This window comes from Miscanthus floridulus, chromosome 4 (genome assembly GCF_019320115.1).
Source record: "Miscanthus floridulus cultivar M001 chromosome 4, ASM1932011v1, whole genome shotgun sequence".
In the NCBI taxonomy this organism is placed as follows: Eukaryota; Viridiplantae; Streptophyta; class Magnoliopsida; order Poales; family Poaceae; genus Miscanthus; species Miscanthus floridulus.
Window position 1 is genome coordinate 1,675,787 of NC_089583.1, and position 61,647 is coordinate 1,737,433.

The 61,647-nt window shown below is 44.4% G+C and overlaps 5 protein-coding genes across 6 annotated transcripts; 2 read left to right on the forward strand and 3 right to left on the reverse strand.

Annotated features, from left to right (window-relative positions):
- Positions 1-475: 475 nt before the first annotated feature.
- Positions 476-1,380, reverse strand: LOC136549301 (NAD(P)H dehydrogenase (quinone) FQR1-like). Its single transcript, XM_066540545.1, has 2 exons — positions 1,326-1,380; positions 476-1,192 (listed from the first exon to the last, which is right to left on the reverse strand). The coding sequence occupies exons 1-2, from the start codon at positions 1,346-1,348 to the stop codon at positions 565-567; spliced, it is 651 nt and encodes a 216-aa protein (XP_066396642.1). The 5' UTR covers positions 1,349-1,380; the 3' UTR covers positions 476-564.
- A 5,884-nt stretch (positions 1,381-7,264) lies between these two features.
- LOC136549291 (uncharacterized) lies at positions 7,265-15,383 on the forward strand. Of its 2 annotated transcripts, none has more exons than XM_066540534.1 (5): positions 7,265-7,485; positions 11,947-12,377; positions 12,492-13,923; positions 14,086-14,232; positions 14,516-15,383. In XM_066540534.1, the coding sequence occupies exons 2-5, from the start codon at positions 12,327-12,329 to the stop codon at positions 15,088-15,090; spliced, it is 2,205 nt and encodes a 734-aa protein (XP_066396631.1). In that variant the 5' UTR covers positions 7,265-7,485; positions 11,947-12,326; the 3' UTR covers positions 15,091-15,383. The 2 variants fall into 2 exon arrangements, with proteins under 2 accessions (XP_066396631.1, XP_066396632.1); XM_066540535.1 differs by having other exon boundaries at positions 12,006-12,377.
- A 356-nt stretch (positions 15,384-15,739) lies between these two features.
- On the reverse strand, positions 15,740-19,610 carry LOC136549295 (sugar transport protein MST3). Its single transcript, XM_066540538.1, has 2 exons — positions 19,042-19,610; positions 15,740-17,074 (listed from the first exon to the last, which is right to left on the reverse strand). Exons 1-2 carry the CDS (start codon positions 19,492-19,494, stop codon positions 15,956-15,958), a joined length of 1,572 nt encoding a protein of 523 aa, XP_066396635.1. The 5' UTR covers positions 19,495-19,610; the 3' UTR covers positions 15,740-15,955.
- Positions 19,611-48,302: 28,692 nt separating this feature from the next.
- Positions 48,303-52,729, forward strand: LOC136549292 (uncharacterized). The gene is made up of 6 exons (XM_066540536.1): positions 48,303-48,926; positions 49,891-50,547; positions 51,074-51,535; positions 51,620-51,792; positions 52,195-52,378; positions 52,489-52,729. The coding sequence occupies exons 1-6, from the start codon at positions 48,444-48,446 to the stop codon at positions 52,576-52,578; spliced, it is 2,049 nt and encodes a 682-aa protein (XP_066396633.1). The 5' UTR covers positions 48,303-48,443; the 3' UTR covers positions 52,579-52,729.
- A 4,295-nt stretch (positions 52,730-57,024) lies between these two features.
- Positions 57,025-58,265, reverse strand: LOC136549298 (dirigent protein 1-like). The gene has a single exon (XM_066540542.1). It carries the CDS (start codon positions 57,978-57,980, stop codon positions 57,243-57,245), a length of 738 nt encoding a protein of 245 aa, XP_066396639.1. The 5' UTR covers positions 57,981-58,265; the 3' UTR covers positions 57,025-57,242.
- Positions 58,266-61,647: the final 3,382 nt, after the last annotated feature.

Genomic DNA, 61,647 nt, shown 5'->3' on the forward strand with positions numbered 1-61,647 from the left:
CTTGGCAACACCGGCGAAGTAGGCGCCCTGGTGTCTCGCCACGGCGAGCTCCGCCTTGGAGGGCGTCCTGCTGCCATCGGCACCGGTGAAGGTCCCAGCGCCGTAGGGGCTACCACCCCTGACCTCGTCGACGCCGAACATGCCGGCGCCGAAGGTGTACCCCAGAGGCACGAAGAGCATGCCATGGTGCACGAGCTGCGTGACGGCAGTGAGCGCGGTGGTCTCCTGCCCGCCGCCCTGTGTGCCTGTGGAGAGGAACACGCCCGCGGGCTTGCAGTGCCGGTGGGGGGACGAGTGGCGAGCTGATCATGAGCTCCACCATTCAGGCGCGAGCGCGAGCGCGAGCTAGCTGTGCAAGACCCCGTGCGTTGACCGTGCAGCCTACCAAGTCAAACTAACACCATTTGCTGAAAACATGACGGCTATTTTCGATCGGTTAACGTTTCTACGTTTTGGTGGTATTTCACGTCGCAAATACAATACAATAAACATGAATCAATACTAAAGTAGGGAATTATTTATTAAATCAAGACAGGCTGAGTAGGCATGACGAATGATGTATCATCAAGCTGACGCTGAGGATTCGGCGGCGAGGGCCGTGGCTCCGGCCTTGAGCTTCTTGGCGATGCCGGCAAAGTAGGTGCCCTGGTGTCTGGCTATGGCGAGCTCTGCCTCGGAGGGCGTCCTGCTGCCATCGGCGCCGGCGAAGGTGCCCGCGCCGTAGGGGCTGCCACCCCTGACCTCGTCGACGCCGAACATGCCGGCGCCGAAGGTGTAACCCAAAGGCACGAAGAGCATGCCATGGTGCACGAGCTGCGTGACGGCGGTGAGCGCGGTGGTCTCCTGCCCGCCGCCCTGTGTGCCCGTGGAGAGGAACACGCCCGCGGGCTTCCCCGCCAGCGCCTGGCCCTGCCACAGCCCGCCCGTGGCGTCCAAGAACGCCTTCATCTGCGCCGCCATCATGCCGAACCGCGTCGGAAAGCCCAGGAGCACGCCGTCGGCGTCCGCGAGGTCGCGTGGGGCGAGCACCGGGTGGTCTTGGCGCGCCGGCGCCGCGCCCATCTTCCCCAGCACTTCCTCTGGAAGCGTCTCGGACACGCGCCACACCGTGGCCTCCACGCCGGACACCTCGTCCGCGCCCTTCTTGATCTCCTCCGCCAGCGCCGCCACGTGGCCCCACGTCGAGTAGTACCTGCAGGTGCATGCATGCATGGGCATAACGTTTTCGAATAAAGCATACCGTGCATGGATGGAGGAGATGGAATGGAAGAAGTGCTCGATTGTATTATCACATAGGAAATCGATGCGAACTGCTGGGTGCTTACACGACGTAGATCTTGGTGGCCATTGCTTTGTTTTGCTTCACTTGTGATGTTTTGATGTTTTGCTTTGCACAGGAGCTTCGAGTTGAGCGCAAAGGAACTGTCTTGTCGTGCCACCTGCTCTGCTCTCATGTGATGGTGATTATTTATAGAGGATTAGACTATCTCCAACCATGACAACCCAAACTCAGCACCCATTGTTTGATTTGGGTCATGCACAGTAAAAAAAGATCTCAACCCAAAATTTACGTTCTCCAACAGAGGACCCAAATCATCCCCCGTCATCTACGGTACAGCACTCTTTCTTCCTCCCGTGTTCGTTTCTGTAGGAACGCACAGCAAGAAAACGAAGAGGAAAGCGGCGGCTAGCCACGGCCTACAGGGTCCATGCTTGCACCGCTCTTCACGCGCTCGCCGGCGGCCAGGGAGCTGCGCCGGGGCCAAGGGCGCCAGCGCGCTCGCGCCAGGGGACTGGGCAGCGGCGTCGGACAACCAGGAGGGCAGCCCGTGCGCGCGCCGCTTGCTGCGACGGCCAGCAGCAGCGACGGCGGGGCCGGAGGCGCCCGCGCGTTCGCGCCGTTGGGGCTGCAGCGGCAGCCTGCGGCTGGCCGAGCGCGCTCACCGGTGGCGGCGGCCCCTGCTGGGGGCGGACCGGATATTTGGGTTTGGGTGCCGTGATGGCTATCCCGTTGGAGACAGTCTTAGAGGAGGGCAGGGCAGGAGGCAGCCGCAGAGACGAAGGAGGCCGGGATGGTTTGACTTGGACCACGATGCTGATGGTCGATGCCTGCCTGCCGTGCCATCTCTGCTCTCTGACTTTATCAACCGTCTAGTCGGTTGATTTGTCATGCCACGTTAACTCCAACAAAAGCAAATAAGGTGCCAGACACTATCATGGTGTCATCCTGACGTCTTCTTTTTTTTTTCTTTTCCTTTTTTGTTTTGTTTTGTTGAGCCTGTGTCATCCTGACGTCTCCGGGAGTCCGGCTGCCTCGTTTCGTACAGAAGCAGTTGGAAGTGGTTCCTCTCACTTAAAAAAAAACTGGAAGTGGTTCCTCTCACTTAAGTTCAAGCCTAGACAGGTGTTGTGGCTCTGATTCTTTCATTTGAGCTACTTTTCGGCTATAGAACATTGTTTTTCTCTCACAACATTTTAGCATAACCATCAGCATAAACCAAATTTCAGCATAAGCCACCTGCCGTAGGTTCAAATCTCTCTGACTTGAGTCACACACTACTCATCCAATTCACACTGTTTTAGCCTGTAAATAAGTGATCTAAGCTACAGATTACTATAGCTGACAAAATTAAAGTGGTTTAGATATTATATTTAGTCATAATTATTAATAGAAAACAATTTGTCTAAGGCCACTCCGTGTTGCCCATTTACACATCTAAGAACCCCTAGTAGAACTACAAATACCCAACTCTAGTAACTAGTAAGCCCTCGTATGAGCAGGGGGCAGCTCCTCCGTATGCGCTCCATGGCCAGAGCCCAGAGCCCAGAGCCCTTCACGCAAAATTGCTCTGGCTTCCATGCTTTACTGACCAGAAGCATTCCTACGTGCAAAAGTGTTTGGTGCACTTCCGCTCACTCCGCAGAGCCAGTGGAGAACCCGGTGCGGGGCCGGGGAAGGAGAGGAACGATGCAAGTAAGTCCTAAATCTCCGTAGTTCTCTTAAGATAGAGCTCCGCCATATATAGAAGATTTACTCTAAAATATAGTTACGTCTTAGTCATAAAGTCTGCACCTTGTTTCACTCTGATCCAGTTAACTATTCATCCCATATGTTTTACATGAAATTTAACTCATTGGAACTAATACTAGTGCCAAGCTGCTTTCGGCTCATCGGCTACTAGATTACATTAGTGTCAAATCGACCAACTAACCTTCTACGCCGATTGGGACGGTGGTCACAGCGACATCTAACTATAGCTTGTCCTTACCACACAGTTGAATTTTATATATACTCAGTTGAGTAGAAAATTTTAATTGTTATATATATAAGATGAATTATTATATATAAGTTCAAGCCTATGTGAATGAAACCAAATATGTACATATTTTTACTATTTCTCTTTGCAATTGAAATAGAACTTTGAAATGGATTTAAGTTCAATTTCATATGAGCTTTATATGAAGCTTACTTTGTTGCATGCCATTGTTTTCACTCACTAGTGTTGTATTCCCGGTGTTGTGGACAAAATAGGGACTACAGGTAACCTCAGTTTTTAACACCTCTACAATGGTACAAGAGATAGAATCTCGGAAGATATAAGTATTGTTCAGAACTTCGTGTTTGGCACCTTATAATAATCAAAATTAATTATCTTTCCCCCTCTCTCTCTCAATTTATTTTATATAACATAATACGCATATACATAGCATACAATATCTGTCCGATAACTTTGTATGTTTTCAATATGTATTTATTGGAACCTCAATCAATGTATGGGAAGCGCATGAGCTCAAAAAATTGATTTTTTTGTGGTCAACCCTTGTCTCTTTATGACAAAACAGATAAATTTAATTAGTCTAGTGACATAATCAATTTCAAAGGTAGGTGAGGTAAAATGGGGAGTATGATCTATTTGTATGGGTCATCCAACCAAAACAACCTTGTCTTAAAACGGGCCTGTTTTGTTGACACAAGGGGAAAAAAAGGTGAGGCAAAGCTGGGTAATAACACGGTATTCCCCTAAAAAAATATTAATAACACGGTAATGCCTTGAAAAAGTCAAAAATAAATATGGATGCATAGAAAATGTAGATATGTACCATCAATCCATCGTGGAAACCTTGAAGTTTTGAACTATAATAACGCATACCTATTCTTCATGTTAAAAAGTGTGGATTGCTATTGTTTATCTCAAACCAATAACCCTCTAATATTTCCGGCTGATCCCCCCCCCCCCCTATTCTTTTTGTTTATCCTTTTTTTGCGACAATTCTTTTTGTTTATTCTAATAAAATGATGTCACTCATATTTTGCATAATCGTACATGATTGCACTGATATATCCATTTTACTGATTTTTTTATTTTTAGAGGTGTTCATAAAATTTTCCCATATATATTGGCTTATCTCGTAGCACTGGATAAGTACACTCGAGTTTCAATGCGAGACAATGGTTAGCTGAAATGTGCCAACATGTGGATTGATACTCATGGTCACTACACAATAAGGGCCTGTTTAGTTGAATAGGATGATTATTTAGCCAACTAACTTTAGCCCTAATCTCCATTCAAACAGCGAGTATAGTAGGCGCGGACTAATTTGTGAGTCAAACCTATAACCAATCGTTAGTTAACTCTGTATAATTTTAGCTAATTCAAGTTAATTTTTAGATTAACTAATATAATAACTAGCCCTAGCTGATCTAAATAGGTCATACGTCCAACGGAAATGAAATTCATACACACTTCATAAGCTTGGTGTGCTAATAAATATACATAAAACATATCATGGTAGCTGGACAAGCTAGCGGGAAAAAATTTATGCACGTGTGGACGTGTGTTGTAGACTCAGATGAGCCCCTGTGGCACCTCATTGTTGCCGTCGAGATGTGGCTTGATGGACGCTCGGCTGGTCCTTCACAGCGCTGCAGTATGTGGTCCAACTTCATCATGCATGCGAGCTGATCCGTGGGCCTCTTTGATCTAAGGGTTAACGGCTAGTTAGCTAAAAATTAACGGTAATGCTCCTGTTCGGTTGTCCGTCCGTCTGGACGGAATGGACCCCGCCTACGCCGCCCATGTTCGCATCGCACGCTCGCTCTGCGGTGTCTACACGCTACGCGCCCCTGCTCGTGGGATGGATCCCGCCCTCCCCCGCAATATCCCTGCTCTTGCGCGCGCCCCCGCTGCGCACCCCTGCCCACGGAATGGATCTCACCCTCCCCGCTCCACTCCCCTGTGTACTCGTACCTCCCGTTACGGCCACGCTCCATCCGCCTGTCACGCCCCGGTCGAGGTCCGTGCCGCCGACGAGTTCCACATCGGCGACCTCCGCGCCACTCCGTAGCATCGAGCTCCATGCCGGTGTCAAGCTCCGCGTCAACGAGCCTCCATTTTCGCCCGAGCAGCAAGTAGATGTTGCGCTTGAAAGCACATGTTACAAGCATATGTTTTCAGTTCAGAGGTATGTTGCAAGTTTTTCATATGGATGTTGCAAAGGTAGATTAAGATGTTGCATGCAATGGTTGCACACATATGTTGCAAGCTTTTCTTTCCAATTTTTCATTTGTTTTTCAGACATATGTTGCAAGTGTGTTTATCTGGATATTGCATATATTTCACACATATGTTTGCAAGTGTTTTATTTGGATGGTGTGTATGTGTTTTGCAATGGTTTCAAGTGTTTTTTTGCAAGTATTTCAGATGTATGTTTTAAGTATTTCATCTGCCTTCAGATGCATGTTCTAAGTGTTGCATTTGAATGTTTCAAAAGTAGATCGGGTGTTGTATCTTCCTTTGAGCCTTCTGCTGCCTCGCCTAGGTGTCTCCATCTCCTTATGACGTCGGCTGGGCATCCGCTGCCTCCTTCCTCTCTTTTCCGATGCTGTTGACGAGTTCCACATCGGCGACCTCCGCGCCACTCCGTAGCATCGAGCTCCATGCCGGTGTCAAGCTCCGCGTCAACGAGCCTCCATTTTCGCCCGAGCAGCAAGTAGATGTTGCGCTTGAAAGCACATGTTACAAGCATATGTTTTCAGTTCAGAGGTATGTTGCAAGTTTTTCATATGGATGTTGCAAAGGTAGATTGAGATGTTGCATGCAATGGTTGCACACATATGTTGCAAGCTTTTCTTTCCAATTTTTCATTTGTTTTTCAGACATATGTTGCAAGTGTGTTTATCTGGATATTGCATATGTTTCACACATATGTTTGCAAGTGTTTTATTTGGATGGTGTGTAAGTGTTTTGCAATGGTTTCAAGTGTTTTTTGCAAGTATTTCAGATGTATGTTTTAAGTATTTCATCTGCCTTCAGATGTATGTTCCAAGTGTTGCATTTGAATGTTTCAAAAGTAGATCGGGTGTTGTATCTTCCTTTGAGCCTTCTGCTGCCTCGCCTAGGTGTCTCCATCTCCTTATGACGTCGGCTGGGCATCCGCTGCCTCCTTCCTCTCTTTTCCGATGCTGTTGATGTTTGGGGTGACGTAGGTCCCACGTGGACATGCGAAAATTTACTACAGGTGTTCTCGATGCTTTTGACGTTTGGGGCGACGCAGGTCCCACATGGTTGTGCGAAACGACGCGGGAAAATTACCGTAGGCGTGGGCGTTTGGACGCTAGCAAACTCAAAAAATTGACTCAAATTAGTTCTAGTGCAACTAAACAAGAGGGCTAATAGATATGCTAGTTTTCTAGACAAGTTTCCAGCTATAGCCAGCTAAGTAACTGACCATAGTTTGAGCTAATTTTTAGCCGAAAATAAATGGATATATCAAGCATGCCCTGCATCTCGCTTGGACGGCAGTGGCGAGGTGACGCACGGGGGCTCATGTGCATCACACGTGCATAAAATCTTTTTTCTGTATATATGCGCATGTAAAAAAAACGATAACCCATGGATGGATCTTTGGAAATTTTGGAATCTAATCTAACTAATAATAACTAAACAGATCCAGGATTTATCTGCCAAACAACATGGAAAAACAAAGAAAGCCCTTGTTTAGTTCGCGAAATTTGAATTTTGGGGCTACTGTAGCACCTTCGTTTTTATTTGGCAAATAGTGTCCAAACATTGACTAATTAGGTTTAAAACGTTCGTCTCGTAATTTCCCACCAAACTGTGCAATTAGTTTTTCTTTTCGTCTACATTTAATGCTCCATGCACGAGCCGCAAATATTCGATGTGACAGGTACTGTAGCAACTTTTTGGATTTTGGGGTCGAACTAAATAAGGGAAAAGAAAGAAAAGGCGCAGAAGGCCTCTTTCCGTCCCGTCCCCGCCCCACGTTCGTCTTCCTCTTCCTCGCTGCCGCCGCCGCCGCCTCTGCCCTGCCCCCCAACTTGAGGAAGCTCCTCCTCCCCCTCCTCCAATCGCGCCACCCCGATCCATCTCATCATCCCCCGTCCACGGACGGAGCCGCCGTTCCCGTGCCTCTGGAGATCAATCCATCCAACCAGCCGGACTTGGATTGCTTTCGAATCTCCTGGTAAGATTCCCTCCCCCCTCGCCTCGCTAACCTAGATTATTACTCTAATGGTCATGGACGCCATGGATGGCAGATGCTTCCTTCCTTCCTTCCGTTCTACTACTCCCCTTCCTTCTCGCCCTCAGGTATCCAATCGAAGCGAAACCACTACATCTATCTTTCTACTAGCCGAATTCATGCATCGACTCGGATCTCCTTTCTTACTACGCGCTGCTGTCGATATTCATCCACGAGATTATGAGATTTAATTGCCGTATTTTATATAATACAATAGCTGTCTAATTTCGATTCCGCGATCTGCAAACGGCATCCTTCCACTCCAATTCGATTGAGCTCTTCTCTCCTGCTCCTGACGACAGGAAGGAAGGAATCATGTGCGATTGACGCAGTAATTGCGCTGTCCTTGTTCCAGTACAATTCGCGGCCCACCTCTTGCGTCTTTCCCTTGCGCTGTCGCCGACGCCGACGCCGCCCCGCCGCGCCTCCCCAATGGCTCCACGCACAGACTCGGCGTCACGGGGGAGAAAAGGAGAGCTCTCGTTGTCCTGTATGTCAGTATTATGTGTGCTGCTGCTGCTGATGCTCTGGTGGAAGTGTAGCCTCCGCCTGTGCTGGACCTACCTCTCGGTGGCAAACAATGATTAACATCCCCTTAGTACTACTGCACACACCTTTTCGGTCACAAACTGTGATTGTTGATAGGGGTTCCTTTTTCTAATCCTGGGATCTTACCATCTAAAAACACCACCCTTCCATCTGAAACAATTCAAGATGGCTAAGTGTAATATGCCTAGTATTGCCCTCAATGCAATATCTGCTCTGCGCTGAGGAATAATATGTCATCCTAAATGACGGTTGGAATTGGATAGGTTCATAGTTACTGAATTGCCTCAGCCGTATGATCCGATCCTAAATTTTGCATCATGTGGCCATTCAGTCTCTTTTTTGCTACCCTTCCTTACATTAAAACTGAATAATTTTGGACGTTTTTATTTCAGTTGGATTGTAAGAGCCCGGCAGGGAGGGGGGCTCTAGGTGGCGGCTAGGGTTAGGGAGGTGGGTTGTGGGTGGTGGCACAGGGAGAGGGCGGCGGCGTTAGGGCAGAGGGAGAGGAGGAGTTGGCGCAGGAGAGGGAGAAGGGGAAGGAGGGATAAGCCTTGAGGCTGTTCTTTCTTAATCACAATGATTACATAGTCCCTCTACTTATGGTCCTAGGTAGACTTGTATCCTAAGCAATCTAATGAGGGAAGTCCTTATAGATATGGACCCCTTCCTATCTTAACTAATCCTATTCCTATTGGAGACTCTCCTGATATGGATAGTGGACGTCGGGGACCTGCCCTTGCTTGTGCGCCTCCCCCTAGGCGTCGGCGCTGCTGCTGCTGCTGCTGGCGTCTGGGCCAGCTGGGCCAGCTGGGCCTGTAGGCCCCATTAGGCGTATGACATCACTCCCCCCTTCTGCGATCAGTGCGTCCTCGCGCTGAATCATTGTCCAATCTTTGACTGCCTCTGGTGGTGGTTTGGCATCCCCGGATAGCTGTGTGATTTGAACTGTGATGTGGCCCAAGGTGTCGTTGAATTCGTTGGTGGTGACATGGTAATCGGAGAACTGGAAGCAGTAGCTACACAAGCCGAAGTAGCCGGAGATGTAATAGCTGTCGGTTCCCGAGCCATCCAGTGGTTCATGGATGTTGCGGGCTGCGTAGATGGCGGCACCGGAAAGCGTTCCCGGGAAGTGTAGTGACTGTTATCTCCCGTGGAGGTTGTAGAAGCGAGTGCATCTGGCCAGCATCAACTTGTCCCCTTATGCGCCGGCACAATGCAATGGCGACGATGGTTGGTGGTGTCGTGGTAAAGTGTTGTAGCGTGCCGAAGAGGAGGTCGCCGGTGTCGGAGTTTGCCGGGGAGATCAGCGGGGGGCCGTTAGCGTGCTGCCAGCCGATGTAGACGTCCTTGATGGAGAGGAACTGTTGGCCGTTGTTGTCGAAAAAGACAACCGTGGCTGATGGAAGCATGCGTTGTGTCCAGGCCTCAAGGAGTAGAATACTCGAGGGGAAAGCTTGCGTTGTCGGTGAAGAAGTCGTGTGGAGGCCTATCGCTAGGAGATGCGGAGCTGTAGTTCCAATCGACTCGAGTATGTCCTGCAGTAGCGGGGAGGATGCTGGTATGTAGAGGCGGTTGTTGTAGTAGATGACGCCTTCGCAGATCGTCCAAGCTGGAGCCGCTGCCTGCAGTGTAATAGTGTCGTAGATGATCTGAAGCTCACGCTCATCCGTGGAGGCTCCCCGAAGCTGAACAAGAGTGTCGGAGATGTCGATGGAGCGTAGAGTCTCGTTGCGGTTACAGTTGGAAGTCAGGGAGGACGCCGATAGGTTGTCCGCCGTGGCTGCTGCTTGAGGTGGGTTGAGCTTCAACTGGCGGGCGTACATTGTTGCTGCTGAATTGTAGCCGAACTGTGGGATTAGTGCCCCTGCTGATGGTGTGCGGGTCGTCAGGTTCGCCGGAGGAGGATGTGGAGGTGACTCATTGTCCACTCGAATTGCTGTGGTGCGTGGCTCCTTTTCCCGAGCTGCGTCGGGATCGACGAGTGGAGTTGCTGCGATGTCGTCCAGGGCGCGGGCGAGGAGGACGGCTGCTTCCATCTCCTGCGGTTGATATTGAGCGACCGTGTCCCGAAGCTTGTGTTGTAGACCGTTGATGAAGAGGTTGACTTGATGGAGGTAGTTGGTGATGCCAGTGCGTACTGTGTACTCAGTGAAGGTGTCGATGTAGTCGTTCAGGTCGTCGTTGTGACGGGGAGGAGTGGGGTCATCCCGTGCTTCCTGTTTGGTTGGAGGGCTGAAGTCGCGGATGAGGCGCCGTGTGAAGGCTGTCCACTCTGATGTTGGCGCCTCCTTTATCATCTGTATATACCAACAGTGCGCTGCTTCAGTTAGATGAAACGCTGCATACCGAACTTGCCCATCTTCTGGTATGTGCTGCAGCCTGAAGAGGAGCTGCATCCTTGAGATCCATGGTAGTGGATCTGTAGAGCCGTCGAATGTTGGTGGCGTCAACCTAGCCACGATGGTTGGCTGTTGGCGTGTTGACGGGGCTGCTGCTGCCTGGATCGGACCCTGTGATGGTGGGGTCGGCGCCTGCTGCACTGATGGCCAGTCGGCGTGTAGAGGAGGGCATTGGGCTGATGGTGTCGATGGAGTCGTCGAAGGGCTCACGGTGCGCTGTCCTTGCGAAGAAGAGCCCGGCAGCGATGGCTCTGGTGTTGGGAGCAAGCTATCGGCCACCTTGCCGATGATCTGCGGGGTGTTGGAGGATTGAGGTTCCTCCAATGGAAACAACGGCGCCATTGGTGGCTGTGGTGATGGCGGTGGAGCCAAAAGCAGGCTGTTTGACACAGCCAGGATGATCTCCGGAGTGTTGGAGGGCTGATGTGCGTCCATCTTGCGTTGGAGATACGACTTGCCGGCGGCGATCATGACGCTCTTGGTTTCTGCGGCGAGGTCGTCGATGGCGGCTTCCCGATCCAATCTGGTCTGGACGCTGGTGATGGCGGCATCGCCATGGGTGCGTGCGCGCTGGATAGCGTGCAGATGATTGTCGAGGTTGACGGTGCATCTCTCCGAAGTTCTTGCGGAGATCGGCAGCGAGGTTCTCGATCAGCTGCTGCATGGTGGTGGTGGTGGAGTCCATGGATCGTTTGGTCTCCGGATACCAGTGTAAGAGCCCGGCAGGGAGGGGGGCTCTAGGTGGCGTCTAGGGTTAGGGAGGTGGGATGTGGGCGGCGGCACAGGGAGAGGGCTGCGACGTTAGGGCAGAGGGAGAGGAGGAGTTGGCACAGTAGAGGGAGAAGGGGAAGGAGGGATAAGCCTTGAGGCTGTTCTTTCTTAATTGCAATGATTACATAGCCCCTCTACTTATAGCCCTGGGTAGACTTGTATCCTAAGCAATCTAATGAGGGAAATCCTTATAGATATGGACCCCTTCCTACCTTAACTAATCCTATTCCTATTGGAGACTCTCCTGATATGGATAGTGGACGTCGGGGACCTGCCCTTGCTTGTGCGCCTCCCCCTAGGCGTCGGCGCTGCTGCTGCTGCTGCTGCTGGCGTCTGGGCCAGCTGGGCCAGATGGGCCTGTAGGCCCCATTAGGCATATGACATGGATGCTAATTGATGCATGTGTATTGGAATAAGTAGCGAATGGTTGCTGCTAGTGCTACCTGAATTTAATCGTAACTCACTGGCTGCACCGCTCCCAATGTAGCACAAAAGAATTTGTGCATGTTTGCATTGGAATAATGTTTTGCATAGTAGAACTAGCTTCATGAAAAATTGTGTAATGTGGCAATCTTAACTTCTTTTGGGCCTTAATCACAATTTTCATATCTGCTTTGTCTATCAAGTTTTTTTTTCCCCTTTCAAGTAATGCTTGCTCCCTCATGTATGCCTTTTTGTTTTGCAGGATTTTCCACCACACATGCATCCTTTTGGATTTGTCTAGTTCCTAAACCCTTCTTTCAGACTGGCAGGTATCAAGAGGCCATACACATCTCGCACCTCTAAGTGGGTGTGGTCCTGCAACAATTCTACAACCACCTTATCCTTGCCTTTGGGAGTAAGCCCGACCTACATCTGGAGGCTACGCCGAGCCTTGGAAGGCCTTTTTGTTGATTACGGCTAATTCCCAACGGCAGCTGAGATGTAACAAATTTGCTCAGCTCAGTTCTCTAGAAAAAGGTCCTTTGCTTCAGCAATGTGATTGGTTTCATAGGGTTTTTGGTGTGTTGGTGATCAAAGCAATCTGGTGTAAGCTTGCACAGTTGGCATCAGAGTTTATTTCTTATGGTTAGGTTCTTTTGCTTTTCATCCTCTACTGCACAGCACAGATCCAAGGTACAGACAAATACCTCTTGTATTTTTACTGCTTCCCATTGCATTCCCATGAAGAAGCAACTAGTTTAGATCCTACTTTACTACAACTCAAATCTTCTTTTGTTCTCTTGTTAGGAGGGGTTTTCCCCAGCAGATGAAACCATGCGTGCAGCGTCAAATAAGGATTCTCAGTTGAAGACCATGACTGCTTCAGCTAGTCCAAACCAGATGGCAGATGAAAATAACCGTTCAGCCGTGAGCGGGCATTGTGGCACTAGCCCATCATCTCATCAAGAATGCTGCAGATCAGAAGACTTGAATAGATATGTATGCTCTGATGAGGGCAAGGAGGTTGGGCACCTAAAGAAGAGCCAGTCTCTTGGAAACATGCTTCAAAAGGATCATGATCATAATTCTAGCGAAGGCTCTGAGTTTGATGTTACAAACCATGAACACAAAGGCGACCCCTCTAGTTTCAAGAGAGGTGAAGTTGTTGGAGAATCTACTAAGACGTGCAGCCCAAAAAATGAGGACGATTTTGATGCCTCATCTGACCTAATCAGCCATGACTTTTGTGAACCTTTGGGTGATCACACTGTTGATTCTGATAGCCATCATCGCATGTCTTATTCCCAAAGCAAATTCCCAAGATCACAATCTGCAATATTTCAGAATGATTCCACCAGTGATCCAGAAGGTTCTGTCGATTCTGAGATACTAGGGTCTCGTTGCAGATCTGTTGATGGTTTATGTTCACTGATTGATGAGAAGTTTGACAACCTGAGCGGTGGTGAAATGCATCGCAGTAAATCGAATTTTGATGTTTATTGTGCACCTTCTTCTCCAAATGTGTACCGGGCATCCAACATCGATGACCGTGGTTCAGTAGGTTGCTCTGATGCTGCTGCAGAGGGTCAACGGTCCACTGGAAGCACAGAAGAAAATTTTGTCAGGGATGGGATCCTAGTAGGTCATGAATACTGGGATGGCAAATACATTTGTGGTGATCACTCACTGGATCCAGTTGCCCCTTTCTGTGCAGATCCAGGGGATGTTTGTCACCATTCTGGGAATGACGGTGACCTCAGTGAAGCTACAGATCAAGAGAGAGAGAAGCTGTGGAACAGAGATAGCACACTCCACCAGTCCCTTGTAGTTGAAGTGCCTGAGTCGGTGAACATTTCTGATACAAATGACATTAGTGGGGAACCTGAACACAGTAAAACTGATATTGATGAGGACCCAAGTGAACTTACTCCAAGAACCTACAATATTAAAAGAATCGAGGATTGGATCAACCAAATTGATATCAATGATATCGCTTTGGATGAACAAGGAGAAAGTTCAAATTCTGCTTTGGCCAAATCTAGTGAGCCAATGGCTGGTGTTCCTGCTGTGCGGCCTGATGCTAAAAGCCTGCTTGGCATGGAGATAGCTTACACTTATATTTCAAAGTTGACTCCTGCTTCATCATCGGCACAGTTGGCAAACCATGGTTTGGTTGTGATTCCAAGACTGAGCGCATTCTCAGGTTTGCGCGTATTGAACTTATCAGGGAACTCAATTGGTAAGCCCCTTTTCTTTATTATTAGTTTTATTAGTTCAGAATTAAGTTATTAGCGGCATGCTGTTTGCTGTTTTCATATCCTTGTTTTCTTTTGCATCTGTACTGCTCATCTGTTTCAAGAAGATTACATCGCATTTCTAATGTTTGGGTCTTTCTGTGCAGTGCGAGTAACCGCAGGAGCTCTTCCAAAAGGCCTTCACATGTTAAGCCTGTCGAAGAATAACATATCAACAATCGAAGGCCTCAGAGAATTGACACGATTGCGCTTGTTGGATATCAGCTATAATAGGATATCTAGAATTGGTCATGGTATGTGTTTTAGCATCTTATAGTTTGCTCCTTTATTTATTGTGTTACTTTATTTATGTGCTTCTCCCTGGTTGTAGTCACTTGATAGAATCTTATGACGCTCATACCCCCTTTCCCCCATTTTCATCTTCTGACTTGGCGCGTTGTTATGCTTTAGATTCTTAACTATCTTGAGGGGTGTGAGAAACCATCCATGGATGTTTCCTGAAACTGAATTATATATGATTATTCAACTGAAAAGATTTCTTTGCCTGCATTGACTTTGTTTTGGATTATTTGTTAGGACTGGCCTCCTGTTCCTCATTGAAGGAGTTATATCTGGCTGGTAACAAGATCAGTGAGGTAGATGGTCTTCACCGGCTTCTGAAACTTAAGGTTCTGGACTTGCGCCACAACAAGATTTCTACATCAAAGGGCCTTGGGCAGCTAGCTGCGAATTACAACTCTCTAGAAGCCATTAACCTTGATGGCAACCCTGCACAGAAGAATGTAGGTGATGAGCACCTGAAGAAGTACCTGCTTGGTCTCCTGCCAAACCTCGTTGTGTACAACAAGCAGCCTATTAGGGCGACTGGTTCAAAAGATGTCTCAGACCGCCATACCCGCAAGATCTCTTCTTCGCACCGTTCTGACCGTGGTGGTAGATCGGACCGCAAATCTTCCAGATTGGTGGGTGCCTCATCTTCTCACATGCCACAGAGCTCACGACATGCACGCTCTGGATATGCCTCAAGCTCAGTGCTGAAGTACACAAGAGCTCGCAGCACGCCCATGACTTTGCTGGGATCAAGACCTGCTGAACATGTGAGTGCCATAGATGTGTCGAAGCATACTCAGACAGAGGGAAAGGCGCAGTAAGATCAGTCAAGCACAGCCATCGATATACCATGTCAATGTTGTGAAATAAGCGAGGCACCAGTTTTGCTGATCGAGTTTTTCTCACGTGAATAAAGCTCAAAACAATAAGCAGAGCAGTGCTTTCATATCAGCACATATTTTTCTAATATTTGAGTGGTATTGATGACAATTGGGAATTGTATGATTTTTTCCCTTGCAAATAAAGCCTGAATGAAACAATAAGATTATCATTTTTTTTAAGACGACTTCTGTAAGACTGCAATATTGGTTGGTGATAAATTTTGTGAGCATTATCTGAATTTTGTGAGTTGTTCTGAGTGTATGCTTTGATAGATATATGGTACAAGTACCCTTGGGTTGGACAATTGGTGGGTGGTGCATTGGAATGGACAATTGGTACAATTTTGGGTTGGACAATTGGTGGTGGTATATTGGGATGGACAATTGGTACATTTTTGTTGTTTATGTATGGCTAATTGGTAGTACTTTGCTTGCATCCGGAATGTGTCTACCTACTGGCTGCTGTTAGCATTGTACTGCGGCGATATATTGCTCTTGTATGGAATGGAACACCATCCAGGAAATGATTGATTCACCTTGTAGTTCATTCATCCTGTATGTTCATACTCTAATAACAAGAAGCAAATACTTGATACATCCTTTAAGAAATGGATCATGTTTTTTTTACAAGAATTAATGGGCGTAACAAACATTAAACAAACAAATACTTGTATTAGCAGAGTATGTGGCTACTACTTGATGGAGAATTAACTCAAGTACGTGATGGGATGGAATGGAAGTCTAAAGGGAGGGGAGGGATTCCACACGTACAATCGATCAATCCGGATAGAATAGATGATCACGTTCAGGCGTCGGCCCCCTTGGTGTCGCCGCCGTTTTTGGCCATCTGCAGGTGGTTGCCGCCGACGTGCACGTCCTCGTCGGCGATGAACCTTTTCCAGAACCAGTGTGACTTCCAGACGAGCACCATCTCCTCGATGGGCACGTTCTTGGTCTCCGGCAGGAAGAGCGCGATGAAGACGGTCATGATGACGACCCAGCCGGCGAAGAAGTAGAAGAGCCCGAACTTGAAGTGGCAGAGCATGGTGAGGAACGCCTGCGCGATGCAGAAGGTGAAGAACATGTTGACGGAGACGTTGATGCTCTGCCCCGCCGGCCGGATCTCCAGCGGGAAGATCTCCGACGGCACCAGCCACCCGAGCGGCCCCCACGACCAGGCGAACCCGGCCACGTAGGCGCAGATGAACACCACCACCACCGCCGCGTAACCCCTGGCGATGTCGCCCGTGCCGCTGGTCCCGAACTTGGCGGCGATGAGCGTGCCCACCACGAGCTGGCACACGATCATCTGCGCGCCGCCCTGGAGGAACAGCTTCCGGCGCCCGACGCGGTCGACGGTGACGATGGAAACCACGGTGGCGAAGACGTTGACGAGCCCCGTGATGACGGAGGACATGAGTGAGGCGTCGTTCTTGAACCCCAGCGTCTCGAACAGCACCGGCGCGTAGAACATGATGACGTTGATCCCTGTCAGCTGCTGGAAGAAGGGGATGAAGACGGCCATGGTGAGCTGCGCCCGGTACCGGCGCTTGACGATGTTCCGCCACGGGTGCTGCACCTGCCGGGCCTCCTCGCTCGCCGCCACCAGGTCCGCGTACTCCTCGCCGATGTCCTCCGTGCCGCGGATGCGCCGGAGCATGCGCCGCGCCTCCTCGGGGTGGCCCCGCTCCAGGAGGGAGTTGGGGGTGTCGGGGAGGAAGAGGGAGCCCAGGGTGATGATGGCCGCCGGCACCGCCGCCAGCGCCAGGCTGACGCGCCACCCGTACCCGGCCTTGATCTTGTTGGTGCCGTAGTTGATCAGCTCCGCCGCCAGGATGCCGATCGTGATCATCAGCTGGAACCCGATGTTGAGCGTGCCACGGAGACGCGCCGGCGCCATCTCCGACAGGTACACCGGCACAGACTGCATACATGAATGCATGCGTACGTTAGAAATCAATTTTCATTCATTCATTCATTGTTACTAGTACTTGCCAATATTGTTTTAGAAATCACAGTGCTGTCTGATGTGTTTTTTTTAATAAAAAAGCAAAAGGGCATGGACTGTGCCATTCAGTTATTGAGAAGAAATGATCAGCAAGCTAATAAGGTTAAATTGAAGGTACCCACCAGCAGGTGGTTGCAAATTGAAATACGCAGTACGTAGTACTAGTCGACTAGCTAGTGGTACGTGGATGTGTGTGTGTGTGTTTAATAATTATCTGTTGTTATCCGTCTCCAGGGCTCATTAACTAGTCCGGTCAGATCTTATCTCGTAATCCATAGTGTCACATGAAACCTTGTGTTTGAATGATCTTTGCAAGGAAAAAAGAAGTTTGCTTTTGAATGAAATTTAAGTGTTGCGCGTGAACCTTGGCGATGTCGACCGACCTTACATGCGTACTGTTACAGCTAGCTAGCCAGCTAACGACCACGGAGTACACACACACACACACACACACACACACAGTTAATGGATACAATTATATACTAGTCTATATAGAGTATATTGTATATGCAATTAAACAGCTCGTCGTTGCCGCCAATGACATGCATGAACATAATAATGTCGTCGAAAATACAATTAACACTTAGCTAGCTAGCTAGCGGCTCTGGTAACAGGGCAACACTTTTTTTTTTAAAGATGAAGAAGCAAAAATGCAAATTATACATTAAAGCCCTCTTTGGCACGGCTCATCCAAAACGGTTTCACCGATGAAGCCAAAGCCGGTGAAGCCAGAAAAACTGGTTTTTCCCGGCTTCTAGTTCATTTTAACCCCGGCTTACAAAACGGCTTCACGCTACAGTGCCTCGATTTACGCAAAATAGATGAAGCCAAAGCCGGCATAAGCCGTGCCAAAGAGGCCCTAAACCAGATGAGATGCTAGAAAGCTGCTCTCTGGTATATATGCTTGAGAGATACTCCTATAAGAAACAAAATTGTTGGCAACAGGTAGCTAGCTAGCGTAGTAAAGGGGTCAAGATCAGCAACTAGCTAGCTGAGAGCGAGGCCGAGGAGGAGGACAATGAACAAGCAAAGGCAGCAAGGGCCAAGAAACCGGCGGCAAGCTAGCATAGTGATGATGTGAACATGCATCTAGCTAGCTAGGTGGCAGATAAACATACAGAAAAGTTTCCGTTGGTTAACTGCTAGTATGTTATACACGTATGTATGTATGTGTATAGTTCCCTTTGGTTAACAGCTGGCACCTAATGAAGAGAATGTCATCTCGATCGTAATCTTTTCTTTTCAAAACTCAAGCAACCCTTGGACAGCTACGTATGTCCCTATCATGTACGTACGCAAGGTCATTGACGGAATCGCTACCTACGGCCTCGCTCTTTGCTGTCACGACAAGGTAGAATTCATGAAGAGATCATTTATGGTGTAACATTGCTATCATATATATATATATATATATATATAATTATCTTATATAAATATATATGCTTTGTCTCATTAGATTAGGTATAGTTCTTTTTGTTACCTGCCGTGCAAAAAAACAAGCAGCAGGACAGAGTAGCCGCATCTCGATCGTCTCTACCGAGAGGAGGCGTCTCGGTAATTAGTACCCAATCTCGAAAAAAGATAGCTAGTGTGCGTACATACGCAGGCATCCAGTATTACTGCATAATACTATGTACTCCCTCCGTCCAGAAAAGAAGTAGCTCAAATTTAACCAAGTTTATAGTAAATAGTATTAATATATTTATGTCTCCAAATAAATTTATTATGAAAATATATTCTATAACTAATCTAATAATACTAATTTTGCATCAGGAATGTTAGTATTTTTTATATAATTTTGGTCAAAATTTAAATTGATTGACTTCTCGGAAAACGAGAATTGCATTCTTTTGTGAACGGATCGAGGGTGGTATACACCATACCTGATTGGCGAATCCGACGCCGATGCCGAGGAGGATGCGTCCGATGATGAGCATGGCGACGTTCTGGGCGGCGCCGTTGAGCGCGGCGCCGACGAGGAAGGTGAGGCCTCCGACAAGCATGGACCACTTGCGGCCGAGTACGCGGGTGACGGTTGCGGCGAAGAAGGAGGCGATGAGCGCGGCGAGGTAGAGGGAGGAGGTGAAGGTCTGGAGCAGCTGGTTGTCGTACTTGCAGTACTGGTTGGTCTTGGCCTCCTGCTTCTTCCGGAACACCTCCGGGAAGAACTTCTTCAGGAACGGGTCCATGGAGGTGACGCCGCCCGAGATACCGATGTCGTACCCGAAGATGAGACCGCCGGTGGCGGCGACGATGCAGGTGAGCAGGACGAAGAGGGTCAGCTTGCCCGGGTAGTCCTTGCCCCCGCCCGTGTTCACGATGGCACCGCCGGCCATCGTGTCCTCTTCCTCTGGCAGCTAGACGGCCGGCCGGAGAGGCAGCTGGCTGAGAAACCAAGGAGCTGAGGCCTGAGGGAGAGACTATGTATTAGCTGGAGGCCGGAGGGGCTAGCCCAAGCAATGCAATCAGCTGGAGGAGGGCTGAGGACAGAGTGCTCAAGGAGACGGAGGGCTGTGCTCCTTATATAGGCACGGGCATGGACATGTATATATTATGTATATATATGGACACAACACAATAGAAGATACATATATGATGGGTATGATTGATGGCACATACCAGTCGGGCTTATCAGCCTAGAAATCAACCAGCGAACAGGCCGATAGTTTAGTGGTCCATTACTGGCTGCAGCTAGCACGCAGTCTCTGATCGAAATGGATGCATGGTTGGCAAGTCAACGCTAGCTAGGTTATCTTGGGATGCATACACACACATGTGCTACTACGGTGATTGCATATATATTGAAGATAAGATACATCGATGCATGGTCAGAGCAGTTAAGCAACAAGTTGATCGAAGGCGCAGTTGGAGTAACCGTTACGGATGCAGGACCTAGCTGTACGTGATCTGTATGCGGCTGCTGAGTTGGAGAAATTATCTAATCCGTCGTTTCAGTTCCCATATGTATCGTCAGATTATGAGGTGATGAGCTAGCTAGGGTTGACTTGCTGCTGCCGGCCTGCTGGCCTTCCTCACCAGCATATCAATGTATAATAATATATAAAAAATATCTGTCCTCCGCCCGTTGCGTTTGCATTATTTTGCTTAATAATATCTCAAGATATTATATATCGACTTCTCTGAATATTGCATTGGTTAGTTGGATGATATATATATATACCCTCTCACTACTGAAAAACTGTACTTTGCCGAGTGCCTGAGACTTTGCCGAGTGTTTTTTATCGGGGCACTCGGCAAAGCAATATTTTGCCGAGTGCCGCACTCGGCAAAATAAAGCACTCGGCAAAGGTGGCTTTGCCGAGTGCCAGGCACTCGGCAAAGCCTGGCTCTCGGCAAAGCTGGGCTTTGCCGAGTGCCGCGGCACTCGGCAATTTTTTTTTTTATTTTTTAAAAACATATTTTGCCGAGTGTAAGCCTTGGGCACTCGGCAAATTTTTTTTAAAATTTTTTAAAACTTATTTTGCCGAGTGTTAGTGCGAGGCACTTGGCAAATTTTTTTTTTTTTTTGAAAATCAACTTTGCCGAGTGCCCCGAGTGCCCCCCATGGCACTCGGCAAAATATATATATATATATTTTTTGATTTTGGGCCCAAATTTTTTTCTGGGGCCCTGTGACAGTATTTCAAACTCTATTTTAAAATTTGGGGCAATTTTGACTTTTTTTGATATATTTTATTAGTTTATTTTGTTTCGTCGAATTTTTCGGGATATTTTAAATTTGAACTGCAGGTACATGGAATAATGGACTTTGGTCATTTAAAAATTGATACTCATGATATTTAGGGTATGTTTAGGCCATATCCAGGAACTCACATGAAATATCGAGCATCTCGTTGACGTAACATATCGAGGTACTTGCCGAAAATGTGATTTTAAATTATATAAAATGCAAACGAAGTCCGAAAATCACGAAACTTGTCGATGCGTCGTGTTATCGCATGTGGAGGCTGTGGTAAAAAATTGAGAAGGTTTCGAGCAAGGTGTGACGTCGGATGCCAAAAACCCAGACATCTCCACATGTGATCAGAGCCTCCACATGTGGAGATGTCTGGGTTTTTGGCATCCGACGTCACAACTTGCTCGAAACCTTCTCAATTTTTTACCATAGCCTCCACATGCGATAACACGACGCCTCGACAAGTTTCGTGATTTTAGGACTTCGTTTGCATTTTATATAATTTAAAATCACATTTCCGGCAAGTACCTCGACATGTTACGTCAACGAGATGCTCGATATTTCATGTGAGTTCCTGGATACGGCCTAAACATACCCTAAATATCATGAGTATCAATTTTTGGATGACCAAAGTCCATTATTCCATGTACCTGCAGTTCAAATTTGAAATATCTTGAAAAATTCGACGAAATGAAATAAACTAATAAAATATATCAAAAAAGTCAAAATTGCCCCAAATTTTAAAATAGAGTTTGAAATACTGTCACAGGGCCCCAGAAAAAAATTTGGGCCCAAAATAAAAAAAAAATAAATATATTTTGCCGAGTGCCGGTCCAGGGGTACTCGGCAAAGTTGATTTTTTTTTTTTTAAAAATTGACGAGTAAAAGCCCACCGGCCCAACCCTAAAAAAACGCCCCAGCCACACCCGCTCGCCCCCGCGCCCACCACAGCCGCCGCCGCGCCCACCCCCGCCGCTGCCGCGCCCTCGCCGGCGAGCCCCGCCCTCGCGCCCGCGCCCGCGTACGCCCGCGCCCGCGCCCGCGCTCTCCGCCGGCCTCGCCCGCGGCCGCGCCCGCCGCGCTCACCCCCGTCGCCGGTCGCGGTGGTGGCGGCGCTCATGGAGCTCTGCGAGGCGCTGTCGTTCTGCGCGGAGGACGCCGGCGGGTACTTCCCCACGGAGGCAGCCGCCCGGGCGCTGGTGCGGCGGGCCGGCGGCGGCGGCGATGGCACGGGGGCTACCCCGGACGTGATTCTGCTGTCCGTGCGCGCCATCACGTACCTCTGCGACGCCATGCCGCGCGCCGGGGACGCCGTTGTCCGCCACGGCCTCCTCCCCGTGCTCTGCTCCCGGCTGCTAGCCATCGAGTACCTCGATGTAGCTGAGCAGGTAACATTATAGTGCTCAGGCTTGCCACCGATGGCATCATCTCATCTGCCATCAAAATCAGATTTGTGCTCTGCTTCCTTGGGTACTTCTGTTCTCTGGCCTTTTCCTTGTTGCGTGAAATGAGCCTGCAGATTGTTTAGCTTACTTAGATATACCTTATTTGTATTTATCGTTCACAGATTACTACAGGTTGTATAGTGAGGATTGATGAGGAGCCAGACCTTTTTTCTGTCTTTTAACTTTCAGTTTAGTTGTGCATCTTATTACCTTTTTTACTTTATTTTAGTTTATTTTCAGTCAACATTTGCAAGACTTGTTTAATCTAATGGACTGCTACTCATATTGTTGTTTTATCTTCTACCTATTGCCCACTTGAGAACGCTTCAGTACAAATATGAAATATGTTTCAGTAGGAACACTCGGTCCTGATCTCATACCTGTTCTCTATTTTGTTTTTTTTTTGTGCCTCCAGAATAAACAGCTGTAGACACTCACAACAGTCTTATTCCGTGATCCAGTTCACTTATCTTTCTTAGTTAAGTAAACATCTTCAAGTATTTGCTCTGCATGAGATAGAAAATATTTCCTCCTTTCCTGTTCACTTTATCAATTTACATAGGAAAATAAAATACTCCTTGCATGTAGCTGTATGCTACAAATTAATGTTTTTTGGTCAAATATAATTTTCTTGAGTAGTCTATCTAGTTTTGCCTTTTTACGATGCATGATCTTTTATCTACTCAACAGAGTACTCCGTGTGGTTTGACAACAGAGTACTCAGGAAACAATGTGGTTCGAAAATATAATTTTTACGGCTAAGAATACATATGGCCATAAGTATATGTGCATCCAAGAAAAGAAACAGTATTTGTTATTCAAACAATGAAATTTTGTGGTTAGAAATAAAGTTGGTCACAAGGGCTTGTGGATGCCCAATAAGCTATTTCCCAAGCCACCAAAAACAGCCTTGGCGCCTCCCTTTCGTTCGTTTCCACCGCCCCTCCTTTCTTCTTCCTTTTTATGTTAGTTTTTTCCCTCAACTTTTCGGTCATGGGACAGGGGGGAAGAGGGTGGTTCCTCCTTTTTCTCGCCTGGCAGAGGCAGTTCATTTCTCATGGTGGCTGTAGTCTAGCTCCTCTGTGGGTTCACCGTGTATTTGGCAGTGGCGGTGCTGGCTTCCATCCTGCTCCAATCATCCATTCAACTCCTCCTGTGACTTATCGGCCTTGGCATCAGCAGCGATGTTTCGTTGTCTCGTGATGCATTATGAGATCTCTCACTGAGGAATCCAAAGATTTTCCACAGGGCTATGCTGTATGGTGCAACCGCGCAATAGCAGGGTACCAGGACTGGCGACATTCCATTCTGGACTACGACACCCAAAGGAATCTACATTGTTGTTGGAGTAATATACATGTATATTGCTTTTCACTTGTATTTCACTAGCCGAGGTTGCTGGTTTTTTTTTTTGTACATATGGAATGAAATTGTAGCATGTGCATGGTCAGATACGATCTGAAATCTAGGCGTGCTGATTTTGATGGGTTTTCAGTTCAACTAGAACAGATTAGAATATATCAATTTCAGTATAGTATTGTTTCCCTGTTCCTAAACATGGCTCATTTAGAACTGAATTTATATACAATAGGATAGATGTATACACTATACAATCTGATCAAAATTATTCGGTTCTCTGACTGATAATATCTCTGCACCTGGATCAAATAACCATGTTGTGTATAGGAACAACTAAGAACTAATTATTCTTCAATACAGCTAGCTAAAACATTGTTGATAAGTTAGCAGCCACCGCACAGGTTCTAAGCTAGAGGACCATCATCTGCGCGGAAGTGTTTTAGGAGTTCTGACAATAACCTCACGTGGCCTTTGAGATAAGGTACTAGTATTGATGTATATATCCAGATCTATTTGCAGTCACAAGCATCATTTTTTGTGCATAAGAAACTAACTTGACACTGGACACCCATCAAATTCTACTCTGTGTCTGTGGTCATGGATGCTTTTGTTTGATCTTAGCTTTCTTTTCTCACAAATTTTGTTGACAACCAAATGCTTAGTCCTCCAACGAAGCATTACTTCAAATACCATTTTTCCAACAATAATTGTCCCCAGTTGTTCGAATGTTAGAGGACTCTGAAAACTAATAGGAGCAAAGGTATTTTGGGTATCCGGTGTATGTAGTCGCTGGCCTGATCATTGTTTTTTAGTGCAGTGACATTCCAATCTTAATTATCTCGCCTCTAGTTTCTATTGATACTGAATTTTTTGGGGCTTGCACACATGAGCAGTTTGCCTTTGTTGTTTCTATTTTACAAGTGTACTATTAATTCGATGTGCAAGTGTACACATGAGCAGATTGCTCCCAGTTTGTTCTGGATTCGGTCCCAACTCTCTGTAATCTTCTGCAATCTGAGGACAAAATGGTACTGTTGTTCCCCCATATAACTGAGATCATTTTGGCATGTAAAGAGTGCTCTGCTTTTGTTTCTAAGTGATGTCAATTTCCAGATAGTGGAGAAGGTTGCAGCTTGCTTGATAAGCATCGTGGACTCCTTTAGCACTTCAGTTGATCTTGTGGACCAGCTCTGTCACCAGGGTGTTATAGAGAAGGTCCTACCTTTGATCCACACTGGTGGACTCACGGCCCTTAGCCCATCGACATGCAGTGTATGTTTTCTCTACAACAATTTGTTGCGTGTGCTCGATATGTGTTGAGGCAGCTGACTATTGTGTCTCGTGGTTGCAGAATCTGATTGGGCTTCTTGCTAAGCTAGCCTGTACTTCACTTGTGGCAGTGAAGTCTCTATTTGAGCTGGGTGTTAGTAGCACAATAAAGGGGATTTTGATCACTTCAGACATCTCCCATGGCATGCCATACTTGCCTCTGGAAAAACAAAACAATCAGGTTGGCCTTTTCACATCTTTACTTCTAGCCAAGTAGTACAAGATGTGCATAGCGGATGTGTTCTGTTGCTCGCTGATAACAATAATTTTTTTATAGCTATCATGATGTATACTTTTCTTTTTATAAGCAAAGCAAAAGATTACGCGTGTGCTCTTCCCTTGACTCATGTGCATTCAATAGTTTTTCTTTTGCATGTGATATTGATTTACTAGTATATTTATATGAACTGATGAAGTTTGGTGAAATGAAGATAATGTCAGAGATTTTCCCTAGTGATTTACTAGTATATTTATATGAACTTTCTGCTTTGTTGGAACATCCTTGCTGGCAGTTTTGGGCCCTGAAAGTTTTTTTTTTATTTTTTTAAAAAAAGTACTTTGCCGAGTGCCCCTGCCCAGGCACTCGGCAAAGTATTTTTTTTTTTAAAAAAAATTCAGAAATTCTTTGCCGAGTGCCTAAACAGGGGCACTCGGCAAAGAAATTATTTAAAAAAAATAAAAAAAACTCTGCCGAGTGCCTGGGCAGGGGCACTCGGCAAAGTAATTTTTAAAAAAAAAAATAAAAAAAAACTTTGCCGAGTGCCTGGGCTGGGGCACTCGGCAAAGTAATTTAAAAAAAATTAAAAAAAAACTTTGCCGAGTGCCTGGGTTGGGGCACTCGGCAAAGTAATTTTTTAAAAAAATAAATTTTTTTTTGCCAAGTGCTGGGTCGGGCACTCGGCAAAATAACCGTTAACGGCCGAAAATATTTTGCCGAGTGCCGCCCCAAGCACTCGGCAAAATTGTTTTTTTATTTTGCCGAGTGCCCTGATAAAAAGCACTCGGCAAAGACCCTTTGCCGAGAAAAATTTTGCCGAGCGGACTTTGCCGAGTGCTACACTCGGCAAAGCCTTTGCCGAGTGCAAAGGGCTCTTTGCCGAGTGTAAAAACACTCGGCAAAGCCGCGGCCTCCAGTAGTGTCTCCTCCGATCCTATCAAACGGTATAATGCATGAACACCAATATAATAATAATAATAATGCATGGACGTATATATTTTGGGAGGACATATATGCATGGTCACCGCCTCACCGGTAGCCATGTGAGATGAGCGATTTACAGTATTTTCTCTGGGTTGTTCTAGCTCCCTCAATGGTGAATGTGAATGGTTCTAGCTACGTACTTCTACCTTGCGGGGTTCTAGTGTTGTCTGCATTGTCGCATTGGTTATCCTTTCTCTTGTCTGTTTTAGCACTTTACTTAGCTTTCAAGGATGTCCAACTTCTACTTGTTTCTGATTTTATTTGTTACAAAGTCCATTTTTTAAAACTTCAACTTTTACGGTAGGACGGTTTTAAAATTGAAGGTTCAAAATTTAATTTTCATGACAGTTAAGGGTTGGAATCTAGATGTCACATATTAATAGAATTGTGTTACATTACATCTAAAAAAATATAATTAATATATTTTCCTTTAAAAGTCCATTTATGTTTATCCTGAACATTTTTACTTTTGACAATGAACGTAAGGCATCAATCTCTTTACTAACACATGATATATATTTTTTGTAATACGAAGTTTATGTTATTAGATTCATATTAAAACCCACTATTGATTTTATTTTATGTCCCATAGATGAGATACTACTTCATGTTGTTATATGGACCGATGAATTGATGGATGGAAGCCCTCTGTGTCAGTCTACTATTAAAAAGCCAGCCCAAATTTTCAACCTTGGTTTGTTCAGACTAGCAAAAGCCTGTTGAATGTATCAAAACTTTAATAGGAGTACATGTGAAAGCGAGAAAATGTATACGCATGCTTATTGGACATATCCAATTAAGAACAATAGCTGATGAACAATCTGAGCGTGTCACATCGCTTGCCTAATCGGCGATCATATACTTGTAGGTACTTCATATATATATGGCGCCTCATATTGTGGACCTTTGTTCTTTCTTTGACAATAGGACATGACAGATCACATAAGACACTTCTGCTTAGTGTAATCTTTAATCTAATATAAATGATACTCCACCAATCCTAAAATACAAGCCATCTTAATTAAGAGCTCTAAAACATATTATGAGTTAAACTAAAGTAAATGATACATATAATCCTATCTTAATCGTGAGAAAAATGCACGACTACCAAATTTGGGTCGGTGATTACACACATTGGTAGGTTTGTATATGACTATATGAGTGCTGATTTTTAAAAGTGAGCTAGAGGTCAATTTAGAACAAATTTTAAATACTTATACCTTGTGAGATGGAGGGAATCTTTTTAGTTTTTGCTGGATAGTGACCGGTTAACCTGAATAGGAACTACGTTTATTTGGCAGAATATACACCTACTATCATATACTAGTAGCAGCTAGCTAGTACTACTTACGAGACCGAGACAAAAGAACAAATAACACCCCGGACCTATATATAGATAGGATCATCATCGATATAATGCCTGTCGTACAAATGCAAAGATAGAGAATCTGCAGTGCAGAAGCAGTTTCCTCGTGACTGGAAAGGCAAAGGCGATACCTTTTCAGTTTTGCTGCATGCATCAAGCATAAACTCTGATCGATCTGATCCCTAAAAGCTGGAGGCTATCTCGTGTGTCATGCCTGCACGTAGGACATACGTATTCACGCTTATCCTGCTCGAGTTCGTGCATGTTTCTCTGGTTTTGTTACTGTCACTTCCTTCGTTCCTGAAAAAAAAAAATCAACGTTTAAAGTTGTTCCAAGTCAAACAGATTAGACGATGATAGGACTTGGTACGACCAGCCGCGCCAATCAGCCATCCAACCACTTAATACGAAGCGCGTGTTTGGGACAGTTTAAAATCAGATTTTCACCCAAACTACAGTCCTGTTTGGGACTGCTTAAAATCAGATTCTTGATGAAAATAATCGAGAATCCCACCCAAACTACCTGATTCTTTCTCAATTATCTAAGAATCAAGAGCTCAAAAGAACCAAGACCGATTTTCTTCTGGTGCTCCTCCCTTCCGCGTGGCGCCCATTCGCTGCCCCTCCGTGTGGGAGCAGAACAGCGGCCAGGCGTGGGACCTTGTGGAGGAATAGTGGGCATGGAGATGTTGAAGTATGCTGAAATGAATGGTGACCTGAGTAAGAAGAAGGACACAAAAGTCTTTCTTTTTACAATTGCCATAATAATCAAGTGCCAAACACCTCTGACTCTTTATACTGGAAATTATTTAGACCGTAACTTATAAGAAAATTCAGATTAGATTATAATTAATTTGTATATAAGCTATTCCAAACGGACCTAAGAAGCAGGAGGTGAAAAAATTTTGGAACTAAACTGGAATAGGAGAATCTTGTACCGCTGAAACTAATAGAAGGCTTATTTCACCTTTACTAGAACAAGAAATTAACTAAAAAATACGTTTACCACAGAATTTATAATTTTTGATATTATTTACATTAAGAGGTAAAAAGAATCTAGAATTCTTTTGACTGGCTATTCCCTCCACTAGAACTAATAAAAGGCTTATTTCGCCTTCACTAGAACAAGGATTTTACTAAATAAAAATATTGTTAGCACATAATTTATAAATTTGCTATTGTTTAGATCATATAATTTTTTTATGATTACAATTTTATCATATACATATAATACTACTCCCTTCATCTCGGACAAGCTTAAATTAAAGTCAAACTTTTGAATACAGTCTATTCACTCCCTCCATCCTGTAATACAATGAATTTTTTTTAAAAACAAGATAACTTAAGAGAATACTCAAATAACGCTTGTACCAATTAATTAAACCCAATTAAAGAGTTTCTTCTCAAATCATGGTTTTCATTTTAACAAACTCTGCAATTCTAAGCATGGCACCCGTACATAATGCCTTACATTTCAGCACAAATTTTGGAAAGTCATAATAAACTGTATTATAGGATAGAGGGGGTAGTGAAGACAGTAAGACAATGCCTTTAGCTTACTCTTTACAAGTACTTTAATAAAAGTTGTGTTTTCCATATATCCTAATAGAAAATCATAGTAAGCCCATATTTTTAAGAACTTGTCGCTGTCCAAAACGATAAGATTTATGGAACCAAAGTGAGTGAGTGATAATACAATTTTTGGTCAATACTTTGTCGTAACAAAACAAAATACGCTTTCTAAAAGAATCGCAGATAATAATACTTTGTATAGTAGTAGAGGGAGCACAAGTTAACGTGGAGTGTAGTGGAGGTTTAGTCTGCCGCTAATAACGTATAGAAAGCTGGCTTTATTATTATTTTCTTCATCAAGCGTGGACTCTGAAACAGCCGATAGGTAGTAGTGGAGTACTATACAGTGGTTTCAGCTGCAATTATATTGTTTATTGGCTGTGCACATGCATATATTCATTCGATCCGAGTTGAGGTTACTTAGGATCGGATGATAATAAAAATATGGTGATTAATAATAATGTACACGAATCACGGAGCACAATTAGGACAAGCTAGCCAAAGTAAAGCATATGTGGCAACTTGAGGTTAGATGCACGTGCTGCCTGCTGTGAGGCACAGCCTGCAGGGAGAGAGAGGAAAATCAAAGCAGAGAGGATGGACATGCATGGATCAGTGTCATCAGGGGTCAAATATATGTATGCATGGTCATTAGCCGCCAGTAACCCTATCGACGATCCATTGTCACAGAAAACTTTCTGGTGGCGCAGAATCAAGTGCAAGTGAAGGCAACGGCTAGTTACTGTTTTTTTTTTTTGTGTATGGCTGTGCTGTGGATAGGATAACGCGCCAGCTCGTTGGAAGGAATCAAGTGCAAGTGAAGGCAACGGCTATCTGTGCCACCACCCAGTCATCAGTGCTTCCTTTTGTCGCACATATAAGTGTATCTAGGTTTGTTCTAAACTAAATCATTTTTAACTTAATTTGATAAGTAGTTACATATATAAAGGTACTATCTTAAATAAAGGGATTCACTAGGTGGGAGGGGGACTGCATGAAAACCAAGGGGGGTATCAATGATGCAAAATTGATTTTGTAAATATTAATTTTCTTCTCTATAAACTTAGTCAGACGACTTAGCATAGTTTGATTTGATACAAATTAAAGTCAGGTCACGTATATTTCACGATAGAGGGAATATATCTTGGAGACGCGGAGAGTTTAAATATGTTTGGCTTAAGATAAGCACATATATCAATGAAGTCACAGTTAGGAGAGGAGGAAGTTATAACTATCAACTAGTCGTCGTGGCCGCCAGCTAATGCAATTCGTGGGAACAAAGCTTTAGGCTTTAGCACTTCATTTTGTTGACCCGTGTGTGCGTGTGCCCGGCCGCCGCCATATGCATGCATGTATGAGCTCAATTGTAACCACGGCACCTTTATTCTAGCATGCATATAGTTAATAACCCTTGCATATCCCGTAAACTGAAATTTTTCGCTTAGGAGATCTTTTAGACAAAGACTCACCAGCTACAGTTGAAATAATGTCGTCGGGCTTGGAGATCGTATGCTTGAATTTGGGGGTGAAGTATGTTTTTCACCCTCAAACTCGCGTGATAGTCTATTTTAATAGAAATTTGATCTACTATCTAAAAAATTATAAATTATTTGTTTTAAATCGGGATATGAAACTAGTACTATTTTTTTCCTAAAAATGTTCTCTACCTATTTATGATCTCTCTCTCTCTCTCTCTCTCTCTCTCTAAATATATATAGGTATTTATAAATGGTTTATTTTTGTGGTTTTATTTCTTATAGTTGCACTCATTATTCATCTGAAACAAGTAAGATCCGAATAACTCTAAATATAGCACCAATAGATGGATGAAACTTTTAGGAGAAAATGGGAACTAGTTTCATATTTTTATGATTTAAAATAAATTAATCATGGATTTCTAGAGATCAAACTAGATTATTATTATTATTAAAAAACACTTGTGAAGCCATCCGGAGAACCAAATTTGTCATGTTTTGACACTTATTACATGGTGGGTTACCCGATTTTATAGTTTAAGGTTGAAAATCGGATCTATAAATTGGAGGTTGAAAAATGTACTTTACCCCATTCGGTACATTCAGTGCTCCATTTCAACAGTATAACTTTTTCAAAAAAGGAAAAAAAAAGTCAAAGACCGTTTGGAAGAAGGGCACACTAGGAATTAGCAGTACTACTTCCAAGTGGTCATGGATCAGGGTCACGTTCAAGTGGTCATTAGCAGTGATTATATAGTCGCCCGAGGATCCATCCATTTGACTAGAAAAGAAAACTGGACGCTGCTGGCACACACAATATAATCATCAAGTGCAAGTGAAGGCAACGGTTAGCTAGCTGTTAGCCTGTTATGCTGAAGAGTTATTTTCTCTCTCTTTTATAGAAATGAACTAGGAGCCAGTGAAGCCGTAAAAAAAAACTGGCTGACTCATCCAGAGCCAAAAGAAGTCCTGTCAAACAGACTCTAATATTATACTCCCTTCATTCAAAATTATAAAACATTTGGCTTCTATAAATACTTTTTTTTGGTCATGTATCTAGATATAGTTTATATCTAAATACATAAAAATACATATTTAGAAAAGCCGAAATGTCTTATAATTTAGAATTTGAGTAGTATATATAGGCCTGAAAATTGTGAATGATACTATTTGGATACGACGACTAATGTCGTAGAACCGACCAATTTATAAGAGCACAAGTACAATGGCAGCCCGCAAGCAGTCGCACTGTCATACTTGAGCCCATATAAACCCGGTAGTCTATCGAGTACCACGACGGGTCTCGATAAACGATTCACAACAACCAAGATCGTACATGATTCAACATACATATCACATATTACATAAAGTTCGCAGATACATTTCCATCATTAGAGTATGAAACAAAGTTATTACAAACCAAGTTTGATAGATAATAGCAGAAGAAATTAAGTTTGAAAGTAGCATTTGCTAACATAGTTTAGTACAGTGCCAACATACGATCACCGTCCACAAAAGCATGTAGAGGGATTAATAAAGAAGCCTGCCCAAGGCTTACTCCTCATCCACAGCGGAATAGAAGCAACTCTTGCAATAACCATGATAAACTGTGCCATCTGCAACAATGAGAAATAAAACCCTGAGTACGAGAAGGTACTCAGCTAGACTTATCCGTCATAAATCGGGATATGAAACTAGTACTATTTTTTTCCTAAAAATGTTCTCTACCTATTTATGATATCTCTCTCTCTCTCTAAATATATATATATGTATTTATAAATAGTTTATTTTTGTGGTTTTATTTTCTTATAGTTGCACTCATTATTCATCTGAAACAAGTAAGATCCGAATAACTCTAAATATAGCACCAATAGATGGATGAAACTTTTAGGAGAAAATTGGAACTAGTTTCATATTTTTATGATTTAAAATAAATTAATCATGGATTTCTAGAGATCAAACTAGATTTTTATTATTATTAAAAAACACTTGTGAAGCCATCCGGAGAACCAAATTTGTCATGTTTCACTAGTAGAGAAACGACCTTTCATCCCATGACCAAAAAGTATTTAGTTCCGGTTTAAAAATTGCAACCGTGGCTAAAGGGAGGACCAATGTTTTCCTAAACGCTAAACGGTAAACAGTCGGTCACCTACCGTTTAGCCATTATTCGGGCAAAACATCCCATTAAACGGGCTAAACAGCCAATTAAACGGGGTAAACGGGTGATTAAACGAAAACGACGCACCACTGTGTAGCCTTTACACGGTGTGTAAACGGGCTAAACGGCCGTTTAGGCGAACAGTGGGGAGGACTGGACCTTTAGTCACGGTTTGTAATACAAACTGGGAATAATTCTACCCTTTAGTCCCGGTTGTAATGGTTATCGAGGTGTGTCAGAGGCACGTCAGTGCGAGAATCTTTAGTCCTGATTTGAGACATGAACCCAGACTAAAAGTGTGACTTTTAGTCCCGATTTGAGACACGAACCTGGACTAAAGATACCTTTAGTCCCGGCTTATGTCTCAAACCTAAACTAAAGGTGTCTTCAAACTGAATTTAAAAGGAAAGCGTATCTTATCTAAGTTAGATGTGTGGTGGTAGGTGAGATGGTAACGCATGCAAGAGCTGAAGTGGGAGGTCGTAGGTTTGAATCTCCACAGCTGCAACTTTTTTTTACCCAATAAACACCTCTACTCCCGGTTGGAGGAACCGGGACTAAAAATCAAGACCTTTAGTCCCGATTGCATAGTCCCGGTTCCAAAACCGGGATTAAAGGGGTTGAGAACCGGGACTACAGCTAGGTTTTCTACTAGTGTTTTGACACTTATTACATGGTGGGTTACCCGATTTTATAGTTTAAGGTTGAAAATCGGACCCATAAATTGGAGGTTGAAAAATGTACTTTATCCAATCCGGTACATTCACTGCTCCATTTCAACAGTATAACTTTTTCAAAAAAGGAAAAAGAAGTCAAAGACCGTTTGGAAGTAGGGCACACTAGGAATTAGCAGTACTACTTCCAAGTGGTCATGGATCAGGGTCACGTTCAAGTGGTCATTAGCAGTGATTATATAGTCGCCCGAGGATCCATCCATTTGACTAGAAAAGAAAACTGGACGCTGCTGGCACACACAATATAATCATCAAGTGCAAGTGAAGGCAACGGTTAGCTAGCTATTAGCCTGTTATGCTGAAGAGTTATTTTCTCTCTCTTTTATAGAAATGAACTAGGAGCCAGTGAAGTCGTAAAAAAAACTGGCTGACTCATCCAGAGCCAAAAGAAGTCCTGTCAAACAGACTCTAATATTATACTCCCTTCGTTCAAAATTATAAAACATTTGGCTTCTATAAATATTTTTTTGTCATGTATCTAGATATAGTTTATATCTAAATACATAAAAATACGTATTTAGAAAAGCCAAAATGTCTTATAATTTAGAATGTGAGTAGTATATATAGGCCTGAAAATTGTGAATGATACTATCTGGATACCACGACTAATTGTTAGCCGTTGGGCATTCAAATGGACCGACTAAAAAGTGAGGCTAACAATTAGCCTCTATCGAACCGACAAACATGATCTAATTAACAAAGAACTAAAATTGCTCTCGTTATCCAAAAAGTTTCTATCACGTATTCAGAGAATTTAAAACAACTTATAATTTAGAATGGAGAGACTTAACACGAGAGCATGTGTGTATGGATGGGAGGCCCCTATATGAAGAGGTGGGGACTGCACGACACTGCCATCTCGTGCTTCGTGCCACTTCGGGTCATGCTCTCTAGGCACGCGAGACACGTCGGGTTGTGCCGGTATGGTATGGTAAGTTTTTGCTTCGGTCCAAGAACGACCCATGGCATGCCGGTATGCCTTCATGTCGTGCCGGCAACACGACCCTCAAAATATCTTTGTTAGTTTTATTTATCTGCTTGTGATATACAAAAAATTATGTTTTGTATGTCCTATTTCCATGAAAGTTTCAATAGTTTCATAATCCATTCAAGAATTAGATTTTTTTAGAACATTCAAGAATTAGACGAGATCTAGTATTATAAAATACTAGAAAATTATATTATATCATTGTAGATGTGCTTACGTGATTTTCATGCTATGCTGGTCCAAACATGGTTCAAAATATGGGTCGGTCTGTACAACTTGTTGTGCTTAGATGCTAGGCACGGCTCGATCCTCTTGTTCGTGTCGTACCGTGCTTTGGGCCGTGTCATAGCCCACCCTCAAATGATACGGTCAAGTCTCAGCTCTAGCTATATATACATCACGCAATTGCATCATCTGAGTATGATAGTATATATAGGTCTGAAAACTGTGAATAGTACTATCTGGTATATAAATGGTGATGGACGCGTGAATATATATATATATATATATATATATATATATGGAGAGGTTATTCAGTAGCCGGCTACAAAATAAGTTATTCTGTAGCCACCTCCATTTACTATAATTTTATATACTAATTTACCATAATGTCAATACATATTTACGATAGTTGGGTTACTATAACACATGGGGATATTTACCATAACGTTATATTAAACCACTTAGTAAGGAGTTACTATAATCTCATAAATTAACATAGTAATTATCATAACTCAAAGTGGCTAGAGAATAAGTTATTCTGTAGCCAGCTACAGGATAGTAGTTCTATATATATATATATATATATATATATATATATATATATATATATATATATATATATATATATATATATATATATAGAGAGAGAGAGAGAGAGAGAGAGAGAGAGAGACACACACACACTAGTGAAAATGCACGACACGCACGTGTCGGTATAAAAGTGTTTGTAAGGGTGAAATGTCATGCTATGTAATTGACACATAAATCTTAGTATTTTCAGAGCAAAAAATGGAGCAGAAATAACAGTACATTTTACCATAGATCTGGCACCAGTTCTAAAGCACAGAATACAGGTGTTGTTTACAGAGGAAATATCTTTTTGTTGTAACTTATTGTGGTAGTTTTGTTAAAAAAAAGTCACCACAACATCAATCATTAATATTTACACATTATTTGTGCTCCTCGGCCATGCAATAAATATCATATATGCAGTCAGTGTTGTGGTAACAACTTATATTAATACAATAGAGCTCTACATCCCATGAAAGCTAAAGTTAATCTTAGTGTTTATTTATGCAGCCTAAGAAAATAGTGTACTGGAAACTTATAGTTGCCTTGAATTTATAAAATATTAATGAATATTATCAAGTCTATATTGCATCTTCCAGATTTGCAACATAAATATATAGCTGGGCAAACTATCTCTTCATTTTTTCACTAATTTAATACATAGATATCCATGTTATGACAGAAAAAAGAGGCAATGCATGCATGCATAAAAAAATTGATAGAAAACACGGCACAACTTGGAGAGAGTCTGTGTGATATTCGTGGGCATTGAGAGCTTAGAATACTCATTAAGCTGCGATAATAAGGGGAATAGCCCATCATGGCTAAGCACCGGATCACCACACTTTCGGGAGTCACCTACCTAAAGTCTATACTCTATACAACCTGCAAAACTAACAAAAACGAAAAGAAGATCCCAAGCATCCTGTACAAGTCTCATATAGAAGACAATAACTCGTGTATCGATCTGCAACTCAAACATGGATATCATTTTTCAGTTATGTCATGCATATAGCTATCAGCTTAAAGAGTGAAGAAAGCATAGATGGTTATGTAGAACACATGTAAAGTGACCAAATAGACAACTCACCTCTGTCGAAGTTTTGTCAATTTCCCCAGCTCGTCAAGTAGTGTGCTGTTTAAATTATTGAGACCAATGCCCTGAAAGAATTAATTAAATAAACTAAGTTAGATCCAAAGAAATGTTCAAATTAAATAGAAGTGATGTTAAGTACTTCTTGACAATGGAAAATTCAAAATGCTGGTACATGCTTGATTGGGACAATGCACATTCTTTTTCTCCAGATTTCACTTCCACAATATTATATTCTTTTTTAGAAAACCATATTATAAGATTATACTCAATATGTGGCTAGTATATTCAAAACTTCAAGCCTTTGGCATAGAGCCTTCGTGACATTCATGCAATTGAAAAGCAAGTATAACTGGGGTAACATATGCATGACAGTAACTGAACATTAATATTAGTTAGAGAATATTGACTTTTAACATATGCATGACAGTAACTGAACATTGAAAAGCAAGTATAACTGGGGTAACATATGTAAAATGACTGGAGGATCTTATAGTGATAAGAGATTGGTAAGATTTTCAAGTTCCTTTGGACAGGTCAGATAGTGCATTGATGCCCACAGTCCTTGTGATTTTCAAGGAAAAGAATGTAAGATTGCTTGAACGCAGCAACTGCAGCACAATTTTGAGTTTAGAATATTACATTGATTCCAGAGCAACGGGTTAACACACTTTAAAAAACAGCTGTCAAATGAAAGTCACCTTGATGACTGAATTGTATTTTGATGACTGAATTGTTTTTTGTTCTATGCATTCAAATATTTCTAGGCACAATTCGACAAACTCTTGAACATGTCGTCCATCTAATCTAACAATCATAATTTGTGCAAAACTAAATTGATGATCAATAGTGGAGCTATATCAAGAAACTCATATGTAAGCCCAAACAACCATATAAAACATAGCTACCCCAATGGTAAATTCTTCAAGAGGGAGCGCCGATATCTATTCTTGTAAGTTGTAAGTGACCCACCCACCCAAAACTACACACAGTCAGGAGAAACATACTTTAATAAAAGGAGGAAACACTAGTAGAGAAACGACCTTTGATCCACTTCGAAATTTGGCTTTAGTCCCGGTATTTTTCGCGCCCGGAACTAGAGAAACATTTAGTACCGGTTGGTAGCTCCAACCGGGACTAAAGGTCCTGCCCAACGGCTACTGTGGCAGATTTTTGTTGCAGGGGACCTTTAATCCCGGTTGGAGCTACCAACCGGAACTAAAGGTTAACTTTTACTCCCGGCTGGTCCCTCCAACCAGGAATAAAAATCTACTCCCGGCTGGAGGCTCCGTCCGAGACTAAAAAGGGACCTTTAGTCCTGGTTGCTGTCTCCAACCGGGACTAAAGGTCACCAACCGTCTGACCTGGGCATACGTATACGGGAGCGAGTCGATCGAGACACTGGTACGTAGGAGTAGCTAGCTGTTCACCGTTTTAATCTAGCTATTCACCGGGCACTAGCTAGATGTTCACCGGGCTTAAATCAGCAAAACCTAGGAGTAGCTAGCTGTTCACCGTTTTTAGCTAGCTGTTCACCGGGCTTAAATCAAACGGGCTTAAATCAGCTAGCTGTTCACCGTCAGTACGTGTAAGCCAACAAAACAGTCTGTCTCTGCTAGCTAGCTGCTACACTAGTACGTAGGAGTAAGCCACCGTCAGACACATGCATGCGTATCAATTAGTCCCGGCTGGTATTACGAGCCGGGACTAAAGGTATACCTTTAGTCTCGGCTGGTATTACCAGCCGGGACTAAATGTCTTTTAGTCCCGGGCCACCAGCCGGGACTAAATGTCTTTTAGTCCCGGGCGTTTATAGGAGCCTCGATGGGCCGGCCCAGTACGCAATATGCTAGAATTGCTGGTCAGTCCCACATATTAGCACCACCTCGCTTGCTCAGAAGAGTGAAAGCTAACTTAAAAGCTCAGCTCTCGAACCATGCAGCACGAACTTGAACAGGATCTGCTCTATAGGATTGTACCGCTGATCCTTAACTAAAGGTCCTTCGTACTATAGTTTATACAAAATGTTAGAACATTATAAACGCACGTATATTCTAGCAGCGTAGAACGCGTATTCAAAAACCAAAACGAATCATCAATTAAAAATAGGAAAAAAAGAAAATAGAAATAGAAACAAAAAAAAGAAAACCTTCAGTTCGGTAGTAGCGTGAAAATAGAAAAAAAAAGAAAATAGAAATAGAAACAAAAAAAATCTGGTAGCAGCGTGAAAATAGAAAAAAAGGAAAATAGAAATAGAAAAAAAAAGGAAAAAAACCTTTAGTCCCGGTTGGTATTATCAACCGGGACTAAAGGACCGGTCTACGTGGTCAGGCCGGGAGGCCTCTTTAGCCCCGGTTGGTATTACCAACCGGGACTAAAGGTGGACCTTTAGTCCTGGGCGCGAAACCGGGACTAAAGGAGAGGCTCTTTAGTCCCGGATTCGTGCTCCCGGTTCCAAAACCGGGACTAAAAGGGGTTATGAACCGGGAGTAGAGCTAGTTTCTCTACTAGTGAAATAATGCTTTAAGCTTATTACAATACCGCACAAAGTAAACCAAATTGAGACATGTCAGTTTCATTACATTTTTCGAGTCACCATCAGTTGAGCCACATTCTGTTTTAGTGGGTCAACACTCAATATAGAATACAAAAAAGGGAATTCATAGGTGCCAACATTTTAAAATCTAGAATAGCATGATTTTTTTCAAAGTTATCGTGTAGCGTTAAACATATCACAATCTTTAGGATTCAAAAAATTGCAAACACTTACATTTAAAGATCTGAGCTTCCATTGCATCTGTTGGTACAAGCACTGAAAAAAGAAATAATTTCACCCTTAGACACCGTGTAAAAGTAACATAAAGAAGCTAGTAAACAGGTTTGATTTTCAAAGACTAATGTAAGATTTAGCATACTACAGCGACCAAACTAAGGGTTAGGGGGAAATAAGAAGAAAGAAAAGAGTAACAGACAAACTAACAAAAAACACCGAAACAATTTCAATAGAGTTCCGAGGTACCTCCATCCTGCGAGTGACAACATCGGGGCCGGGGCGGGGCATCGTCATTGCTGCCGAAACTATCAATAATTAATTATTGTTTCAGGTGCAAATTACATATATGAAACTCCATGCATTTTTTCAGTGAAAATTACAGCCGCCATCACATTTGGAGAACTGAATCACCAATGATGATAAGCATAACAGGTTGAAGAAAAAACTGGTAGTTGAAAACTAATATGCTGTACTGAATGCGCATACATTCTAGGTATCAGAGACATGTAGTGCTTGTTGTATATCGCTATGGCATATTTTCTCTAATGCATGGATACTCTGCAATAGCAGTAAGTTAATACAGGATTGTATGCCCACAATTTAATATGCGCATTTAAGCAGAGAGAGTGATATTATATGCAGTTGTTTACTGTTTCAAACACAGGGAGTCATTAGGTGCAAATAGAAGAAATAATTTGATAAAAAGGTGATATAGCAGCACACCGATGGAGTATGGATTCCACGGATGCTACAAAAATCACATCCTCCACCAAGGGTCTGAATCTACCAAATTACAACAACTATCAGTTCAATTAACAATGAAAGAAAATTGGAATTGTGAGATTTACCGTACTGTATCAGGGCACCACACTGTTTTGCATCAATCTGTGCATCACGCTCACCTCCAAAGATCGATAGCACCTCCTATACCTGCATCCTGCATCTTCCACTTGAGATTGATAGCACATCTAACCAAAGATTTTTTTTTATTGCAAAACCTATGATCGGGAATCGATTAATCAGCCACAAGATTAAATTAATATAAATAAAGTGTAGTTTCAGTCACCGATTGGCCAAGCGGCTGTGAAACCGGCATGCAGCCGGGAATTGTTCTCCAATGCAAAGAGTGAGAGAGACAGCAGGCACCAGGACGCTGCTTGCCGAGGGAGAACCCTCGACCCTCGCTGCCTCGCTCTTTCTGCCTCCACCCTCCTGATGTCTCTGCCTTCGCCCAGACAAGCCGCGGGCGGGTATGTTCGTCGTTCGTCGCGCCCCTACGCTGCGCCTCCGAGCGGTCCGCGGGTATGCTTCGGCGCGCGTAAGAAAAAAAACGGATCGGAGGGGAGATCGGCAACAGGAAAGCGTGTTTCGTCACATAAGTATTGTCCTTCCCGTCTTTGGGTGTGACTGTCAGGTCTATATAAAACGGTGGTTACAAAATCAAAACACATCCAACGGAGGAGATCTAAGGTGGGTTGGAAGTTTTTGGTAACAGGTATTTTTCAATTTCTTTGCTCCTTTATAGTATAGATATAGATATAGAGGGATATAATAAATTTCAGACAGAAAGAAAAAAAGCAACGACGCATGCACGCGCTGAATATTCGTTAACATAGTGGTATGGATAATAATAAAAGTCTGCCGTCAGAGCTACTAGGCACGCGCGGGTGCGGCGGTGAAGTTTCTCCGGCCACTGTCCTGTCCTGTCTCGTCCCAGCATCCATCCATGGACTACTATGGTGCTGGTTTTTCTTTTTCTTTTTCTTTTTACATTCACACCGACAACAATACATATTCCCTCCGTACCTGGAAAGGAAGTCTGTCCTGGGCCCTTGACAGCGTTTTCTCAAAGCATGTCGCTGAGGCCGTAAGATGGACTACTTAGACGCGTTTGCCCCTGGAGAACGTTTCGGTTGCCTGCTCACCCGCTTCGTTTCATGCGCCGCCCGCTAATCGCTCGCCTCCCATAATCGCGCGCACGCTCGCCTCCCTTTCTCTCCCGTAGCACGCTCGCCTCCCTTTGTCTCCCGTAGCACACGCTCGCCGTTCGCTTCTAGTTAGGGTTTAGATGTTCACGCGCCTCTCTTCCTCGCCGCCCGGCTGGAGTCCGACTCCATGAAGGTCGTTCGCGCCATGGAGGAGGCGCTGGAATCAGAGGTCGCGCCGGACTCGGAGATGATAATGGACTCTGAGATGGCGTTGGATTCGAAGATGGCGCTGGACTCCGTCGAGATGGCGCCAGACTCCGTCGAGGTGGTGCCGGACTCCGTCGAGTCTCCGTGCGCTCGCTGCGGCACGTTCCACGCCAACGACGACGACGGAGAAGCCTGCTTCCAAGCTCGCCGCCGCGCTCGCAGGTGTGCCCGTTTGGGTCTTCTACATGAAGACTACGATGTGACAGCATGGATATTGCATGACATGGAAAAGTTTGATTGTGAGATGTACATTCCTGATGTGGAGAAGCTTGAAATGAATGGTGAAACCATAATTCTGCCTGAGCACATTGAGAAGATGAAGCAAGGCGCCATGGAAGATGCAAAGAAAGATCAGTAAGGTTACATGTCTCATTTATTTAACCTAAGATATATGCATCTCCTAATTTGCTTCTTCTAATTTGCTGCATAAACTAACTTGCATCTTCTAATTTGCAGGGAGACTAGCAATGGCTTCAGCTAGCAAGGAAGCTTCACATGAGATTTGCAATGGCAGCCAATTTTCTCTCTCTAGTTTTTCTTTTTGCATGTGAGGAATCTTGATTTTGTTGCATCCTTTAACCTTCATGGCTACCTTCAAAACACTCCGAAGTGTTACAAAAATTTTGTTTGCTTTGCACGGCGAATACTCCATGAATGCCTACAAAACATGTGTTGAAGAAATAAATCAATGAGTACATTAGTTGTTCAAGAAACAATGTAACAAGTGAACAATTGACCCATTTACTTATTGCACGGCTGAAACTATATCTTTAATTGTTTTTGCATCCTTCTTGTATTGAATAGCTTGAATAGCTCTAAAAAACCCCAAGTCTAGAATGTTAAAATCCGGAGAATTGGGTGGTTGACAAATTAGCCGAATGTCAAACCCATCTTGCTTAGCAGCCTCACAAAAAAAGGATCATCCACTTTTAAATGAGAAGGTGCATTATCTTGTTGTATGAAAATTGGCTTGTTCACATATTGTCGGTGCAGAAAGTGATCAACACGTAAATATTTATAGTTTTATCGTACGTTGTGATCGGATGTGGCCTAGCACTCAATGACACAGGGTTTATACTGGTTCAGGCAACGTGCCCTACGTCCAGTTTGAGTCGGTCGGTGACTTTATTCCTGAACCCAGGTGTTCGAAGTTTGCAGTGGGGTTACAAACGAGAATGAGAAAGATGAGGAGTACAAGAAGTCCGATCGGACTCTGGTCTGAGGGGCCGAGAGTGACGGGAGCTCCGCTATGTGCTAAGTGTTCGAGCGTGTGCTTGTGGTTTGAACCTTGTGGTTCTGTTGTTGTGTCCTAATGAACTGATCGATCCTCTTTTTCTTTTGGGAGAAAGCGCATCCCCTTTTATAGATAAAGGGGATGGCCTTATAAGTGAGAGAGAGTGTACGTATGCTAAGTCTTGTTGCCCACGTTATTGGGTACATGATGATTGTAGGCGCCCATAACACTGTTAATGTCAGATGCATGTGGGAGGTCGCGTTGTCTTCTTCAGGTATGGCAGACGTCGGTGTCTGCCACACTGTTGATACCCAGAGGCATGTAAGGGGTTTTACCATGTTCTCCTAGTATGGTAAATGCCGACGGCCACAACACTGTTGATGCCCCAAGACACGTGGGGAGCCTGCCTGACCATATGCATGCATTCTGTTTGACAGTAACATGGCCGGCGGACGCGCGGTTATACGTCCGGTTCGCTGGCTTTATAAATCGTATTTTTTAATCACTAAATAGTATTTTTTTACAATAAATTAGTTAACCGTACTTTTAATCGTGACTTATCCGTTCCTTAAAACACCGGGGCAATATTGGTCCCGTCGTACGTCACTTTCAGTCAGCTGCCCAATCGCAATAATGCAAGCACGCTGCACCGCGTCGATCGGCTGTCCAGTATCAAAACTGTCAACAGGAATACAGGTACAGTTTTACACTGAAATCCGTGAAACAAGGGAACAATTGCTGTTAACCAGTCGCTTGCTTTGCTTTGTCCCAAATAAAAGATCAGGCGACGTTGTTTCCTGGCCTATAGATAGATTGCAATCCAGCAGCCGTACAGGGCTGTTTGTTACCTGGTTCATTAGGCCTGCTGTGAGATGTTTGGTTGCCTAGTTTGGACACATAGCCAGACTTGGCTAAGTCAAGGAGAACTCCTTAGCCAGGCATCCTGGAAACGGATCGTCAAGTTGTTTCCCACTAGCCACCTTGGCTAGCGCATCCCGTCCTCCACTCACCTCCCTCCTCGGTTTCGTGCTGCGCCGTCGTCCCTGTCCCTGCCCCTGCGCCGGCAACTCCCTTCCTCCGCTCTCCTCCCTCCTCGCTCTCATGTTGCGCTGCTGTCCCTGCTCACGTCTCCCCACGCCTACGTCGAATTCGGTTGGGCCCACGCCTCCGCTAGATCCCGCCGGCCCCGCCTCCGTCGGTTCCCACGGACCCTGCCTCCGCCGCACTTGTGTGCGAGTTTCTCCCGTAGGCCCTATAGCCGGTTGACGAGGGTGCACACCTGGAGCCGGTCGATGTGCACCACCTGGTCGGCGAGAACGCGCACCTCACCCTCTGGCTCGACGCGCACCCTAGAGGCGGCGACGGAAACAGCCCCGACCAACGATGAGGGCGAAGGCGGGGTGTGCAGCGGAGACGCTCCAGGGGGCGGCGCGCAGGTACTTCTCGAGGAGGCCCTCATCGCGCGAGGGTGCAGGGACGGCGGCCGGCATGGCCCCCGATGGCCGGCTGAGGAGGGGTGGGTTGGAATCGTGAAGCTTGATGATGTGAGGCCCGCGCCGGACGGCCATCGGAGGCGACTGGCGTGGCCGCGGTGGGCATTGTGTGCATTCGTTGCTCGCCAAACATGGTGATGCTGCTGGTGGATGGTGGTAAGTCCACCTTCATTCTTATGCAAGGTGATTCTGTCATCATAGCCAAGACCAACCAAACAACCTAAGGTTGCATTGGTGTAGCCTGTCTTAGACCGCTCTGGCTTAAAATATAAGACGGCTTTAGAAAAATAACCAAACAGATCCCTATAGCCCTTGTCTTCATCGATCCTTCGGTCGGGATGGGATGAAAGCAAATCAAGCGCCCTCCGCTTCCCATCGTCTGCTGTCACCCTAGCTCATCAGCGTACACAATGCGGAGTACTAGCTACTTATAACGGCTCGGATTGTCATATAATATGTATGTATTATTCTTCACGTGCTATTCTACACCTAAGGTGTAGAATACTATTCTACACCTAAGGTGTAGAATACTATTCTACACCTAAGGTGTAGAATACTATTCTACACCAAATTGTTATACTGCATAAAATTCAGTATTATTCAATAGTCGCGTTTCAGTATTTTAGGATACTGGGTGTAGTACTGACTGATACTGGACATGGTTCAGTACTACTCAGTATTTTTTTCAGGTCAGTTTTAGCTTACGGTGTAGAATAGTATTCTACACCTAGGGTGTAAAATAGCGCTGCTGCCGTGTGTGTGTATTTTTGTTTCTCCGCATCCAAGAACTAGCTAGCTCTCGAGTCGAGATCGAGACGAGAAGTAGCAGCAAGAAGAAGAAGCGATCGTCGTCATGGCAGCAGCGTTACTACAGCTGCTGCGTCCGCTAAAGCAGATCTGTTGTGTATGCCCGTGCAGGGACACCTCGTCCCGTTCTATCTCCAGCGCCGCCTCCTCGGCTTGAAGCGGCCCTGGACCTTCACCAACAAGCACAAGCCAAAACTGGACACTACCTTTGCTCAGGATCTGGATAGATACTACTCGATGATCTCCTAGTGCTGGGATGCGTGCACGGCCAGATGGTGAGGTCGGAATCCGATCATATTCCTGGGTGAGTAGTTCTTTTCATTACTAATTTGTTTTGTTGGTTCGTTTATTTATATGGATTTGGATTTGGATTTTGATCAACTACTTGATTCAGTCACTCCGCCATAATCTAACGTCTTCGTTTTCCACGCATGTTTGTAGGTTGATGGACGACCGGAACTTCCGTCTTGCAACTTTGGGCATTGACGTGTTCTTCATCGGAATCCCAAGCTCGCTTATTCTGTACCACATCATCACGTAGTAGTTCGCTGGAAAACCACCACTTTTTCAGCCAGTTCGCCCCATGGAGCTAGCGTTTTGTTTTCATAGTGCGTTCCTTCTCAGTTTATTTTGTTTACAGCATTACTTATATGATACTTGGGTCCTCTTATATAAATTACACTACGTAAAAAATGTTTTTTTAGCAACGGGATGAATTTTTTTTAGGGACGGCTGGTGATAGAGCCGCCCCTACAAATAGTTGTCGGCCAGTGTTATCAGCCGCCCCTACAAATAGCCCGATTTATAGGGGCGGCTGGATATTCAGTCGCCCCCAGCCGCCTCTACAAATCGATTTGTAGGGGCGGCTCAACAATGAAGTGCCTCTACAAATAGACGCCGAATATTAAAAAGTAAGCACTAAAATTCAAATTTTGTAAACGATCTTGGATGAAGAAACAATCAAAATGAAAGTTATAGATCTCGAAAAGTTATGAAACTTTGTAGTTGACAACTTTTTCAGTTGAGATCATTTACTACTTGAAAATACTGTTTGAAATTATTATTCCCGTTTTGTCCTCTAATTCGGAGCCAATTCTTAAAACTGGTCTAGTTTTCGCATACGAACTCCGATTTCGACGTTCCATATATCAAAATCGATCAGAAAAAAATTTGGATCCGTCCATCCCCCGCATTGTCGGGGTCGGAGAATTTTAAATTGGTCAAAAACTGGTCACAATATCATCTTTTCGTGGTCACAAGCTTTTTATCGATTTTGAGCATGTCTTCTGAAATTTCCACGGGCCACGTCTTTCACTTGTTTGAGCTCATATTTTCTGTGGTTACTTCTTTTGTGCTCCTAAGTGAAGGAAAAATATCAAAAAATAAAAAAAGTCAAAATTTTCCAAAAAAACAATGACAGCCCAAAAAATATAAAAAAAGAGGGGCAAAAGAGGAATAATATCTAAAGGAGCACATAGAGAAGGCCAAACGTTATTTTGGAACACTAATTGATTTCAGATGAAAAAATCATGAACATAGAAGTTGCAGAACTTATCAAGATCTACAAGTTTTATTTTGATCATTTCTTCATCCGATAAAGTGGTAATAACATTGTTCACAAAATTCACATATCTCTGCTATAGTTTCATAAACAATAAGAGGGATATATAATATTTGTGAACAATATTACTACCACTATGTCGGATGAATAAATGATCAAAATAGAAGTTGTAGATCTCGAAAAGTTATGAAACTCTATAGTTGACAACTTTTTAATTTGAAATCATCTTGTCAAGAAACATTACGTTTGAATTTCTAAAATTTGAAATTTAAATTTTGTAAACGACCTCGGATGAAGAAACAACCAAAATAAAAGTTGTAGATCTCGATAAGTTATAAAACTTTGTAGTTGACAACTTTTTGATTTGAAATCATCTTGTCAAGAAAAACTACGTTTGAATTTCAAAAATTTTGAAATTTGAATTTTTTAAACGACCTCGGATGGACAAATAGTAAAAATGAAAGTTGTAGATCTTGAAAAGTTATGAAACTTTGTACTTGATAACTTTCTCATTTGAAACCATCTTGTCATGGAAAACTACGTTCAAATTTTTATTATTTGAAATTCAAATTTTATAAGTGACCTCGGATGGAGAAACTACCAAAATGAAAGTTGTAGATCTCGAAAAGTTATAAAACTTTATAGTTGACAACTTTTTTATTTGAATTAGTTTAGGGCCTCAAACAATCAATTTATGCTCAGTTTTGTATAATACATGGGGAATCAAAATGGACTGTGGACGCAAGTGAATGTGAGGTGTAGTGGTAGAGGAGATGGCGCGCGAGAGAGAGGTCGCCGGTTCAAATCCTGGCCGACGCAAAGTGTGCAAAAATCGTGAAAAAAATGCTGCAACCATAGAGTGAGGGTGTGTGTAGCTGCCGGTGGGGACCTCATCGGTTAAAAAAATTGCTATTTTTTTGCCCCTTTTGTCGTGGTTTCTGAAAATTGATTTGTAGGGACGGCTCAATATCTAGCCGCCCCTACAAATCGATTTGTAAGGGCGGCCTGGGAACCGCCCCTACAAATCAGTGATTTTTAGCCATCCTTTCATAGGGGCGGCTGGCAAAACCGCTCCTACAGAGGGTTACCGGTCGCCCCTAAAACCCTTTTTCTACGTAGTGTTATTATCCCTTCGTTTCTCCATGTTAAGTTGATTGCGTTGTTACGTGAAGTAAAAGTTTCATACTCGTTTCTATTTTTGCACACTTTTAACTATTTTAAAACTATTTAACAAGCATAAAACTAAATAAACTATAACTCGGTTATACATGATCTAATAGTATAAAATTTTTACTACAGTTCAATTATATAATAATTAGCCCACCATACAAATTTCACCACAATTGGACCATAGAAACTGCAGCTTTGAATTAATTATAGAAAAGCATAGATCTAAAGTTACAGCTAAAACTTTATACTAAAGTATACCATATTATATATTCATCGTGTAGATCTACTCATGTGGAGTCCAATAAAATTAGATTTTTCATTTTATGATATTTCTATGATTTACTATAATTTTTTGAAAATTCAGCCAAAATAAATAAAAGAGAAGAAGATAAAACCGTCTTTAAAACCACCTGTAACCGGGGCAGGGAGGTAAAATGAACGATTTTAAAAGTTGAGGAGGTTGTTTATCCGTTTTTAGAATTCAGGGAAGAAAAAAAAAAGAAAATGGACTTTTTTCTCTCTTTGAGGCGAGCCAATTCAGTTGGGTTCCCAAGCGGCCCAATCGATATCACGACCAGGCCTAATGTCTACTGTGCTATAGATTCCAGGTCCAGGAATGAGTAACTTTGGGCCTCTGCGGCCCGCTTACGCACGTGGTTGCCCTGCCCCCCTGTTCTCTCCAACATCTCGCATCGCCCCCAACCGGAACCCTGTCTCTCTGTAGCAGTCAGCACCACCACCACCGCGGCGGCGCGAGCGTCACTGTCGTATCCTGCTCCTTTCCCCTGCGCCGCCGCGAAACAGCCCCCCCTCCGTTCGCCGCCTCCACCGCGTGGCGCCATGGCGGACACGGTGCAGTACCGCCTGGAGCGGATGACCGACGAGCTGGACGACCTGGAGCGCCGGGGCCTCTTCACGCGCACCGAGCTCTCCGACGTCGTCCGCAAGCGCCGCGACTTCGAGTACCGCCTCCGCCGCCACTCCCCGCTCCGCCAGGACTTCCTCGACTACATCGCCTACGAGCTCCGCCTCGACTCCCTCCGCAACCTCCGCAAGCGCGCCATCATACGCGCCGCCGCTGACGAGGACGACGACGAGGAGGAGCCCCGGCACGAGGTTCGCAGCAGCGACGACGAGGTTGGCGGGAGGAAGAGGAAGAAGGGTAAATCCAAGAAGTGGAAGAAGTCCGTCTCCGACGTCGCCGGCGTCCTCCGCGTCCTCGACATCTACCGGATGGCCACCGTCAGGTTCAAGGGCGACCTCGACCTCTGGTTCCGCTACCTCGAGTTCTGCCGCGACAAGCGACACGGCAGGATGAAGCAGGTATGCCACCTCCAACAGTCCAGCACCAAATCGGTATCTTCAGCATCATTCCCTTGCGAATTGGATGCCTTAATTAATATCTGTATAGTTGGTTGTTAGGTTCAAAGTTCACCTCTGTAACTTGCTGCTGCTCTGCTCGATTTCAACTCGTTTTGGACTATACACTGGCATTGTGCTCTGCTCACAAGAAATCGGGAAAAGATGAGACCTTTCTATGCCCATAATGTGCTATTACAGCTACACATTGACATGGTGTTTGGTTTGTGCTCGGGTAACGTAACTGAAAATGGAATCAATTCACTGGGGTTTGATTGGTGGGATCATTGATTCCAGACTTTGTTTGGAGCGGACGTGGTAACGGTATTGCAGAGAGACATCAGCGATGTTATGAGAAAAAGGTCGAGGAGTGGTGGTATCGGCAATGAATAGAGTGCTATTTGACGGTATCTCATAACAGGAAGGACCGAAACAAGCAGCTGTATCGTCATACAGTCCCGGGAGTAATTAGATTACGTTACATTCCACCAAACCAAACGCTATCTTAGTATGATGACTTGGAGCCACACGCTGTAATCTGGAAAAGTTGCAACCTTTCTATGCTACCCATTTAAGTTCAAGCTTCCATCTCTGTTACTTGCTGTTCCTCTGTTTGATTTCAATATTTGTTACCCTTTACTCTGACATTGATGCTCACAAAAAATCTGGGGAACTTGACACTTTTCTATGCCCATAATGTGCTATTTCAGGATTTCAGCTACACATTTAGTACTGCTTGGGGCTACACACTGTAATTTGGCCAACAAGTTAGCCAATTATAAATTGCATTGCACATTCTTTCAAGTATTTCTAATCGAGTAGGAAAGTTCAATTTTGAGCTATGATCAGATGGAAGACCTTTATTTGCATACACTGGCAAACTCTAATGTTGTTCTGCTCTGTCCTTGTACTTGTCTTCCTACTACAGGTTCTGGCACAAGCTATTCGCTTCCATCCCAAGGTTCCTGGGCTTTGGATCTACGCGGCAGCATGGGAATTCGATCAGAACCTGAACGTTGCTGCGGCACGTGCATTGATGCAGAGCGGTCTCAGGTCTTGTCCTCAATCAGAGGATATGTGGATCGAGTATCTTCGCATGGAGCTTACCTACCTTAACAAGCTCAAGGCTCGGAAGGTTGCTCTTGGAGAGGATGTCAAGACGCTTCAAAAGAGCGATAACGATGCAGGCCAGTGGAAAGAGGAAAACAAGGAACTGTTCATGCCACTGAACGAACAGGGCGAAGATCCCAAGGAGTCGGGCTTGGCTGGAGATGCTCTGGAGGAGAAGGAAGACCTATTTTGGCGTCAAGGATTGTTAATCATTCAGACCATATATCATGGTGCGGTGGAAGCTCTTCCGTCGAGCTTAACCTTGCGGAAGAAGTTCTTGGAGATATTAAACAGTGTTGACTTGGCACATTCTGATGAGTTGAAACTGGAGGTCCTGGATGACCTTAAGAGAGATTTCTCTCATAGCGAGGACTACTGGGATTGGTTTGCTAGGCTTCAGCTAAGCAACTCGAGCAATTCCAGTAATTCAAATAGAAAGGATGCATTGTCGAATAAGTTGAACAGATCAATTCAGGTAAAGGAATTATATCACCGCTTCCATATAAATATAAACCTCCATCATGCAAGCGAAAGAAAATAAAAAGATGAGAATGTAGTTGAATGCACTGTGGCTGTCTTGCACTAATAATTTTTTTCTGTGTCAATTCACTACAGGCAATTCATATATAGATGCAAGGTTTTAATTGTGGTATTGTGTACTCACATGCTTAGTGCATTCTAGTTTGTGTAGGTTTATGCAGTAGATTGTTACCTAATTTGTTTACGAGGTAATTTCTTATAATCTTATTGCATGCTGGTTATGAAAGCTTTCTTTAATGCCATTTGCAATAATAGTATTAGAGCTTGACTAATCTGTACAGCATATTGTGTACCCTTTAAAGCTGTCCTTTTGTAATAGCCGTGTAGTATGTCTGTGTGTTGCAGTTTAGAGCACAATGGTAGTTTTCCCATTTCTCAGCCAGGATCTGGCAGCTACACTGCACACTAGGTCTGATACACCTTTCTGAACATTCTAATCTATATTGTGGTGTGGATTGTAGGTGTACGATGAAGCTGTCAGAAGGCTGCCAAATACCAAAATGTACTCGTTGTATGCAAAGTTTTGGATGGATGTGCTATATCCTGACAGAGAAGATTCCATCACATTATTCCAGGATTCTGAATTTGATGCTTCAGAGTTCACTTCATCCATACTTAAAGTTTATGAAAATGCAGAATCATGTGGGTGTCTTACTGAGGATCTTGCTTGCCAATACATATCACTTTACTTGAAACTGGAAAGACTGGAGGAAGCTAAGACTCTTGCAGAAAAGCTTTGTGATGGTCCTCTTTCAAATGCTGCAAAATTGTGGAGCCTGAGAGCTTCTATGGAGATAAATTCGATTGCAACTGCTCCTGGCAGTTCTCCCTTGAGCAAGGAGAACCTGAGCTCTCTATTTGATCTATTTAGCACTGTGCTTTCTAAGTTGTCTGTAACTGAGGCTGAGGGATTGTGGCATATGGTAAGTTCTTTAGATTAACATCGGCAAACTTTGGTTTTACCTTTACTACTATGACTGTTTGAAATTTTTCGTGATGCATTTCAGGCCATGAAATTGTTTTTCCATGATAAGGTCTTCTTCGAGAAGTTGGTGAAGATTGCAATGCTATCATTAAGTTTGGCAGGTGGCAGCGATTCAGGTGCATCTGTTTCTTCTGCTATCGTTGGGAGGTATTTGCAAAGAGATGGTATGAAGCATGCTAGGAAGATGTACAAGAGGTATGAAAACTAACTGTACACTTGCCATGTTGCATACAGTATTTAATTGTGTGCTCTCGCATGATAATGTTCTTCAATTATCATTTCGAGCCAGCCTATGTAGATAATATTGACACGGTGAACTAGCATTTTAGATTTCAGAGCAGATGCCATTCATCTGGCTGCTTCTTTTGTGTGTCATTGAAATAACAATTGTTCTATGCATAGTTTGTTATTTAAATATTTGTATATGTAGTAATTGGCTTGATAGGCCATTATCTGTATCGTTCCATCTTTCTCCACAGTCCTTTCCATTGCTTGTGATTCAAGTTAAAAAAAGAAAAATGTAACTGCATTCCATATTGCCTCCATAGTGTTGGGACCTGATGACACCTTGGCCTTTGCTTGTTGGATCCAACACAGATTGCTTGCTTTACCTCGGCCAAGCCTCAAGTTCATGCAGTACTGCATAGAGCTGGAGGCGAACCTTGCATCGCTCGGAGACAATGGCGCCCTCACAAATGCTCGACGGCTATATGATTCAGTGCTCGACCTGTATCCCCAGGAAAGTGAAGTATGGAGAAACTACTACAACCTGGAGCTGAAGGTGAGACCGCACATTACTACTATATATATGTTGCCACATTTCATAAAAGTCTAAAATGCTTGCCATCTTATCTCGAGTCACCGACATGCCGCTCTTGATTGTATTACCAGATGGGAACATCAGAGTCTGCCAACGCCGTGTACTCGCGTGCTCGCAAGGTGCTCGGTGACTCCACTGCCCTGACCGCTCCCTGGAGCTAGCTAAGCTAGCAGCATGCAATGTATTCCAACATGTAATGCATTTTTTGTTTGGATCTGATTTTGAATCCTCTCTGTGAGCATGTTTAGTTTGGGTCAGCAAGTAATTAAGCTGACGCATCAGAATTTTGGCCCTAAATCAGTGGGGTGGTAATTTGTGACTTGCAATATGCTGGTGTGCTGCAGCTGCTCGTCCACCTCGTCGTCGTTCTCCCTGTCCCTTTTCTCCTTGTTGAGCAGTAATAGCTGGACTGTTGGTGTTGGTGATGCTTTACTTTCCGTAGCTGAGTGGCTATGGAGTAAGGATGGCAACGGAGATGTACCCGTCAGGTATCGTCGGAACGTTCTCTTCCCCGCTATGGAGAATTTATCCCGTTTTTGTCCCCGTTAACTGTTTCGGATATAGATTCTTGCCTATCCCCGTACCCGTTGGGCATCGGTCGGGTAACAGATACCCGACGGGTACTGCATACTCGATAAACAAGGACATTTGGAGTCGCAGCTTAGCAATCGGAGACGTTTCTTCTTCACCCGGGTATAAGTGTCGGAGTCTCGGAGATGCTGAGGAGAAGGAGCGAGGTTGCGAGGAGGACAAGCAAAGGTGGCAGAGAGATCGAACTGAGGAAGCAAGGGGCACGAGCGCTCGTGAGGCAGGCGTGCTTGTACTGTTGGCGGAGATGGTGAGGAAAAATTGAACTAGAGTTCATAAAACACATAAACTATATATATGATTGTTCAGATTTGGGCCAAAATAGAGCTTCTTTGGGCCTAATACTCGCATGACAGCTCAAATAGTCGGGTTCCCCAACGGGTAACGGGGACGGATAAACAGGGAACGTTCCCGTACCCGCTATACTCATCGGGGATGGATTCTTGCCCATTTAGATATCCGCGGGTAAAGATATGATCTCATCTCTGTCCCTTAATGGATCAAATACCCGTCGGGTATCGGGTATCAGGGTCTTTAGTAACAATGTGAATTGCAACGTGAACAAATTCCTTTGAGAGGTGATATGCATTATTGCTCGCTTTGCATGGACCAGAGACGCAGATAAACAGTGTCCATGGACCCGTCTTTGTCGTGGCAATAACTAATGGGAGCTGAATGCTGATGGATGGGATATATGTACAGCTCCAGCTAACCCTAGACAAAAATAACCGAGAACCAAACCGAAATAACCAAAACCGAAACCGAATTAACCGAAACCGGAAATTTTGGTTCCTAGTTCGGTTCCCAATTCTCACGAATCGAAATAATATCGGGTAATTCGGTTCCAGACCTCGGTTAACCAAACAGAACCGAAGAACCGAATCCGTACATATTAGCCCAATAGCAAAAGAACCGAACTGTATGGCTTATGTAATGTATGGCTCGGTTTTTATTTTTCTCCTTTTCTTCTCTTCTGTTTCGCTGATGTAATGTATGGCTCGGTTAGTTCGGTTCTAACCGAACCGAACGGTTTTGGTTAACCGATTGCCCAGGGTGAGCTCCAGCCATCAGTCAATCAAACAACACTACACATTAGCCAAAAAGATGGGAACACCGACTAAGCTGCCGCCGCTGCTCACAGCCGTGTGTCTCGTCGTCGTCGCGGCCGCCGGAGTGCCGTGCCGCCCTGGTCGCCGGAATGGATAAGGAGAGAGGGGGGGGGGGGGGGGGAGGGAGGGAAGGGATAAGAGGGGAGGGATCTAGGGAGAGGAGTTTGGGCCAATGGGAGAGCTCCATTTTGAAGACACGGATCGCTGACGTGGTTAGGGAGTTTGTCGAGTGTCCTAGGTCTGATTGCCGAGTGCCAGATAAGGGGCACTCGGCAAACCTATTTTTTTTTTCCATTTTCCTTCTCCTTTTCCGTAACGTGTTTTTCTAAATTTGTTCCGATGTACTTTAAAAATACCTTGTCAAATTCACTCAACAATATATATTTGATTTTTCTAGAAATATTACTCCATTATTTTATGAAATTTAATTTATATCAATTAAAATTCTATAATTGCACTTAATAAATTAAAATTATCAAACGGACCAAAAAATTTACCAAAATTTCACATGTAACAATCTCTGTTCTCTATTGCCTATACAAAAAGTTTTGAAGTCAAACCCCAATTGGACCATCAATTTGACTCCAAATCTTATTGAATCCTTATCAACGCTACGATTCTTCTTCGGAGATGCTTCGGTTTGTAAGCATCGTACGTGAAAAATTGTGCGAAACCTTCTTAATTTTTTACCACAGCCTCCACGTATGATATCATGAGATCTTGACAAATCTCATGATTTTCAAACTTCGTTTGCTTTTTTTAGAATTTAAAAATCATTCGGCCACACGTTCGTGGTTGTGTTTCCTGAACAAGATGTTCGAAATTTCTTTTTATTTTCCGGGTAAGGCCTCACACTGGACTTAATAACATGAATATCATTTTTCTACTCATTTTATTCTATTATTTGAATCACTTGCAGTTCAAATTTGGCTTATACCAAAAAAATTCCTTGAAATACAATAAATTAATTAAATATAGCAAACAGATCAAAAAATATACCAAATCTTAACATGAAGTACCAAATGTTGTATGTGGAGTGTAGAAAAAGTTTCAAGGTCAGAAGAAAAAAAAACTTATTTATTTGCCAAGTGCAAAAAAAAACACTCGGCATACTTATTTCTTTGTCGAGTGCAAAAAAAAAAAACTTGGCAAACTTATTTCTTTACCGAGTGCTACTAACGGACACTCGGCAAACTCCTAATGGCCGGCACACTAACTGATGGATGTTCATGTGGCGGTTTGTTGCCGAGTGTTCCTGTTTTGCCAAGTGTTTTTTCTTAGTTTGCCGAGTGTTTTTTTTCCAGCACTCGGCAAAGAGTTTGTTTGTCGAGTGTCATTATTTTGCCAAGTGTGTTTTTGGCAGCACTCGGCAAATAGCTTGTTTGTCGAGTGCCCGATAGAATACACTCGACAAATATTTTTGCACTCGACAAATCTGTTGTTTCCGACAGTGATGCATGCACGAGCATGACTGATAGCAAGCAAGCAGGAAAGAAAGCCTTGTTATAGTAAAAATCATATATGCAAGTAGCAGAGGAAAAAGCTAGAGTTTTTCCCTGTGTGCTATTAAGAAAGATGCTCCAGACCTATATATCACTAAAAAGTTCAAACACATTCTAGTGCTATGACATTTTTTTTTTATCTCCCAAGCTATTCCGTCTGCCTTATCGTTTAACAGCCCTGACCTGTGGGTCGTCCAAAATGCTCTCCTGTGGCCGGCGAGCACGAGGTCTCTCTTCTCTCTCATGTGTCATGGACGCCAAACATTTGTCAGATCGAATCGAAGTAAATGCAGGCTTATTAATAATCACCGGCACCAGGTACGGTAGTAGCTGGTAGCAGACACGCGCACGGCGCACCTGCTGGTAGGCGTAGGCGTAGGCGAGCGCCCGCTCCCGGCGTGCGGCGGCGTCGTGACGGCGCGCGCCCTCGGCCCTGGCGTCCTCCAGGGTGCGGCTACTGCTGTCCCAGGCACCGGAAGGGCTCCTCCCGCCGCCGTTATCCTCGCCTCTTCCGAACCTGCCTCTGCTTCTGCTTCTCTGCCGCAGCAGCAGGTCTGCCACCTCGCCGTCGTCACTGAAGTCGTGGTCGCCCTGCAATGCCAGCTCGACGCATGGTGGACGCCCCGCTGCTCCTAGCACGGTGGAGCGGCTGGCTGGCGGTGTCGGCGGCGGGAGGAGGAGCGGGTGTTCGGTGACGAAATCTCCTCTACTCTTTGTGGACGACGAAGTCAGTAACTAAAGGTACTACGACTGCCACCGGCCGCGCGCCCTGCCGCCGGCGAGCAGAGCTAGCAGCGAACGCTCGCGAGCTCCGCGACCTCCTCGCCGTCGCCGCGCTTCCCTTCGCCAAGCAGGAGGCAGCGCCTGGGGAAGCCACCTGCCGCCCGCCGGGATCTAGGCTGGGAGAGCCGTCGTGCCCTCCGGCCTCCGCCGAGCGCCGCACGGTGCGCTGGCCGAGCCCGCGGGCGTTCGCTGGAGCCCGAGCCCGCAAGCACAGCACGGCCACGGTGGAGACGGCCGCGGCTGCGGAGGGCGCTCGCAGCGCAGACGCGGAACTCCGGGTTGCGGCGCGCGGTCCGCCGGCGGCTCGGGACGGGGTGGCGCGGCTCAACGTCGGTGAGGCAGTAATGGAGGCGGCGAGGTGGAGGACGCGCAGTCCTGCTGCTTTCAGAGCTCCCCGTCAGGCCTCACCGTCGCCACCGCGAGCGAGCCCACCGCCGGAGTGGAGGTAGCTGAGGAACACGGCGATGGGACACGAGGGTATTTTCGACTTTTTTCACCTTTGTTTGACAACGTCAGAGGCGAAAGTGGACGGAATCGTAACAGCAGGGTGCGTTTGAAGTTTTTAGGGGTCACGTAGGTGTAGATAATCTTTCGTGATGACGTACAGGAAAAAGGCTCAAAAAGCTACTGCCAGTAGAAATGATTATGAGCAGCGCAATGCAACTACCATCCATGTGGGTCCACCCACCACCCATACACACCACACCAAACCCCACTACACCGACATCTCACCTAACTTTCGGACCGACCACGCACTCGCTGTCTCGCTGTCCAATCCAACCAATCATCGCTGTCCAAGATTCTCCTGCTGCTCAGCTCCACCGGTCATCGTCAACAGGTTGCTCACCAAACCCATGGGGATCCAACCACCGCAACCACTACGGCGACGACCCACCCTCCGGTCATCCTCCTCGCCGTCGCCGCACCGGAGCTGGACTTGGACCCTCCTGACCCCGCCGACCCTCCGGACGACGAGTCTCCGCCGCCGTCACCACCGGGCGCGGGCGCGGGCGCGAGCGCGTCGACGCCGTTCCCATCCGTGGTGACATACACATCGAGCTGGACGGTGGCGTCGGTGCCGTTGATCCCCTGGGGCGTCTTCCACAGCACGTACCCGGTGGCCATCCGGAACGTCCCGGTGCCGCCGACGACGGGGATCTCCCTCACATCCTCCCCGGTGTCGTCGCGGCCCATCACGGCGAGCGTGCTCCCGTTGTGGGCGCCCGACGTGAGCAGCAGGTTGGCGCACACCATCAGCGCCGCGCCAGACTGCGACGCCAGCATGTAGATGCCCTGCATGCGGCCCAGCTCCGCGGACGTCGGCGAGGACGTCGCCGTCAGCGGGTCGTCGATCACCGTCGTGTCGCCGAACGTCATGCCTAGCGTCGGGGCCGTCAGGGTGGAGCCCGGACCCTTGATCACCTTCACCGCCGTTGGGTTGCTGCCCGACGTGATGTCGTGCATGAAGAAGCTCAGGTGGGTGGTGCCGTTGCTGTCCGCCGCCAGCGTCAGGACGGCGGACATGGAGAGGAGGAGGGGGAGGAGGAGGAGGAGGAGGACGGGCGCGGTGCTGGTGGCCATGGCGCACGGCCGCTAGCCGCGTCAAGGAATGTGCGTGGTTGCGGCCGATGTACGTGCTGCTAGCTAGTTTGTGATAAGGGTGGCCGGAATGGAAATGGATTAGCTAGCTGCTTGTGTTATGTATGGGCGAATCGGAGGTGGTGCTGGTTGTTGGGTTAGTTTAATTAGGAACGAAGAGGACATATGATGGATGATTTAGATGCCATTGACAGCATGTGCAGCCTGCCAGCAGCACTGTGTAGGCCTCTACTGACTACTAGATCTCTTTCTGTCGCTCTGCATGCAGGTCAATTAGCTAGTGTGATGGTTGTTGAGCTAGTAGTGATTTGTAGTAGCAGTAACCAGTAACCAAACCAACAAATCCGAAGATAGATGGATCGACTCGATCGATGCAGGAGCTGTTGAGCTCACCTACCACTATACGACTAGTACGACATGTATGTTGAGTAAGATCGAGATGGATGGATGGGCAGGGCACAAGGGCATTGCTTGCTTGCTTTGTGCGCTAGCTCATCCCTCCACGTCCACGTCCATGTCCATGTCCATGTCCATGTCCATGTCCATGTCTTCACGTTCGCTTTTTTTTTTAATTTATTTTTTAGGGTGACTCTATACATCTGTTGACAGACTTGACAACTAAAAATCTATCAAATTTTTGACAAATTAAAAGCTGCCACATCTGCTAGAAAAACTGACAGACGCTACAAAGGAAAATCTATCAGATTTGCATAACAGGGTTCAATACCCAAACAGACAAGAACCAAAACCCGTTAACAAACACTACAAGAAAGGTGCCGATTTATGACAATTCATTTAAGTCATAATATATGGATTTTTTGTCACATATCAACATTTGTGACACCAGCATGACGAAAAAACGTGTGTCAAAAACCACGCGCCTTAAACCATGTTTTGTGACGTTTATGGCTCTGTTCGGCTTACCCCATATTCGGCTTGTTCGGCTTCTTTTTTCAGCTGGAACAGTGTTTTTCTCTCAAAACAATTCAGTCAGAATAGTATTTTTCAGTCAGTTTCAGCCAAGTTTCAGACCAGCAAACGGGGCCTATATGTTCACATCATACATCTATGACATTGGTTTTGAAGTCACAAAGCTTTATGACATTTGATTTTAAGTCACAACTTACACCATACCACATAACAGGATCATTCCAATTTGCATTTCATTTTTTAGCCCAAATTTTAATTTGCATATCTCATCTATATTCAATTTACACAATCTTGAGCAAATCCCAGGTAGCAAAAAAATTATAATATCAAACTTGGTAGTAATATACATCATACATCATGCTACATCTAAGTCACAAGTCCAAAATGACACCAACAACATACATTTCTTCTTGAACATTCATCAAACTAAAAGAAGAGTTGTAGCTACACCTAAACATACATTACTGAAGCTTTTCACTTCACTGAGATACCCTCTAGGCCAAACTATTAACCTCTAAGGCAGCACCTTGCAACCACAAACTACAAACATTAGTCAAAGATATAAAGATTCGAGTCAAAGATATAAAGATTTGAGTCAGCTCTAGGTTCATGCATATGTATTGGACAACATCAAGCTCCTAGGTCAGCATATATCAACATACATTACATTGCAATTTTTCTAGTTGAAGGAAATTTAGATATGAGCATAGGAAAATTTTAGATATGAATCATACCATAACTTCTAAAAGTCATCCCAAGATCTGAGCATAGGTAAAAATTTTGCTCTATTTGCAAATTAGTTTTTTAGAAGTGCATTTAGAAATGAATAAGCTAAGAAACATTACAGGAAATCAATATATGGATGGAAACAGTACATTTTCATGAGCACAAAAGTTCAAAACTGCATGCAGTGTACTATCATGCATCCACAATTGTTACTTAAAATAGGCATCATCCACACTTGTTACTTAAAATAGGCATCTTTACCCATGTGTAACTGAAGTCACCTCTACTGTTAACTTAAAGAGACGAAAGCAAGTTCGTGAAAATCTAAAAATTGTCATAACTCATATACAAATGTGAATTAGGACATGGTGTGGTTTAAATTATCTAACATGTGGCCTTTACTACAAAATATGTGCTTCAATTACTTGAGCCAAATATATCATAATAAGCTGCCATTTAAACTAGGGTCAAATAGCCGCTAGAGATGGCTGACGAGCTACGCCTTCAGGAGACGAGCGAGGAGGTTATCGGGGACTGTTGAACCCATGCCTCTCCGGACTGACAGTCCAGAGCACACGGGACGGTTGCCGAGCAACGATGAATCCATGCCGCTCTGGTCAGATAGTCTAGAGCAAACCGAATAGGATGACTCTGTCAACCTTGCGGTCTCCCCAAGCTTCGACGTTGCTCTATCTTCATAAACATTTTCTAGTATCTTTTATATGCACCATCCTTGCGGATGACCACGCTTATTGAAATTTGTATGTGGAGGGCTTTCTCCCACAGAGAGACCATAGATGTGTATACTAGCTAGAGAGAACGAAGTAAGAAATAAACAACAAGAGGGTGGCAAGACTTTGGCTGTTGAGAGGCTAGCTCCTGGCCGAGGGCTATTTTATAGGGGCTAGCAGTCGTTGTACTTTTTTGTTTTTGAACTAAAGTTGTCGGGGTAGGAGGGAGCGGTGCTCCTACTGTGGTGATCAGCGAGAGTACTGTTGGGCTATGAGGAGCATCTAGACATCATTGGTTTTAGTTTAAAAACCGACAGTGAAGGTTACCTTCTATGCCAGTTCTGGGAACCGACAGTGATGAGCCCTGCCATGGTGACATCCAGCAGTTGGGTTGCCTGCCGTCGCAGCTTATTATAAAAAATTCTGAGCCAAGGATTCGAACACAGGTCTCAGGGTTCTTAGTTTAGAGCCTTAACCACTACACTAGAATATGGATTACGTTAGAATTAGTTGTACGTTTTGTTTTATCCCGTCGTAACACACTACTACTACATAATAAATGAAAAATAAAAAAAGTTTAGCCCACCTGGGATAGGTAGTTCGGTTAGATTGGTTTTATTTTTTTTATCATATTGTAATGCATTACTAAATAATAAATGCAAAATTAAAATTTTTTAGCCCGCCTAGGATTCAAGCGTGGGTCTCGAAGTACAGAGTGCACGGCCTTAATCGCTGAGCTAGGATAGGGAGTTTGATTAGTTTGCTTTTCTTTTATTTATTTATTAATATAAATAATGCAGTTAGTTTATATTCTAAAATAAGACAAAAATTTGTGCCTTGATTATTTAATTCTATGATAATTAATTAATGGTCTATAATTATCAATAGTGTTTGTGAACATCATTTTAATATTTGATTACATAGTCAATAATTAAATTATAGAGATGCGCACAAAATATAAATTAGATATTCAGTGCGAATTACTGATACAACGTCTGAATAATGATTACATAGTTAATAATAATAATCTAACTATCTTCATCGGGTCCAACAATGAGGGCCTCATCGTGATCACGCTGGACGTAAGCAGGTTCATCACCCTCTTTAAGGATAGGTAGGGGTACGTTCTCCTCGAATACAGGTATTTTCTGATCGCCCCTATAGTCATCTTCGTCTGTCACTCCATTGACACCGACAATCTTCATTTTTCCTTCTAGGATTACTTTTAGCTTTGCTTTTGTCTTGTTGTCCCTAGCATAGAA

Coding starts and splice junctions, on each gene's coding strand:
- LOC136549301 (XM_066540545.1), bottom strand. CDS start 1,348: ATGGCCACCAAGATCTACGTCGT. Junction 1,193..1,325: donor GCCACCAAGATCTACGTCGT/GTAAGCACCCAG, acceptor ATGCACCTGCAG/GTACTACTCGACGTGGGGCC.
- LOC136549291 (XM_066540534.1), top strand. CDS start 12,327: ATGGTTAGGTTCTTTTGCTTTTCATCCTCTACTGCACAGCACAGATCC. Junction 12,378..12,491: donor CTGCACAGCACAGATCCAAG/GTACAGACAAAT, acceptor TTCTCTTGTTAG/GAGGGGTTTTCCCCAGCAGA. Junction 14,233..14,515: donor GATATCTAGAATTGGTCATG/GTATGTGTTTTA, acceptor ATTATTTGTTAG/GACTGGCCTCCTGTTCCTCA.
- LOC136549295 (XM_066540538.1), bottom strand. CDS start 19,494: ATGGCCGGCGGTGCCATCGTGAACACGGGCGGGGGCAAGGACTACCCG. Junction 17,075..19,041: donor GCGTCGGATTCGCCAATCAG/GTATGGTGTATA, acceptor TCATGTATGCAG/TCTGTGCCGGTGTACCTGTC.
- LOC136549292 (XM_066540536.1), top strand. CDS start 48,444: ATGGCGGACACGGTGCAGTACCGCCTGGAGCGGATGACCGACGAGCTG. Junction 48,927..49,890: donor GACACGGCAGGATGAAGCAG/GTATGCCACCTC, acceptor TTCCTACTACAG/GTTCTGGCACAAGCTATTCG. Junction 51,793..52,194: donor GCTAGGAAGATGTACAAGAG/GTATGAAAACTA, acceptor GATCCAACACAG/ATTGCTTGCTTTACCTCGGC.
- LOC136549298 (XM_066540542.1), bottom strand. CDS start 57,980: ATGGCCACCAGCACCGCGCCCGTCCTCCTCCTCCTCCTCCTCCCCCTC.